This window comes from Argopecten irradians, chromosome 13 (genome assembly GCF_041381155.1).
Source record: "Argopecten irradians isolate NY chromosome 13, Ai_NY, whole genome shotgun sequence".
In the NCBI taxonomy this organism is placed as follows: domain Eukaryota; kingdom Metazoa; phylum Mollusca; class Bivalvia; order Pectinida; family Pectinidae; genus Argopecten; species Argopecten irradians.
Window position 1 is genome coordinate 2736411 of NC_091146.1, and position 60948 is coordinate 2797358.

The 60948-nt window shown below is 35.5% G+C and overlaps 2 protein-coding genes and 1 pseudogene across 2 annotated transcripts; 1 reads left to right on the forward strand and 2 right to left on the reverse strand.

Annotated features, from left to right (window-relative positions):
* Window positions 1-7364: 7364 nt before the first annotated feature.
* On the reverse strand, window positions 7365-8117 carry LOC138306595 (zinc finger CCHC domain-containing protein 10-like). The gene has a single exon (XM_069247034.1). The coding sequence runs from the start codon at window positions 8115-8117 to the stop codon at window positions 7365-7367; it is 753 nt and encodes a 250-aa protein (XP_069103135.1).
* Window positions 8118-8809: 692 nt separating this feature from the next.
* Window positions 8810-11830, forward strand: LOC138306597 (piggyBac transposable element-derived protein 4-like; annotated as a pseudogene).
* Window positions 11831-28387: 16557 nt separating this feature from the next.
* Window positions 28388-54991, reverse strand: LOC138306598 (extracellular sulfatase Sulf-1-like). The gene is made up of 7 exons (XM_069247035.1): window positions 54869-54991; window positions 51747-51901; window positions 49617-49777; window positions 41965-42090; window positions 33015-33157; window positions 31757-31868; window positions 28388-31020 (listed from the first exon to the last, which is right to left on the reverse strand). Exons 1-7 carry the CDS (start codon window positions 54989-54991, stop codon window positions 30929-30931), a joined length of 912 nt encoding a protein of 303 aa, XP_069103136.1. The 3' UTR covers window positions 28388-30928.
* Window positions 54992-60948: the final 5957 nt, after the last annotated feature.

Genomic DNA, 60948 nt, shown 5'->3' on the forward strand with positions numbered 1-60948 from the left:
GGAATGCCCAGCCGATTGCCGTCTCTCTGATAAATTGAGGTTCGGCATTACGCTAAAATCAGGCGTTCTTACTGGCTGCATATCAGCTTCGTCATCGAAATTGGAAAGCCTGGGGTTGGGGGCGAAGTCAAGAAGTTGTATTAACTCCGGTGTAATGCGCAATTTACTAATTTGTTCTAGGGATGAAATAGTAATATTGCCATTTACTTCCCTAAATTTGACAATTAAGTTTGCTACTCTCTTTCCTACCCTGGAAAGTCCATCTAGTTCATTCTCATGGCAAAAGTTGATTTTAACTGTATTGGAAGGTGACGCCATGATGGCTTAAAGTTTGAATGGTACCAAGGGAGAATACTGTGTTACCAATATCAACACCAAGAAGACAGTGAAATCTCAATTGGTAACTTATACTTGTGTGTGTACAGTTATACAACAATTGGATTTAATGTATAATCGTGATCGATTATTTCATTTATTACCCAAGGTATAATGTAAAAATTGTTGTAAACTATAATATAAATTAGCAAGTATAATAATAAACAAACACAATAATTAATACACAATAATACTAGATGTTTGTAAACAATCAGAGATCAATTAACACATGTACCTAATCAGTCACCGACAACAATGTCAATGTAGAAAATTGAAGTCTGAAAATTACTACGACGTTACCGACATAAGTACAAACAGTAGTGTATAATTATAAGTGTGATGTGTTATGCTGGAGGTTTATTAACAAACAAATTCTATCTCTCATCGACATCGATAAGGATTGAATAAAAAGTTATTGTAAGTAGATAGAACTACTAAATAGTTATGAAAAATTGCAAAACTTCCAGCAAAAATATGCAAGTGTGTGTTGTAGAATAACACCCACTTGGTAACCAAAACTCTGATGATTATGTAAACAATAATAAACAGTGAGCAATATAGTATTGTGAGTTTTGCGTGTTACTGGCTGGTTAACAATGAGATTTAAATAAACGTAAGCTCAATGTTTTGTCGACGTCGACAAAAACACCAAGTATAAATTATATCAACCGAACCGGTTGTATAATAATATGCTTAAATTACTTAATTTGTAGACCAACCAGTAAAACATAAGTACACAAGCTCAATAATATTACGACGTCGTAATATTAAAGCAAGCACACCGAGTTATGTTCACATAGAAAAAATAATTAAATGCAACCGGAAACCGGAAACAGGAAGAGCGGGCGGAAGTGCGCAAAGCGGCGTCGCAATGGACTCCCGCCAAATTTTCTGCTGCACGATTTTTTCAAGTGGTCAAAAACACGAAACCGTGTATTTATTATAACAAATATAAAAAAAGTGGTTGCAACAATTAAATTAACTATGTAATAAGTTTACAATACAAAAATATCCAAAAGATCTCTTTTCCGTTGAAAATAAAAAAACACACGTGTTCGTGTCCGCAAGTGATTTTCCCTGGACCAGATTTCCTCGTCGCCAATATTGTAAAAACTCATATACACGCTAGCGACCACAGCCAACTCACCTAGTCCGCGTTGCGGGGTCGTGGGCAAGTTGATATCGTGGTAGTACGGCTAACGTAGTCGTAATATATGGGCTCCAAATCCCGGCTGGTAGGGTGTTTCGTTTATCACGTCCTCTCAGGTCGGGGTCTAGCTCTGGAACTGAGGCTCTAGCGGGAGCCCCGACGTCATTTCTGGTGGTGTTCGGCCAGGGGTCTCCGGGACGCCTGACATCCCTGGGCAATTTCACTACAGTATTTTACTTAATATTGCACAAAAATAATTATTTCCAATATATTATGACACGTGTCGTTCTGTTAATCTTTTTCAGATGAAGTGTACTGTAAAGGACAGCTACATGGAAAGTTATCAAGGACAGTGAAAATTATGGTGAAGGATTAGGAAGATTTGAGTGTGAATCTTGATGTCATTTTACTGAAAACCAACTGGATTTACTATGAAAGTTTCACAGAATATCGGAGTCAAGATTTATTCCGAGGATTTCACAAGCTGATTTTATGAACGTTGGGCAGGTTGGGCACATGTAAATTTATTGCTATTATAGCGATATATAGCTATAATAGCTATTTATAGCTATACAAAACTAGCGAAAAACAACATTTCTGGAGATAAAAATGCTTCCGCTCAAAACCGACTCCTGAAACTTGCAGTGGTTGTTTATAACGATCATTCAAACATATTGAAAGCAGTTTTGATGAGGTATAATTAAGCTAATTAAGTTAATTATTGCTCTATTGTTTCGAACGAAAAGTGGTTGCATAGTGTTCAAATTATCCTTATACACATTCCCTGCAAGTTCCAGGAGTCGGTTTTGAGTGCAAGCATTTTTATCTCCAGAAATGGTGTTTTTCGCTAGTTTTGTATAGCTATAAATAGCTATTATAGCTAAATATCGCTATAATAGCAATAAATTTACATGTGCCCAACCTGTTGGGAGAGTGAATGTTCTAGGTTTATTGCTTTTTGTTTACAATTGCTTGCTTTCATAATAAATTTTATAACCTAACACTATATTTTCCAATGTCGCCATTTTTTTTTGCAATAACCTAATTTACTAAACATATCGCTGACATGTGCAATAAATGATTTAATATATTTACATTCTACAAAAAAGTGTTATAATTTTCTTCAACTCCGCATGTATTGCATAGTGGACTATCTTTTATTTTCCATTTATAAAGTAGGTAATTATTTGCCAGAACTCTGTTAATCAGTTTCCATTTAAATATTTTCATTCTATTGTCTTCAAATTGTTTAAAGGTGAACTGAAGGGATTTTCTTAATTTGTGTTCTATCTCGGATTTTTTAAAATGTATAAACGTGTTTTCCCATGATATATATGCAATCGGTCTAACTGATATTTTCTCAATCAGGTTGTTGTATATGATTTTGTTTGTAATTTTAATTATAGGTATTGTTTTTAGCGAGGGTGTCATAACAACTGACAGTTCATAATATTTCTCATTTATTTTGTATTTAGATATATCTGATTTTTTAAATTTTTCCTGCCATATTTTAGGTATTGCGTTTTTAAGTATTGATATTTGTGATATCCAATTGTGTTTATCTTGTAATATGTTCAATATCACATTTTCATTTATGTATCCTTCAACATCTAACAGATCTTTTATAGTGATGACATTACATTTTATCCAATTTTTAAAGATCAATGATCTATTATTATATGTGATGAATTGATTGCCCCATATTATTTGTTTTCCAATATCTGTTATGTTTTGGGGGGTTTCACATTTCTCCCATTTATGTCTACCCAAGCATTAATGATATTTTGATAGCATTGTGGAATGTTAGAGAAATCTTCTAGTTGTTTTGTGGGTTTTATATTCATTGAAAAAAATAACAAATCTTCTCCAAATTGATTTTAAAATAATCTTGGTATGATTTTCCATTGATTTTCTTCATTGCTTTTTAATTTTTTTATCCATCCTAATTGTATAGTTGTAATATAGGAGTTGAGATCAAGTGTGCTAAGACCTCCTTCGCTATATGATCTGCATAGAGTTTTTCGCTTTACCTTCTCACTTTTACCTTCCCAAATGAAATTGTAAATATTTTTTTCTACTTCAGTTACAATATGTTTTGGTATAGTCAGTACAGATATAAGATAAGATAATTGAGGAATAAGTAATTATTTAACAATTTGTATTTTCCCTATCATCGATAATTTCCTCCTTTTCCATGTATTGACTAATTTTTTTTTTCAATCGTACTTTCCCAATTGATTTGAGATGTTTTAATAGCATTAAGCCCAAAGTATACTCCTAGTGCTTTTATTTCACTTTGTGACCAATCAATCTTTTCAAAGTCATCTTCTATGTTTATTTTATTAATTCCTAATTTGAGACATAGTGATTTTTTTTTTATTTAGGATTAATCCTGAAAGACTACCAAATATCTCTATAGCATTTAGGGCTGCAGTTATGTTTTTTTTATGTTTCAAGAAGAGGATGGTGTCATCTGCTAGTTGTGAGATTTTAAAATGTCTTTCTTGTGAATTTTTAACTTGGATTCCATGAATATTAATATCTTGTCTCATTTTCATTGATAATGTCTCGACTGTTATTACAAAAAGTAGAGCTGATAACGGACATCCTTGACGGATTCCGCGCATAATCTTTACTGGCTCTGATAGCCATCCATTGTTTGTTATTATGCAATATATATCACAGTATAGGACTGAAACCCATTTCATAAAACTTTCTTTAAATCCAAATTTTTTCAAAGTATGAAACATAAATTCCCATTCTATTGAATCAAATGCCTTGGCAAAATCTAAAAATAGTATCGATCCAGTAATATTAAATTTCTCCGCATATTCTATTATATCCTGAATAAGTCTAATGCTATATCTAATGTCGCGCCCTTTGATAAAGCCATTCTGATCAGTATTTATTATTTTAGGTAGGATGAGTTTTATTCTTTCAGATAGACAGTGAACTAGTATCTTATAATCTATATTTAGAAGTGTCAATGGTCGCCAATTATTTAAGTCTAATGGATCATTTTTTTAAAACATTAATGATAATATTCCTACTTTCTGTGAATATGCTAGTTGATTTTGTAAATAGCCTTCATTTAGACAATCTATTAACATTTCTTTTAAATGTGGCCAAAATATTTTGTAAAATTCTATTGTTCATCCATCTGAGCCTGGAGCTTTGTTTAATTTCATCTTATTTATAGCTATATAGCATTCATTTTCAATTAATAAACCTTCACATTTATTGCTGTCTTCCTCAGATAGTATCGTTTCAAAATGTATTGGACCTAAATACTGCTTTATGTCATCTACATTTTTGATGTATACATTTTTTCATAGAACTGTTTCTCATATTTGATTATGTCTTCTTGTTTTGTCAGTAATTCTTCCTTTTCATTTTTTTAGTTTAGTAATGGATTTTTTAATTTGTCTTCCTTTTTCTAAAGAAAGAAAATATTTAGTGTTTTTTTACCATGTTCAAACCACTTAGCGCGTGATCTTATCTGCGAACCGAGAGCTATTTTAGTGTATTGTTCTTTTATCTGTTCTGTGACTTGATCTATTTCTTCTTCTGTGTCTGTATTTTCTTCGTTAAGCTTTTTAAGTTTATTTTCTAATACAGAAATAATATCCTTTCTTAATTTTGATTTCTTTTTTCCATATTCAATTGATCTTTCGCGAATTTCATTTTTACATAGATCCCATATTATTCGACTTGACATGCTTTTATCTTCTTTTATTTTTTTAAATTCATTAACTACTTCAATTATTATTTTTTTGTACATATAATCATTTAGCAGACTATTGTTTAACTTCCAATACCCTGGTCCACGTATTGTTTTTTCAACATTTAGATAAAGTGATACAGCTTGATGATCAGTGTATTTAATTAATACTGGTCTTACATCAGTTGATGAAATTTTATGGATAAGTTCATTTTGTATAAGGAAATAGTCAATTCTACTAGCCTCATTATTTACATTTTTCCGCTTCCATGTAAACTGTTTTGTGGTTGGGTGTTTTATTCTCCAACAGTCTATTAAACGACATTCTTTTATCAGTGACTTTAAAGATTTTACAGGTTTTGGGGGGTTTACTCTAGATTTTCTGTTAGATTTGGTGTCTTGAAATTCATTCCAATCTCCACCTATGATAATTAGGCCTAAACTGTGTTCTTGTGTAAACTGTTTTCAAATTAAAAAAACAATATTTCTCCTGTTTTTATCATTTGGGGCATAAATATTTATTATTGTGTAAACATTGTCATTTATTTTTATATTAACTAGCAAAAGCCTGCCATCGTTGTCTCTGTGTACATCAATTATCTCATACTCTAAGTTTTTTGTTAGAAAGATAGCTACCCCACAGCTCTGGCTGGTGCCAAAATTATGTAATGCTTCACCATTCCATTCTGATTGTACGAATGAGGCATTAGTTGCTGTAAAATGCGTTTCTTGTGCCAGGATTATGTTACCTTTTTGATATTTAGCCCATGTATAGAATCTCTCTCGTTTTTGTTTATCACCTAAACCTTGTGTGTTAGCAGTCAACAAATGTAGTTTCTGCAACATGTTATGTAGAAGAGTAAAAATATTTTGGTAAGTATTATGTATATTACACCTACATGTACATGTACATACACACTCGAAAAAAATCTTACCAGGAATGTATCAATTCTTACGTATACTATTCATGTATGTATTGCAGATAAAATTTATAAAAATATAATCGTACATACATACATATCTAAACAGCAGACATACAGTCTCATAGTCACATATATATACATATATACACCTGCCGACCACACTAGTATGTTTACATACACATAGCCAGATGTCTTCATATACTTTCATGTATAAACTTGTATGCACACATACACTTAAATAAAACAATTGAATCAGAGGTAGGTTATTCAATTTCATTTCTCTTTTTATAGAGTTGTACCATATGTTGAATTCTAATAATATTAGAAAAAATCTTTTTAGCACTTTAGTAATATTACCTTGCAGATAATGTATCAAGATGGTTTTATTCTTATCAAAAATAGGATATGAGCATATAGTAATATCATCGTGATGATATATTATCTTTGAGATATAATAATTCAATATGTGCATATTTTGATTTGAGTGTCCATTAAACATAATTTAGTGGGTATATATATGCATATAAATTTTGAATTATCATATGTATAAGTGATTCCTGAAATAAACTTTTATATTTAATCATGTGTAACACTCTTCTAAATATCACACAGATGTCAATATTAGTATAATATATTACACTGGTAATATATAATATAAATAGAAATCTTTTCTCATGTAATATACAATTTCTGGTATATGTTAACCAGCTTTTATAACATGTTAAGCATTTATGTATAAAAATGTAATGTAATTCACATATGTCATAACAGATGCATTGTGATACACTTACAGATATCCTACTGTTACAATATATTATACTTAGTACTACAATCACGTGAAACACATAACTGGCATAATATACTAAACTTTAAAATTTTATACTGGTATAATATGATACCGGTATATATAGAGATATTATCACATATACTGTATAACTTTGTGCAAATTTTAACCAGTTTTCGTAATATTTTGTGCATTTATATATATACTATTATTATTATTGTGCATATTTTAACCAACTTACTTGATATTTTAGGCATTTGTAAGTATATGCTGTGTAAAACTTTGTGGCACTTTCAAAAAGAGATAAATTTATACAAATTTTAACTTCTTTCCTTCTATCCATATCTTGAATGTAGTTTTTTATGATTGTTTTTAATAAATTTCAGTTAAGCATAAATACTCTCTTTTTTGTCATTTGGCATTACATTTTTTCTTTGGGGTATTCTTCAGTTCATCCAGTGGGGATCTGACATCCGACGGGAGTTGACTTGATTTTCTGGAGGGAGTCTCTTTCAGGAAAGAGTCTATGATTGTCTGATTCTGTGGTTGTTCACTTTCTGGTTTTTTACCTTTTGATTTTTTGCTCTTTTTTCGTTTTCTTGGCTCATCTTTGGAATCTGTGGACTCTGCTGCTGATGAGGGCACATTTGTTGATCCGGATGAGGACACAGGGGTTATGTCTGTTGAGGGCACAGTGGTTGTGTCAGTTGGAGGCTTATGGGTTTCCGTTTGGCTTTCGGACTTAGTTTCATTGCCATCATCGATTTGTTCGTCGTCATCTTCGCTGTCGCTCTCATCATCGGAGCTTTCATCAGCGCTATTGTCATCTTTCAACAATGAAGGACAGTTAGACTGGATATGACCTGGGCTCTTGCAGTGTCTGTACACTTTATCGTTAATACAGTCTCTGGCTACGTGGCCAGCCTGCAGACAGTTGCTACAGTGAGCGTTCTCATTGGGTTGACCTCTGTATTTCCCCCCTATGGTCATTGATGTTGGAAGTGGATTTTCCAGCTTCTTGACAATAACTATTCGGTCACCGGTTTCACAATTGGTGAGGTATCCATCTACTCTTAAGTCTTTCTCTATATAGGCTCTGAATTTCACAACCTTTGAGCTCAAGGTCACGTTTGATTTGACCATCAAAGGCAGATAGTGGAACATTTTTCACTCGAATTAGTGTAGTGTTTTCATCGTATGTATTCCCTATTACTGGATTGTTTGCATATATCTTGATGGATTTGCTCCTAACGACAAGCCCTTGAGTGATAAGTTTAAGTCGCGACTCATAACTGTCGAGGTAAATCCTCCACATTCCTCGGACACGCTGAAGTCCGATTAATTGTTCTATGGGAACTACATTGCCTATTGCTCTGTACAGTTCTACATGGTTTAGCCATGATTCTTTAGGGACAGTTCTAGTGCCAAATATATCAAATTCTAGGATAAAAACTGGCTTTACCGTTCTGGCTGGAGTAGCAACGGCTGCATATGAGGCGCCGCCATTTTCCTCGGTCACTGTGGCCGATTCACTCGTCGTAGAACTCATAATTGATGATTTCCTGGTTTTTCTGGTTCCTCCAATGAATATGATACACTTTATCCTCTCATTCCCCTCGGGAGAAAGTTTTGAGGTGGACGTTTTCCAAAAAACACGAAAAAAAACCCAGTTTGTATATGGAGCTCAAGATTATCCTTTACCTTAGTTCAAGGGCAGATCACTCTCCGACGATTTTATAGCATGAAATATAAATAAAAAGTCGTATGAGTGTAAATACTCCATACAAGCTTGGTTAACATAAAAGCCCAACCCAATCCCTATATGGACCAGAGTTCAGAATGCTGATGAGGAAGATATGGGGCCCATCGACCCGCCAGATGCGAATTCGGATCCAATTGAATATGTTAACATGTTTGCAGTACCTGAAACGGGAAGTTCGTTAACTGAGACACTTGTTCAAGAGACAAACAGATATGCAAGACAATATTTTGAGAAAGAAGGTTACTCGTTAACGCCGTGTTCTAGATCCAATGACAGGAAGGATACAAATCTAAATGAAATGACAGCATTTATAGGGCTATATCTAGTCATGGGAATCGTCAAAAAACCCTCCATAGAGTCTTACTGGAACACGTCTGATAAAATCTATCTGTACAATACCCATGGATTTCCTTCTGTTATGACCCGGAGCAGATTCCAACTGATCAAGTTTTTGCACTGCAATAACAATAACACTCGCGCTCATATCCCACGAGGTCAAGAAGGCCATGATCCATGCCACAAATTTCGACCGGTTCTAGATCTCTTCAATAATCAGACTTTCAAGATGATGCTGCCCGAGATTAGACAATCGACGAAAGCATGGTTGGCTTCAAAGGTAATTAGATTGATATTGATTTCCATAGGTGTAACTGTTGTGAGATACTAAATGCAGTACGTACATTATGATATACATGTACAACTGGGTGCGGTCAGAAGTAAATTGACAGAACCAATAGACGAACGAAATTGCTATATTCTGTCGAGAGTAATTTAGGAAACTAGAATTAAAATTTATTCATTTGCAAATAATAGCTTAGTCTAAGATAATTTAACAATCACGATTAATAAGCATACATTTTATTCTTAACATATGTTCAGGCAAGTTCAGATTATATTACCTATATACCTGATCCTCGGTCTGTTTAAGCTGTAAGCTTCTTGACCACCTTGACATTTAATATATATTTTCTAACTTGATCATAAACTGTAGAGATGAATTGTTGTTTTCTTTTAGGAAGACATGACATCGATCAATACTTGCCTGCCAAGAAAGCACACAGATGGGGGGCCAAGTTCTTTGTTTTGGCCGAGTCGGATACAGGAAATGTTATATCATTGAAATTATACTCGGGTATGTACGGTATAAATTGAAATATACATGTAGCTGATACAAAATGTAAGTGATTAGATTATCGACATGTATTCTAATTTAACAGATTTAAACTGAAGTTGAATGATATTGGGTTGGTTTAATTAAACAATATTCAATAATAAAACTGAATACAAAAGAAAATGTACTGTTTTTCTGACATCTAGTAAAACAGAATACATATTTTCAGGACGGCAAGGCAATGAAGATAGAAGCACAAACGGTCTTGGGTATGATGTCTGTATGGCGCTTATACATGTACAGCCGTTTCTGGGAAAGAATCACCATCTTATAGTGGACAATTACTATACAAGCACAGCCCTTTGTGATGCGCTGTTTGATCGGGGTACATATATGACCGGTGTAACGTTGAAAATGGACCCCCGTTGAAAACTGACCTCAGATCGTTTTTCAACGTTAAAAAATGACCCCGAAAACCGTTGAAAACTGAACTTTAAGCGCACTTTTTACACCGACCCGTTGAAAATAGACCCCGTTGAAAAGTGACCCCATCAGAACTCGTTTTTACACAACAACACAACACGACACCACAACAACACTAAACCACACAGCATCACACAGCACATCAGCACACCCACAACAACACTACACAACACCACACAACAACACATCACACAACACAACAAAACACAACAAAATAACGCAACATCACACAACATAACATCACACAACATAACATCACACAACACAACAACGCATCACACTAAACACAACATCACACAACACAAGACAACCTTACGCAACACACAACGACACAACACACAAACAAGAACACACCCAACACAACAACAAATACACACATCCACCTAACAACAACAACACAACAATACACAACAACACAACACCCGACAACAACAAAACATCACAAAAACATCACACAACAACATATTACACAAACACGGAACAACAACACAACACACAACAACACAACACAAACACAGCCACACAGCATATAACAACACACAACACAACAACACACCAATAATATTACACAACCTTACATAACACATCACACAACAACACAACAACACACAGTACAAAATCACTCACCATCACGCAACAACACAACAACAACACACAACAAACAACACACAAACACACAACCACAAAACAACACAACACAACCATACGCAGAACACATAATACTACAGGTATTCTTGTATTGCGGAATAAATATCACATAATTATAGTTTTGTAACACTATCCACTGGTACTCGGAAGTTAACACCACATAGTACAAACGTTTCAAAAGACCATCCGTTGATAGTTTGCCAAGGTCATTTTTCAACGATCATTTTCTAACAGACCTGCCGTTGAGAATTGACCTTATACACTCTCAATTTTCAACGGCATGTTCATTTTTCAACGGCATTCGGGGTCCGTTTTCAACGTTGAAAACTGACCCGAGGTCAATTTTCAACGGAGGCCCATTTTCAACGTTACACCGGCACTGTACGGGTCTACCGGAGGGGTATGCCTTCCTCTTTCAAGGGAATAAGATTGAAGAAAGGAGAGATGGAAATAAGGCAGAGCGGAAGCACAATGGCTCTCGCTTACGGGGACCGGAAGACGGTTACAGTTTTGTCCACGATGGCCTCCCCACGGTAATTAATAATGTTTGAAAAACTACAAATGTATATCGTCCATTAATAACCGTTCATGACAAAAACAATATCGTATATGCTCGTCTTTAAATAGTAGTGAATCCGCCAATGTGACTTGAGTAATCATGACTATGAGTAATCATAAAGTGGATTAAACGAAATATAGACTTTTTCACGAGTATACATTGTATGACCACTTAAAACGAATATATGGATTAAATTATACTGTGATTATCAATCATATTGTCATTACAGCATGCTTGCAACACACAACGCCAGAGAGGTTGACGTCAATATTCTTGTGGTCAATGATTTGTACAACAAAAAATGGGAGGAGTAGACCTCAGCGATAAATCTGTGCAAGCCTATGACCCAGACGCACAGACATAAACCTCACCAATGTGATGTTTGTGGTAAGGTGTTTTAGTAGCACAACAACTACAGACACACATTAGAATACATACAGGAGATAAACCTCACCAATGTGATGTTTGTGGTAAGGTGTTTAGTATGACACAACACCTACAGACACACATTAGAATACATACAGGAGATAAACCTCACCAATGTGATGTTTGTGGTAAGGTGTTTAGTATGACACAACACCTACAGACACACATTAGAATACATACAGGAGATAAACCTCACCAATGTGATGTTTGTGGTAAGGTGTTTAGTATGACACAACACCTACAGACACACATTAGAATACATACAGGAGATAAACCTCACCAATGTGATGTTTGTGGTAAGGTGTTTAGTATGACACAACACCTACAGACACACATTAGAATACATACAGGAGATAAACCTCACCAATGTGATGTTTGTGGTAAGGTGTTTAGTATGACACAACACCTACAGACACACATTAGAAAATAATACAGGAGATAAACCTCACCATGTGATGTTTGTGGTAAGGTGTTTAGTATGACACAACACCTACAGACACACATTATAATACATACAGGAGATAAACCTCACCAATGTGATGTTTTGTGGTAAGGTGTTTAGTATGACACAACACCTACAGACACACATTAGAATACATACAGGAGATAAACCTCACCAATGTGATGTTTGTGGTAAGGTGTTTAGTATGACACAACACCTACAGACACACATTAGAATACATACAGGAGATAAACCTCACCAATGTGATGTTTGTGGTAAGGTGTTTAGTATGACACAACACCTACAGACACACATTAGAATACATACAGGAGATAAACCTCACCAATGTGATGTTTGTGGTAAGGTGTTTAGTATGACACAACACCTACAGACACACATTAGAATACATACAGGAGAGATAAACCTCACCAATGTGATGTTTGTGGTAAGGTGTTTAGTATGACACAACACCTACAGACACACATTAGAATACATACAGGAGATAAACCTCACCAATGTGATGTTTGTGGTAAGGTGTTTAGTATGACACAACACCTACAGACACACATTAGAATACATACAGGAGATAAACCTCACCAATGTGATGTTTGTGGTAAGGTGTTTAGTATGACACAACACCTACAGACACACATTATAATACATACAGGAGATAAACCTCACCAATGTGATGTTTGTGGTAAGGTGTTAGTATGACACAACACCTACAGACACACATTAGAATACATACAGGAGATAAACCTCACCAATGTGATGTTTGTGGTAAGGTGTTTAGTATGACACAACACCTACAGACACACATTAGAATACATACAGGAGATAAACCTCACCAATGTGATGTTTGTGGTAAGGTGTTTAGTATGACACAACCCCTACAGACACACATTAGAATACATACAGGAGATAAACCTCACCAATGTGATGTTTGTGGTAAGGTGTGTTTAGTATGACACAACACCTACAGACACACATTAGAATACATACAGGAGATAAACCTCACCAATGTGATGTTTGTGGTAAGGTGTTTAGTATGACACAACACCTACAGACACACATTAGAATACATACAGGAGATAAACCTCACCAATGTGATGTTTGTGGTAAGGTGTTTAGTATGACACAACACCTACAGACACACATTAGAATAATACATACAGGAGATAAACCTCACCAATGTGATGTTTGTGGTAAGGTGTTTAGTATGACACAACACCTACAGACACACATTAAGAATACATACAGGAGATAAACCTCACCAATGTGATGTTTGTGGTAAGGTGTTTAGTATGACACAACACCTACAGACACACATTAGAATACATACAGGAGATAAACCTCACCAATGTGATGTTTGTGGTAAGGTGTTTAGTATGACACAACACCTACAGACACACATTAGAATACATACAGGAGATAAACCTCACCAATGTGATGTTTGTGGTAAGGTGTGTTTAGTATGACACAACACCTACAGACACACATTAGAATACATACAGGAGATAAACCTCACCAATGTGATGTTTGTGGTAAGGTGTTTAGTATGACACAACACCTACAGACACACATTAGAATACATACAGGAGATAAACCTCACCAATGTGATGTTTGTGGTAAGGTGTTTAGTATGACACAACACCTACAGACACACATTAGAATACATACAGGAGATAAACCTCACCAATGTGATGTTTGTGGTAAGGTGTTTAGTATGACACAACACCTACAGACACACATTAGAATACATACAGGAGATAAACCTCACCAATGTGATGTTTGTGGTAAGGTGTTTAGTATGACACAACACCTACAGACACACATTAGAATACATACAGGAGATACACATCACCAATGTGATGTTTGTGGTAAGGTGTTTAGTATGACACTACACCTACAAACACACATTAAAATACATACAGGAGATACACATCACCATTGTGATGTTAGTGGTAAGGTGTTTAGTATGACACTACACCTACAGACACACATTAAAATACATACAGGAGATACACATCACCATTGTGATGTTTGTGGTAAGGTGTTTAGTATGACACAACACCTACAGACACACATTAGAATACATACAGGAGATAAACCTCACCAATGTGATGTTTGTGGTAAGGTGTTTAGTATGACACAACACCTACAGACACACATTAAATACATACAGGAGATAAACCTCACCAATGTGATGTTTGTGGTAAGGTGTTTAGTATGACACAACACCTACAGACACACATTAGAATACATACAGGAGATAAACCTCACCAATGTGATGTTTGTGGTAAGGTGTTTAGTATGACACAACACCTACAGACACACATTAGAATACATACAGGAGATAAACCTCACCAATGTGATGTTTGTGGTAAGGTGTTTAGTATGACACAACACCTACAGACACACATTAGAATACATACAGGAGATAAACCTCACCAATGTGATGTTTGTGGTAAGGTGTTTAGTATGACACTACACCTACAAACACACATTAAAATACATACAGGAGATACACATCACCATTGTGATGTTAGTGGTAAGGTGTTTAGTATGACACTACACCTACAGACACACATTAGAATACATACAGGAGATAAACCTCACCAATGTGAAGTTTGTGGTAAGGTGTTTAGTATGACACAACACCTACAGACACACATTAGAATACATACAGGAGATAAACCTCACCAATGTGATGTTTGTGGTAAGGTGTTTAGTATGACACAACACCTACAGACACACATTAGAATACATACAGGAGATAAACCTCACCAATGTGATGTTTGTGGTAAGGTGTTTAGTATGACACAACACCTACAGACACACATTAGAATACATACAGGAGATAAACCTCACCAATGTGATGTTTGTGGTAAGGTGTTTAGTATGACACAACACCTACAGACACACATTAGAATACATACAGGAGATAAACCTCACCAATGTGATGTTTGTGGTAAGGTGTTTAGTATGACACAACACCTACAGACACACATTAGAATACATACAGGAGATAAACCTCACCAATGTGATGTTTGTGGTAAGGTGTTTAGTATGACACAACACCTACAGACACACATTAGAATACATACAGGAGATAAACCTCACCAATGTGATGTTTGTGGTAAGGTGTTTAGTATGACACAACACCTACAGACACACATTAGAATACATACAGGAGATAAACCTCACCAATGTGATGTTTGTGGTAAGGTGTTTAGTATGACACAACACCTACAGACACACATTAGAATACATACAGGAGATAAACCTCACCAATGTGATGTTTGTGGTAAGGTGTTTAGTATGACACAACACCTACAGACACACATTAGAATACATACAGGAGATAAACCTCACCAATGTGATGTTTGTGGTAAGGTGTTTAGTATGACACAACACCTACAGACACACATTAGAATACATACAGGAGATAAACCTCACCAATGTGATGTTTGTGGTAAGGTGTTTAGTATGACACAACACCTACAGACACACATTAGAATACATACAGGAGATAAACCTCACCAATGTGATGTTTGTGGTAAGGTGTTTAGTATGACACAACACCTACAGACACACATTAGAATACATACAGGAGATAAACCTCACCAATGTGATGTTTGTGGTAAGGTGTTTAGTATGACACAACACCTACAGACACACATATAAGAATACATACAGGAGATAAACCTCACCAATGTGATGTTTGTGGTAAGGTGTTTAGTATGACACAACACCTACAGACACACATTAGAATACATACAGGAGATAAACCTCACCAATGTGATGTTTGTGGTAAGGTGTTAGTATGACACAACACCTACAACACACATTAAATACATACAGGAGATAAACTCACCATGTGATGTTTGTGGTAAGGTGTTTAGTATGACACAACACCTACCGACACACATTAGAATACATACAAGAGATAAACCTCACCAATGTGATGTCTGTGGTAAGGTGTTTAGTATGACACTACACCTACAGACACACATTAGAATACATACAGGAGATAAACCTCACCAATGTGATGTTTGTGGTAAGGTGTTTAGTATGACACAACACCTACAGACACACATTAGAATACATACAGGAGATAAACCTCACCAATGTGATGTTTTGTGGTAAGGTGTTTAGTATGACACTACACCTACAGACACACATTAGAATACATACAGGAGATAAACCTCACCAATGTGATGTTTGTGGTAAGGTGTTTAGTATGACACAACACCTACAGACACACATTAGAATACATACAGGAGATAAACCTCACCAATGTGATGTTTGTGGTAAGGTGTTTAGTATGACACAACACCTACAGACACACATTAGAATACATACAGGAGATAAACCTCACCAATGTGATGTTTGTGGTAAGGTGTTTAGTATGACACAACCCCTACAGACACACATTAGAATACATACAGGAGATCTAGATAAACCTCACCAATGTGATGTTTGTGGTAAGGTGTTTAGTATGACACAACACCTACATACACACATTAGAATACATACAGGAGATAAACCTCACCAATGTGATGTTTGTGGTAAGGTGTTTAGTATGACACAACACCTACAGACACACATTAGAATACATACAGGAGATCTAGATAAACCTCACCAATGTGATGTCTGTGGTAAGGTGTTTAGTATGACACAACACCTACAGACACACATTAGAATACGTACAGGAGATAAACCTCACCAATGTGATGTTTTATGGTAAGGTGTTTAGTATGACACAACACCTACAGACACACATTAGAATACATACAGGAGATAAACCTCACCAATGTGATGTTTTGTGGTAAGGTGTTTAGTATGACACAACACCTACAGACACACATTAGAATACATACAGGAGATAAACCTCACCAATGTGATGTTTGTGGTAAGGTGTTTAGTATGACACAACACCTACAGACACACATTAGAATACATACAGGAGATAAACCTCACCAATGTGATGTTTGTGGTAAGGTGTTTAGTATGACACAACACCTACAGACACACATTAGAATACATACAGGAGATAAACCTCACCAATGTGATGTTTGTGGTAAGGTGTTTAGTATGACACAACACCTACAGACACACATTAGAATACATACAGGAGATAAACCTCACCAATGTGATGTTTGTGGTAAGGTGTTTAGTATGACACAACACCTACAGACACACATTAGAATACATACAGGAGATAAACCTCACCAATGTGATGTTTGTGGTAAGGTGTTTAGTATGACACAACACCTACAGACACACATTAGAATACATACAGGAGATAAACCTCACCAATGTGATGTTTGTGGTAAGGTGTTTAGTATGACACAACACCTACAGACACACATTAGAATACATACAGGAGATAAACCTCACCAATGTGATGTTAGTGGTAAGGTGTTTAGTATGACACAACACCTACAGACACACATTAGAATACATACAGGAGATAAACCTCACCAATGTGATGTTTGTGGTAAGGTGTTTAGTATGACACAACACCTACAGACACACATTAGAATACATACAGGAGATAAACCTCACCAATGTGATGTTTGTGGTAAGGTGTTTAGTATGACACAACACCTACAGACACACATTAGAATACATACAGGAGATAAACCTCACCAATGTGATGTTTGTGGTAAGGTGTTTAGTATGACACAACACCTACAGACACACATTAGAATACATACAGGAGATAAACCTCACCAATGTGATGTTTGTGGTAAGGTGTTTAGTAGTATGACACAACACCTACAGACACACATTAGAATACATACAGGAGATAAACCTCACCAATGTGATGTTTGTGGTAAGGTGTTTAGTATGACACTACACCTACAGACACACATTAAAATACATACAGGAGATACACATCACCATTGTGATGTTTGTGGTAAGGTGTTTAGTATGACACAACACCTACAGACACACATTAGAATACATACAGGAGATAAACCTCACCAATGTGATGTTTGTGGTAAGGTGTTTAGTATGACACAACACCTACAGACACACATTAGAATACATACAGGAGATAAACCTCACCAATGTGATGTTTGTGGTAAGGTGTTTAGTATGACACAACACCTACAGACACACATTAGAATACATACAGGAGATAAACCTCACCAATGTGATGTTTGTGGTAAGGTGTTTAGTATGACACAACACCTACAGACACACATTAGAATACATACAGGAGATAAACCTCACCAATGTGATGTTTGTGGTAAGGTGTTTAGTATGACACAACACCTACAGACACACATTAGAATACATACAGGAGATAAACCTCACCAATGTGATGTTTGTGGTAAGGTGTTTAGTATGACACAACACCTACAGACACACATTAGAATACATACAGGAGATAAACCTCACCAATGTGATGTTTGTGGTAAGGTGTTTAGTATGACACAACACCTACAGACACACATTAGAATACATACAGGAGATAAACCTCACCAATGTGATGTTTGTGGTAAGGTGTTTAGTATGACACAACACCTACAGACACACATTAGAATACATACAGGAGATAAACCTCACCAATGTGATGTTTTGTGGTAAGGTGTTTAGTATGACACAACACCTACAGACACACATTAGAATACATACAGGAGATAAACCTCACCAATGTGATGTTTGTGGTAAGGTGTTTAGTATGACACAACACCTACAGACACACATTATAATACATACAGGAGATAAACATCACCAATGTGATGTTAGTGGTAAGGTGTTTAGTATGACACAACACCTACAGACACACATTAGAATACATACAGGAGATAAACCTCACCAATGTGATGTTTGTGGTAAGGTGTTTAGTATGACATAACCCTACAGAACACACATTAGAATACATACAGGAGATAAAACCTCACCAATGTGATGTTTGTGGTAAGGTGTTTAGTATGACACAACACCTACAGACACACATTAGAATACATACAGGAGATAAACCTCACCAATGTGATGTTTGTGGTAAGGTGTTTAGTATGACACAACACCTACAGACACACATTAGAATACATACAGGAGATAAACCTCACCAATGTGATGTTTGTGGTAAGGTGTTTAGTATGACACAACACCTACAGACACACATTAGAATACATACAGGAGATAAACCTCACCAATGTGATGTTTGTGGTAAGGTGTTTAGTATGACACAACACCTACAGACACACATTAGAATACATACAGGAGATAAACCTCACCAATGTGATGTTTGTGGTAAGGTGTTTAGTATGACACAACACCTACAGACACACATTAGAATACATACAGGAGATAAACCTCACCAATGTGATGTTTGTGGTAAGGTGTTTAGTATGACACAACACCTACAGACACACATTAGAATACATACAGGAGATAAACCTCACCAATGTGATGTTTGTGGTAAGGTGTTTAGTATGACACAACACCTACAGACACACATTAGAATACATACAGGAGATAAACCTCACCAATGTGATGTTTGTGGTAAGGTGTTTAGTATGACACAACACCTACAGACACACATTAGAATACATACAGGAGATAAACCTCACCAATGTGATGTTTGTGGTAAGGTGTTTAGTATGACACAACACCTACAGACACACATTAGAATACATACAGGAGATAAACCTCACCAATGTGATGTTTGTGGTAAGGTGTTTAGTATGACACAACACCTACAGACACACATTAGAATACATACAGGAGATAAACCTCACCAATGTGATGTTTGTGGTAAGGTGTTTAGTATGACACAACACCTACAGACACACATTAGAATACATACAGGAGAGATAACCTCACCAATGTGATGTTTGTGGTAAGGTGTTTAGTATGACACAACACCTACAGACACACATTAGAATACATACAGGAGATAAACCTCACCAATGTGATGTTTGTGGTAAGGTGTTTAGTATGACACAACACCTACAGACACACATTAGAATACATACAGGAGATAAACCTCACCAATGTGATGTTTTGTGGTAAGGTGTTTAGTATGACACAACACCTACAGACACACATTAGAATACATACAGGAGATAAACCTCACCAATGTGATGTTTGTGGTAAGGTGTTTAGTATGACACAACACCTACAGACACACATTAGAATACATACAGGAGATAAACCTCACCAATGTGATGTTTGTGGTAAGGTGTTTAGTATGACACAACACCTACAGACAACACATTAGAATACATACAGGAGATAAACCTCACCAATGTGATGTTTGTGGTAAGGTGTTTAGTATGACACAACACCTACAGACACACATTAGAATACATACAGGAGATAAACCTCACCAATGTGATGTTTTATGGTAAGGTGTTTAGTATGACACAACACCTACAGACACACATTATAATACATACAGGAGATAAACCTCACCAATGTGATGTTTGTGGTAAGGTGTTTAGTATGACACAACACCTACAGACACACATTAGAATACATACAGGAGATAAACCTCACCAATGTGATGTTTGTGGTAAGGTGTTTAGTATGACACAACACCTACAGACACACATTAGAATACATACAGGAGATAATAAACCTCACCAATGTGATGTTTGTGGTAAGGTGTTTAGTATGACACAACACCTACAGACACACATTAGAATACATACAGGAGATAAACCTCACCAATGTGATGTTTGTGGTAAGGTGTTTAGTATGACACAACACTACAGACACACATTAGAATACATACAGGAGATAAACCTCACCAATGTGATGTTTGTGGTAAGGTGTTTAGTATGACACAACACCTACAGACACACATTAGAATACATACAGGAGATAAACCTCACCAATGTGATGTTTGTGGTAAGGTGTTTAGTATGACACAACACCTACAGACACACATTAGAATACATACAGGAGATAAACCTCACCAATGTGATGTTTGTGGTAAGGTGTTTAGTATGACACAACACCTACAGACACACATTAGAATACATACAGGAGATAAACCTCACCAATGTGATGTTTGTGGTAAGGTGTTTAGTATGACACAACACCTACAGACACACATTAGAATACATACAGGAGATAAACCTCACCAATGTGATGTTTGTGGTAAGGTGTTTAGTATGACACAACACCTACAGACACACATTAGAATACATACAGGAGATAAACCCCACCAATGTGATGTTTGTGGTAAGGTGTTTAGTATGACACTACACCTACAAACACACATTAGAATACATACAGGAGATAAACCTCACCAATGTGATGTTTGTGGTAAGGTGTTTAGTATGACACAACACCTACAGACACACATTAGAATACATACAGGAGATAAACCTCACCAATGTGATGTTTGTGGTAAGGTGTTTAGTATGACACAACACCTACAGACACACATTAGAATACATACAGGAGATAAACCTCACCAATGTGATGTTTGTGGTAAGGTGTTTAGTATGACACAACACCTACAGACACACATTAGAATACATACAGGAGATAAACCTCACCAATGTGATGTTTGTGGTAAGGTGTTTAGTATGACACAACACCTACAGACACACATTAGAATACATACAGGAGATAAACCTCACCAATGTGATGTTTGTGGTAAGGTGTTTAGTATGACACAACACCTACAGACACACATTAGAATACATACAGGAGATAAACCTCACCAATGTGATGTTTGTGGTAAGGTGTTTAGTATGACACAACACACCTACAGACACACATTAGAATACATACAGGAGATAAACCTCACCAATGTGATGTTTGTGGTAAGGTGTTTAGTATGACACAACACCTACAGACACACATTAGAATACATACAGGAGATAAACCTCACCAATGTGATGTTTGTGGTAAGGTGTTTAGTATGACACAACACCTACATACACACATTAGAATACATACAGGAGATAAACCTCACCAATGTGATGTTTGTGGTAAGGTGTTTAGTATGACACAACACCTACAGACACACATTAGAATACATACAGGAGATAAACCTCACCAATGTGATGTTTGTGGTAAGGTGTTTAGTATGACACAACACCTACAGACACACATTAGAATACATACAGGAGATAAACCTCACCAATGTGATGTTTGTGGTAAGGTGTTTAGTATGACACAACACCTACAGACACACATTAGAATACATACAGGAGATAAACCTCACCAATGTGATGTTTGTGGTAAGGTGTTTAGTATGACACAACACCTACAGACACACATTATAATACATACAGGAGATAAACCTCACCAATGTGATGTTTGTGGTAAGGTGTTTAGTATGACACAACACCTACAGACACACATTAGAATACATACAGGAGATAAACCTCACCAATGTGATGTTTGTGGTAAGGTGTTTAGTATGACACAACACCTACAGACACACATTAGAATACATACAGGAGATAAACCTCACCAATGTGATGTTTGTGGTAAGGTGTTTAGTATGACACAACACCTACAGACACACATTAGAATACATACAGGAGATAAACCTCACCAATGTGATGTTTGTGGTAAGGTGTTTAGTATGACACAACACCTACAGACACACATTAGAATACATACAGGAGATAAACCTCACCAATGTGATGTTTGTGGTAAGGTGTGTAGTATGACACAACACCTACAGACACACATTAGAATACATACAGGAGATAAACCTCACCAATGTGATGTTTGTGGTAAGGTGTTTAGTATGACACAACACCTACAGACACACATTAGAATACATACAGGAGATAAACCTCACCAATGTGATGTTTGTGGTAAGGTGTTTAGTATGACACAACACCTACAGACACACATTAGAATACATACAGGAGATAAATGTTGATAGAAGTGACAATTTAAGGTAGGTCTTAAGAAAAAAATTGAGTACAACATTCTGCAATATTGGGCTAAAAATCATGAGATAAACCAATTTTTCAGGTATTTTTTTGTTGTTACCATGGTATTCACATGCATGAATAAGCGAACATATGGAAAATCTGTATCAAAATACAAATTGTAAAACTTGCAAAAGTTGTGCTGATTATTAATTATATACTTTTGTACAGGTATTTTTTACAGTTTAAATGACTATAATGTGATATTTATTCTAAGGCATGCGCCTTAATTTATAGATTGTCCAAATCCTACTGTTTTCACACTACCTTATACTGCATGGAAAAAAGAGATTTTCGAAGGAAGTGAAAGTCATTTGTCACAATGTAAATAAGCAGCGTCAACTCATTTTAGCTGGGAACCTCAAGAAAACATGTCATACATACAGGAGAAATCATGATTTCACATGTGATGGGTTTGTGGGAGGTAAGGTTATTTGCTCAAATTTCATGGCATGTATACATGCTTATTGTTAAATAATTTGGCTAAAAATTCATTTTTGCTTTCATTTGTTTGAAAACAAACTCACCTAACACCAATGGATGTTATACAACCCATATTGCATGAATTTGATTATTTTAAGGTTTTATGACACAACACCTAACAGACACAAATTATCATATGGAAACTTAGAGCAATAGTGTTATTTTGTGATTTTTTCTGTAAAAACATATTTAACTTGTCTTGATCTCAAAAATGCATGTATTTGTCCCAAATTGAGTGTGCGGGCAAGGCCGGTATTGTCTATTATTATACCAATTTCTTAATTATATGAGGAAAAACAGTCTATTTTTGATAAAATAGGGGTGGCGGAGACTTTTACAGATTATTCATGAAAATGCTTATTTCCAGGGTAAGAATATCAAAACCATAATTTCATATACATATGAAATTTCCAAATCCTTGATGTCATGTCAATATTTAGATATCAGAATCAGTTTATCTGATTGCGAGAGCAACAGTATAAGTAGGGTTTCTGACCTTATTTGTGACGTTCATTGAGTATTTATGAACGTCATAGATACACACATGATAATGTTCATGGTTACTGATGACGTCATAGGTAACTTCTGAACGTCATACATGCAGAGTCAATAATGATGATAATCCTTGTTTTTTCCACTGCAAAAATGTCATAGAGAAAGAATCTCAAAATAACACATTCAATGATTCAAATCCATTTTATTTTCAGTAAATGACAGATGTTATAGGTACTTTTAATTTTAAAAATACCTCCCACTTTTTGCTTGGTTTGAGAGAAAATCAATCAAAAAGAACCAGTTCATGGGAAATTTGGCAAGTACTCTACGGTGACCCTATTAAAAGATACGCGTAACCATATGTCATTTTTGTTCGTCGCATCAATGTACAATGACGAATAGCAAACCAGAGTAGAGAAGAACAGCCTGGCCACGGTCTATATTTTTATTAAGTGGGGCGGCCCCTGTTTTGAGAGCAATGCAATAAACAATTAAAAATCAAATATAACTGAAATTTGTGTCATCCAATATGGAGGGTTTGATATAAGTTTTCATTTTTTTCAAAAATAAACATAACAAAAATGGGTTAGAGATTACAATTCTGGGCTTCCTCCGGAAGTGCGTCTTGACCGGAAATGCTTAGCTTTACTTGAAGGAAAATCCATGGCGCGGGTTTAGGCAAAAATATTGAAAAATCCACCTAATCGACCTATGAAATAAATTGGCTTATTTTGCCATTGATGATAGAAGTGCTCAATTTAAGGTAGGTCTTAAGAAAAAAATTGAGTACAATTTTCTGCAATTTTGGGCTAAAAATCATGATATTTTTGCAATTTTTCAGGTAGTTTTTTTTTGTTGTTACCATGGTATTCACATGCATGAATAAGCGCAGAACATGGCCAAATCTGTATCAAAATATCAAATTGTAATTGCAAAAGTTGTGCTGATTAATTATATATATACTTTTGTACAGGTATTTTTTACAGTTAAATGACTATATCTATATTTCTAAGGCATGCGCCTTAATTTCATAGATTGTCCAAATCTACTGTTTTCTGCTACCTTATACTGCATGGAAAAAGAGGTTTTCGAAGGAAGTGCATTGTCGGTTGTAAATAAGCAGCGCCTCTGTTCATTATAGCTGGGAACCTCAAGAAAACAGGTCATAGACAGGGAGAAAATCATGATTTTCACATAGGATGGGTAAGGGGAGGTAATTGGCTTATTTGCTCATTTTCATGGCATGTATACATGCTTATTGTTAAATAATTTGGCTAAAATTCATTTTGCTTTCATTTGTTTTGAAAACAAACTCATTATAACTTATTGGATGTTATACAACCCATATTGCATGAATTCTGATTATTTTAATTTGATTTATTGCCCCGGTATCCATGGAAACTTAGAGCAATAGTGTTATTTTGTGATTTTCTCTGTAAAAACACTATTTAACTTGTCTTGATCTCAAAAATGCATGTATTTGTCAGAAATTGAGTGTGCGGCAAGGCCGGTATTGTCATTATTATTACCAATTTCTTAATTATATGAGGAAAAAAGAGTCTATTTTTGATAAAATAGGGGTGGCGGAGACTTTTACAGATTATTCATGAAAATGCTTATTTCCAGGGTAAGAATACAAAACCATAATGTCATATACATGAAATTTCCAAATCCTTGATGTCATGTCATTATTTAGATATCAGAATCAGTTTATCTGTTGCAGAGCAACAGTATAAGTAGGGTTTCTGACCTTATTTGTGACGTCATTGAGTATTTATGACGTCATAGATACACACTGATAATGTCATGGTTACTGATGACGTCATAGTAATTATGACGTCATACAGCAGAGTCTCAATATTGATGAAATCCTTGTTTTTTCCACTGCATGTCATAGAGAGAATCTCAAAATAACACATTCAAAATATTCAAATCCATTTTATTTCAGAGTAAATGACAGAGTTATAGGACTTTTAATTTTTAAAATTACCTCCCCTTGTTGCTTGTTTGAGAGGAAAATCAATCAAAATGTACCATTCAGGGAAAATTGGCAGTACTCTCGGTGGACTATTAAAGATACGCGTTAACCGGATATGTCATTTTGTTCGTCGCATCATGTTCAAGACAATATTTGGGTTTTCGAGAAGCTTAGAAAGTTATAACTTGGTGTATAAGGTAGCAAACCAGAGAAGAACAGCCTGGCCACGGTCTATATTTTTTATTAAGTGGGGAGCCCCTGTTTTGAGCAATGCATAAACAATTAAAAATCAAATATATTCTGAAATTGGTGCATCCAATATGGAGGGTTTGATATAAGTTTCATTTTTTTCAAAAATAAAACATAACAAAAATGGGTTAGAGATTACAATTCTGGGCTCCTCCGGAAGTGCGTCGCTTGACCGGAAATGCTAGCTTTACTTGAAGGAAAATCCATGGCGCGGGTTTAGGCAAAAATATTGAAAAATCCACCTAATCGACCTATGAAATAAATTGGCTTATTTTGCCATTGTGATAGAAGTGCTCAATTTAAGGTAGGTCTTAAGAAAAAAATTGAGTACAATTTTCTGCAATTTTGGGCTAAAAATCATGATATTTTGCAATTTTTCAGGTATTTTTTGTTGTTGTTACCATGGTATTCACATGCATGAATAAGCGCAGAACATGGCCAAATCTGTATCAAAATATCAAATTGTAATTGCAAAAGTTGTGCTGATTAATTATATATATACTTTTGTACAGGTATTTTTTACAGTTAAATGACTATATCTATATTTCTAAGGCATGCGCCTTAATTTCATAGATTGTCCAAATCTACTGTTTTCTGCTACCTTTGTTTCACTCTATCAGAGTTACTTCCCTTTGTTTCATTCTATCAGTGTTACTTCCCCTTCTTTCACTATTACAGAGTTGCTTCCCTTTGTATCACTCGATATGAGTTACTTCCCTTTGTTTCATTCTACAAGAGTTACCTCCCTTTGTTTCACTCTATCAAAGTTACCTCCCTTTGTTTCACTCTATCAGAGTAACCTCCCTTTGTTTCACTCTGTCAGTTACTTCATTTTGTTTCACTTTATCAGAGTTACTTCGCTTTGTTTCACTATATCAAAGTTACCTCCTTTTGTTTCACTCTATCAAAGTTACCTCCCTTTGTTTCACTCTATCAAAGTTACCTCCCTTTGTTTCACTCTATCAAAGTTACCTCCCTTTGTTTCACTCTATCAAAGTTACCTCAAAGTTACCTCCCTTTGTTTCACTCTATCAAAGTTACCTCCCTTTGTTTCACTCTATCAAAGTTACCTTCAAAGTTACCTCCCTTTGTTTAACTCTATCAAAGTTACCTCCCTTTGTTTCACTCTATCAAAGTTACCTCCCTTTGTTTCACTCTATCAGAGTTACCTCCCTTTGTTTCACTCTATCAAAGTTACCTCCCTTTGTTTCACTCTATCAGAGTTACCTCCCTTTGTTTCACTCTATCAGAGTTACCTCCCTTTGTTTCACTTTATCAAAGTTACCTCCCTTTGTTTCACTCTATCAAAGTTACCTCCCTTTGTTTCACTCTATCAAAGTTACCTCCCTTTGTTTCACTCCATCAATAAACTACAAATATAAGTTTAGTTACTTTAATGTCCTATTAACAGCCAAGGTCATGTTAGGACGTGCCAGGTTTGTTGGTGGAGGAAAGCCAGTGTGCCCACAGAAAAACTACTGACCAGTCGCCAGTACCTGGCAGCCGCTCCATTTGGGCTCGAGACCCAGAGGTGCAGGGCTTGTGGTCATATTTCGAGACATCTAAACCACTTGGCCACTGCAGCCCCACAAATGTAAGTACTGAGTGAAACAAAGGGAAGTAACTCTGATAGATCAAAATGGTAAAATTATACATAAATAGTATTTCATTGTGTTCTATACTGTGTAAAATGAATTATTCGAGCAAACTCTGTGGTTTGGAGGTTTCAAATCATTCGTGAATAAAAATGTTTGTAGAGAGCCGATGAAAGGATGACAATAATGGCATTATTTGTAAAGTTTTTTTTTTTTTTTTTTTTTTTTTTTTTAAAGATTTGTGGTTCCATACATGTAGCATTCACGCAATCAACAAATATTTTTACTCAACGAAATTTTCCTGTTATACAGTCGTGCGCATATTATCCAGTGAATAGTAAGGATAATAATAGTAATGTTATTTATTATCCAGTGAATGTAATATTCGTGTCACTACATACGGGTGATTTAATACCTTTATACAGTGTACCTGTGTAGAACCTTCTAGAATTACCTGGTAAGTGTAATGTAATTACTGTCATATTTCTATCTGCGATAAATGTATCAGTAGCCTTGTTTAAATTCCACAGTGGAAAATATTTTGTAGATTCTTATTTGATAGCAATTCGTGGTAGAATTGTTTATGCACTGTCAATTTCTCAGCATATATTTCTGGTGTCTTTCATATTTAATACTTTAATACATTTCATATATGAATAAAGCAAACTTGTATTATCCGCCATGAATAAAAACAACGATTATAGAGCATATGGAGAACAAATTAGGATCAAATTACGACATTTAAAGACGGGTTGATGATCGAAACATTAAACAGCAGATTACCCGAAAGTGACATTAAAAGAAATGTTGATATCAACTGAAATATGACATTAACTGAAATATGACATTAGATGATTATATGACTGCTCTGAATAAATGTGACATAAAAAGAAATGTTGACATTAACTGAAATATGACATTAGATGATCATATGACTGCTCCGAAATTTGATTTTAAAATGACTAACATGATGATATTAACCAAATTGTGACATTAAAAGGAATATTGACATTAACAAAAATATGACATTAACAGAAATATGACATTCACAGAAATATGACATTAAACAAAAACCTTGTAGATTAAAATGACACATACAATAACATGTTAATATTAAAAGCAAAATGGGTAACTATTGATATTAAACATAAAATACTGATAATAACATATATGTGACATTAATGACATTTACATAGAAATATGACATGTAAAAAGATGAAGATCAGCAGTATTCAGGGATACACAATCAGTAACATAATACTAAGTTAATACTACTGTCATCTACTCCATACTTTGATCATGGATATGAAAACTTTGATCAGGATTGATACATGGCCACCCTAAACCCTGTTGTAGCTTGTCTATAAATATCTCCAGCAGAATGTAATACTATAAGTAAAATACAAGCACACTAAAATCATAGCCCTATCATGTTGCTACATATATTCCAACCAATCACAATACAGTATCCTGGCTGGTTTAATTATTTCAACCAATCACAATACAGTATCCTGGCTGGTTAAGTATTTCAACCAATCACAATACAGTATCCTGACTGGTTTAAATATTCCAACCAATCACAATACAGTATCCTGGCTGGTCTAATTATTCCAACCAATCACAATACAGTATCCTGACTGGTTAAGTATTTCAACCAATCACAATAGAGTATCCTGACTGGTTAAGTATTTCAACCAATCACAATACAGTATCCTGACTGGTTTAAATATTCCAACCAATCACAATACAGTATCCTGGCTGGTCTAATTATTCCAACCAATCACAATACAGTATCCTGGCTGGTTTAAGTATTCCAACCAATCACAATACAGTATCCTGGCTGGTTTAAATATTCCAACCAATCACAATACAGTATCCTGGCTGGTCTAATTATTCCAACCAATCACAATACAGTATCCTGGCTGGTCTAATTATTCCAACCAATCACAATACAGTATCCTGGCTAGTCTAATTATTCCAACCAATCACAATACAGTATCCTGGCTGGTTTAAGTATTCCAACCAATCACAATACAGTATCCTGGCTGTGGTTTAAGTAATCAAGTGATATAACATTTTACATTATAGCCAGTATACCAATCCAACAGTGATCCAGGTCTATAAAATCTAATGTCCACATCTCTCATGATTTCCTTACCGACAATGACCTTTCAATTGTCGAGAACAGATTCAGCATCTGTGAACATTAGTTCCTGTATCAACGTGACACAGTGTATTCTTCTCACACGATCACTGGTCCCTCCCAGCACATCAGTATCTATCCTGGTTCACTTTCATCTTAACATTATCTACACAAAGCACTGATACTGTTGTATATCCTTGGTTAACTCATAGTTGATCATCACACTTCGTTTCCACGACAACAAAGCCTAAGGTTCAGCCAGGGCCATACACATAAGTTTGTATCTAGGGCAACCAAGTCTAATGTTACTGAAGGCTAAAATACTATGTTTCAATGGCTATGATCAATTACTGATGGGTTCATGGCAACACAAATTTACTCCAGTCACCATAGCAACCCACATCTACTCCTGTTACCATGGTAACGAACTGGCTCCACTATTGACTCTATTTTTCAGAACATGTCTATCACATACATCATGTATCTGGGCTTCATTTTTGTTGTGAAATTCACACAAAATTTTTCCTACAATTACAATCACTGATTTTCCTGTTATTCCCCTTAAATCCTATTCCACCGCGACCAGGACTATACAGGTTTTTATCAGTATTCTTATCCACTAAAGTTTTATTGTACATTATTGTTTAATCTCCCCTTGTAGGAGAGACGTGGATCAGCTAAAATCATTCTCATCGTCTATATAATCCTCCAGTTCTTCGTCATTAAAATCCTCATCAAAGTTATCTCTATTTCTTCTGTCTTTCACTAAAAAAAGAGAAAGACATCAACTTTACTAAAATGTCAGCATGACATGAAAGTTTTATTAATGGGACTCATTCAAATACTACATGATACCTGATAGCATTTGTCTGCGACTTTTGTTTCTATTAGTGATGGAATGACATTAAAAGATATTTTAATGTCATTTCAGTGGGAAGATTACAAAGAGTTATTTTCCATCACCACTGGAGATACTAGTCCCACACAAACGTTGTCGGGTATCACATGGTACGTGATTTAGTCACATTAAAGTAAAAAGTTAATGTAAATCAGACTGTGTTAAATTATTGTCGTTGTATTTCTCATTTCCTGTAGCATTCTTTGTAAAAGAACAGAACTTCATCAATTTTAAAGTATTGAAAAAGTTTTAGAAATTAGCAGAAAAAGAGTAAAACCTATGATATTGAAATATCAAATTATCTTCCCAGCAAATTAAAGTGGAATAGTCTGCTGTTTGGGAGGATGAGGGGTATAGGAGCCTTGTGAGAGAATACATTTCGTTATTACTGTATTCGACCCAATAAGTGCCCATGTCCCTATAAGCGCCCCTCCCCCTTTTTAAGGCCTCAATTTCAATTGTCCATGCATAAATAAAGACCAAAATTACACAAAACTGTATAGATTTGCAATAATTTTGTCAAGTTTGATAAGCACCTTTTCATTTTTCAATTTTTCAAACGGCCATGGGCGCTTATTGGGTTGAATACGGTACTATACATACATGTGCCAGCTTTGTCACACTCTCGATGTCCTTTACACGCCCTCATTTCGTTGAGTTGGTCGTGAAGCTGCTGTAGGACGCCGTAATTCACATTATGGATAGCATTGGTCTCCTGAAACACAAGGATGTATCAGTAACAAGAAATCCCTCATTAAATAGTCACTCAAAGGAAACAGGGATCAATTCTCTACTTTTCTTTCTTTTCCTCCTGCTTTGAAGGATTTGATTCACACATGTAAACTACATCAAATCAATCTCGTGAAAAAACAAGTTTTCATTATCAAAACTCAAGATGATCAACTGACATCCATGTACATTGTACTATACTGAAAAAATAATGATAACAAACTTGTCAAAATCCTAGATTGTTGCCTGTTGGCCTTCTTGTCGCCCAATTTGTCCAAAAAGGCAACATGAATTTAGAGGAAGATCCCTTTAATACTTTTTTGAGAAATAGTGATGAGAAAAGTTATTAATGGGGGGGGGGGGGATGAATCATGAAACATAGCTTTTTGTTAGAGCCCATCAATCATCATCAATAGCCTAAATAGGGGATGGGTCATTGACCCTGGGGATTTGTCAGAGCCCACCATCATCAATAGCCTAAATAGGGGATGGGTCATTGACCCCGGGGATTTGTCAGAGCCCACCATCATTAATAGCCTTAAAGGGGGATGGGTCATTGACCCCCGGGGATTTGTCAGAGCCCACCATCATCAATAGCCTTAAAGAAGGATGGATCATTGACCCCCGGGGATTTGTCAGAGCCCACCATCATCAACAGCCTTAAAGGGGGATGGGTCATTGACCCCCGGGGATTTGTTGTCAGAGCCACCCATCACCATCATCAATAGCCTTAAAGGGGGATGGGTCATTGACCCCCGGGGATTTGTCAGAGCCCACCATCATCAATAGCCTTAAAGGGGGATGGGTCATTGACCCCCGGGGATTTGTCAGAGCCCACCATCATCAATAGCCTTAAAGGGGGATGGGTCATTGACCCCCGGGGATTTGTCAGAGCCCACCATCATCAATAGCCTTAAAGGGGGATGGGTCATTGACCCCCGGGGATTTGTCAGAGCCCACCATCATCAATAGCCCAAATTCTGATGAGGGTTGGCTAAAAACAAATTCGGATAGAATTTATAAATATCTAATTAATGTGGATAGAATTAATTATCATCAGAATATTGGTCAATAATGTTTTTAATGAATTTATAAACATCAGACTTGAGTTGAGCAGTAAAGTTTCTCGTACCTGGAAGGGGTCAGTTAGAAGGTCGTAGTAGCTGATGAAGTTGTTGATGAATTCACAGTACAGGAGATCGTGTGTTTGGTTAATTGTCCTGAGACACCAGTACGTGTTGTTATTAGAGTTGGTACAGTAACAGAAAGGTCCGTCTGAAACAGAAGGATTCTCTAATAGATATTCAGAAGATAAAGAGTTTGTGGTAAATAATTCCTTGTTTGTTATATATATATATATAAAATATGTAAACAACATATTTCTCATTCATTAAAAACGATATGCCATGTTAAATTAATTTAAACTTTCAATCTCATCTTTACATACACATTTCTCAATGACCAGGGCCCAGTTTCTTAAACATTCCTTAACTTTTAGTAATTCTGTAACTTAAAGATGCTCCATCGCTGACAAACGGTAATTTTCTCTATCAAAAGCAGAAGCAGACAATTTAGTATTTTATTTCAGTTACAAAAGTTTCTTACTTTACACCATTACCACCATTGAAAAGTTAGTGCTTCTAATTTTACTTCAAGTTAAAAATATGAAAAATAATTAATCGATCCCGAAAAAATTCTGTGACACTATGTCCAATATGGAATGCAGTAATGATTGCGCATGCACAGAGAGCAAAATAATTATTTTAAATTATTTTCTCTAAGTTAAAGGATTAAACTTTGATGTTAAGAAATGTGTCGGGATCAATGAAACTCACTCAGCCCTGATATAGAGAATTCCTTTCCCTTGCTTATTCAGTTTTCTAAAGACCTTAGCTGTACAATGTTACACGATTTTGTGTAACTGAATGTAAATATTTTCTCACTATTAATTCCTTATAAAACATTCAACGAGTACAGCTATCTTGATTGTTGGAGTAATAAGCTGGCTCTGAGCTAATACAAATTTGTGAATATTACAATCACAGATCATGATAAAGTGTTGTGTATTTACTAGTAATGAAATCAAGAAATAGATACCTCTTAGAAGATTTAAACAAGACAATCACAATCAGTTATTTATTCAATAAACATTTTGAAGTTATATTTACATAATCTCTAACTGCCTATAAACCAAAGATGGAGGAGGGGAGATAACTCAATTTGTGTTACTCGAAAAAAATTACATCCAACGAAGACATAAGAACATAAAACTATTAATGACATATATATTAGATATGCTCTACTATTCTCGTTAGCTAATTTGCTATCACATGCATGCAGGGAAATATATACCATACCAACTTGGTAATTCTATTACTCAATGAAGACAAGGTCCATATTTCTATTGTGGCATCACGACCAGGTCAATATAGCTATATACCTTTAGTTATATTTACTGGTTTACCACCTACGGGACTCCACCACTTATAAAAAATAGTCGATATTGTGATTGTAAGCGACGTTCTAATATCAATTTTTCCAGGAAGATCAATTTTTTTTGGGAAGATAAACTGACTTTCTTTACATATTTCTTCAATAGTTAGCATTAGAAAAAATTTATTTCAAATTAGTTTTTATCAAACCTGATATAAATATTAAGTAAAATTAATGTTTTTATCATATCTAATTAGATATATAGTACCTTTGATTTAGTACATATATATGGCATTATAACTCGTTGGTTGGATCGTTAATAATGACCGAGGTCAATACCAGGGTGGTATAACACCATATAGACCTCAACAAAGGTCCATATTTGATAAACCAATGTATATGAAGCATATATATAGTATCAAGAGGCGTAAATAGCACAACAAGCAAGCTGAGTGTGAATAGCTCATCAGATATATAGGTGACAAAGGAAAAGACGACATTGTATGTTATTTTTTAAATGAATCATTTCTACAGTTTCATCCTACAATTCTGCATCCGTGTACTTGACCTACTCATCAAACTTTAGATCTGTATGAAGTGAAACCTGTTTTATAAAAACCACACAGTCTTAAACCTATCTATAAAAACCACACAGTCTTAAACCTGTCTATAAAGACAACAGTCTTAAACCTATCTATAAAAACCACAGTCTTAAACCTGTCTATAAAGACAACACAGTCTAAACCTGTCTATAAGGCAACAGTCTAAACCTGTCTATAAAGACAACACAGTCTAAACCTGTCAATAAAGACAACACAGTCTTAAAACTGTCTATAAAGACAACACAGTCTTAAACCTGTCTATAAAGACAACACAGTCTAAAACCTGTCTATAAAGACTACAGAGTCTTAAACTTATCTATAAAGACAACACAGTCTAAAACCTGTCTATAAAGACAACACAGTCTTAAACCTGTCTATAAAGACAACACAGTCTTAAACCTATCTATAAAAAACAACACAGTCTAAAACCTGTCTATAAAGACAACACAGTCTTAAACCTGTCTTTAAAGACAACAGTCTAAACCTGTCTATAAAGACAACAGTCTTAAACCTGTCTATAAAGACAACACAGTCTAAACCTGTCTATAAAGACAACACAGTCTTAAACCTGTCTATAAAGACAACACAGTCTTAAACCTGTCTATAAAGACCACAGAGTCTTAAACCTGTCTATAAAGACTACAGAGTCTTAAACTGTCTATAAAGACAACACAGTCTTAAACCTGTCTATAAAGACAACACAGTCTAAAACCTGTCTATAAAGACAACACAGTCTAAACCTATTTATAAAGACAACACAGTCTAAAACCTGTCTATAAAGACAACACAGTCTTAAACCTGTCTATAAAGACAACACAGTCTTAAACCTGTCTATAAAGACTACAGAGTCTTAAACCTATCTATAAAAACCACAGTCTTAAACCTGTCTATAAAGACAACACAGTCTAAACCTGTCTATAAGGCAACAGTCTAAACCTGTCTATAAAGACAACACAGTCTAAACCTGTCAATAAAGACAACACAGTCTTAAAAACTGTCTATAAAGACAACACAGTCTTAAACCTGTCTATAAAGACAACACAGTGTAAAACCTGTCTATAAAGACTACAGAGTCTTAAACCTATCTATAAAGACAACACAGTCTAAAACCTGTCTATAAAGACAACACAGTCTTAAACCTGTCTATAAAGACAACACAGTCTTAAACCTATCTATAAAAACAACACAGTCTAAAACCTGTCTATAAAGACAACACAGTCTGAAAACCTGTCTTTAAAGACAACAGTCTAAACCTGTCTATAAAGACAACAGTCTTAAACCTGTCTATAAAGACAACACAGTCTAAACCTGTCTATAAAGACAACACAGTCTTAAACCTGTCTATAAAGACAACACAGTCTTAAACCTGTCTATAAAGACCACAGAGTCTTAAACCTGTCTATAAAGACTACAGAGTCTTAAACTGTCTATAAAGACAACACAGTCTTAAACCTGTCTATAAAGACAACACAGTCTAAAACCTGTCTATAAAGACAACACAGTCTAAACCTATTTATAAAGACAACACAGTCTAAAACCTGTCTATAAAGACAACACAGTCTAAACCTGTCTATAAAGACAACACAGTCTTAAACCTGTCTATAAAGACAACACAGTCTTAAACCTGTCTATAAAGACCACAGAGTCTTAAACCTGTCTATAAAGACTACAGAGTCTTAAACTGTCTATAAAGACAACACAGTCTTAAACCTGTCTATAAAGACAACACAGTCTAAAACCTGTCTATAAAGACAACACAGTCTAAACCTATTTTATAAAGACAACACAGTCTAAAACCTGTCTATAAAGACAACACAGTCTTAAACCTGTCTATAAAGACAACACAGTCTTAAACCTGTCTATAAAGACAACAGTCTTAAACCTGTCTATAAAGACATCACAGTCTTTAACCTGTCTATAAAGACAACACAGTCTAAACCTGTCTATAAAGACAACACAGTATTAAACCTGTCTATAAAGACTACAGAGTCTTAAACCTATCTATAAAGACAACACATTCTAAAACCTGTCTATAAAGACAACACAGTCTTAAACCTGTCTATAAAGACAACACAGTCTTAAACCTGTCTATAAAGACAACAGTCTTAAACCTGTCTATAAAGACAACAGTCTTAAACCTGTCTATAAAGACAACACAGTCTAAAACCTGTCTATAAAGACAACACAGTCTTAAACCTGTCTATAAAGACAACACAGTCTTAAACCTGTCTATAAAGACAACACAGTGTAAAACCTGTCTATAAAGACAACACAGTCTTAAACCTGTCTATAAAGACAACACAGTCTTAAACCTGTCTATAAAGACAACACAGTCTTAAACCTGTCTATAAAGACAACACAGTGTAAAACCTGTCTATAAAGACAACACAGTCTTAAACCTGTCTATAAAGACAACACAGTCTTAAACCTGTCTATAAAGACAACACAGTCTTAAACCTGTCTATAAAGACAACACAGTCTTAAACCTGTCTATAAAGACAACACAGTCTTAAACCTGTCTATAAAGACAACACAGTGTAAAACCTGTCTATAAAGACAACACAGTCTAAAACCTGTCTATAAAGACAACACAGTCTTAAACCTGTCTATAAAGACAACACAGTCTTAAACCTGTCTATAAAGACAACACAGTCTTAAACCTGTCTATAAAGACAACACAGTCTTAAACCTGTCTATAAAGACAACACAGTCTTAAACCTGTCTATAAAGACAACAGTCTTAAACCTGTCTATAAAGACAACACAGTCTAAAACCTGTTTATAAAGACAACAAAGTCTTAAACCATTCTGTATAGACCAGAGTCTTAAACCTGTCTAGAAAGACAACACAGTCTTAAACCTGTCAATAAAGACAACAGTCTTAAACCCGTTTATTGAAATTTAAACCCTAAGAAATTGAAGCAGGCGTTGGTTGATACACAGAATTAGTGGCTGAGACAGGTTTTACTGTAATGTGGACAAATTAACTGATCACAAAATTGAGTCACACAACATAGTGATGTTAGTGTTCCAGATCTACAGGTTTGATTTACTGTAGTTTAGGATTGTACATCAAAATGATTTTTTTCTTTTAATAAGAGCATGTTGTTAAAGAATTAAATAAGGCCCAAAAAAAATGTCTGTTTAGGGTTACCCAACCGACCCTAATTTTTTACCCCCGACCCTATTTGTTTATAAAGACAACAGTCTTAAACCTGTCTATAAAGACAACACAGTCTAAACCTGTCTATAAAGACAACACAGTCTTAAACCTGTCTATAAAGACAACACAGTCTTAAACCTGTCTATAAAGACAACACAGTGTAAAACCTGTCTATAAAAACCACACAGTCTTAAACCTGTCTATAAAGACAACACAGTCTAAAACCTGTCTATAAAGACAACACAGTCTTAAACCTGTCTATAAAGACACACAGTCTTAAACCTGTCTATAAAGACAACACAGTGTAAAACCTGTCTATAAAGACAACACAGTCTAAAACCTGTCTATAAAGACAACACAGTCTAAAACCTGTCTATAAAGACAACACAGTCTTAAACCTGTCTATAAAGACAACACAGTCTTAAACCTGTCTATAAAGACAACACAGTCTTAAACCTGTCTATAAAGACAACAGTCTTAAACCTGTCTATAAAGACAACACAGTCTTAAACCTGTCTATAAAGACAACACAGTCTTAAACCTGTCTATAAAGACAACACAGTCTAAACCTGTCTATAAAGACAACACAGTCTTAAACCTGTCTATAAAGACAACACAGTCTAAAACCTGTCTATAAAGACAACACAGTCTTAAACCTGTCAATAAAGACAACAGTCTTAAACCCGTTTATTGAAATTTAAACCCTAAGAAATTGAAGCAGGCGTTGGTTGATACACAGAATTAGTGGCTGAGACAGGTTTTACTGTAATGTGGACAAATTAACTGATCACAAAATTGAGTCACACAACATAGTGATGTTAGTGTTCCAGATCTACAGGTTTGATTTACTGTAGTTTAGGATTGTACATCAAAATGATTTTTTTCTTTTAATAAGAGCATGTTGTTAAAGAATTAAATAAGGCCCAAAAAAAATGTCTGTTTAGGGTTACCCCACCGACCCTAATTTTTTACCCCCGACCCTATTTTGTTTTCCCCACTTTTCCAGGAAAAAAAAAAAGTCAGGATTTTGATCTCAGACTCAGGTTCCAGCCAGAACTTTAGAGTGAATGACACTAAAAAAAACAAGAGATCCCAGAGGGATCTTGGCGCCCACCAAAGATTGATCTATGTCTGACAAATGAAAGAGGGATCTTTTCTCTGCTTTTCAAACTTACAATTCTTTTTTCTGCTTTTCAAACTTTAAACTATCAAAATCCAAGATGGTGGTCGCAAAATGCAATAGGCAGAACTAGGGTCCTAGAGGAACCTACATATGATATTTGAGAACAATCCCTTCAATACTTTCTGAGAAATAGCGGTAACAAACTTTAACTATCAAAATCCAAGATGGCCACCGGTCGGCCATCTTGTTGACCGATCAGTCCCAAAATGCAATATGCACAACTGGGGTCCTAGGGGAACCTACATATGAAATTTGAGAAAGATCCCTTCAGTGCTTTCTGAGAAATAGCGGTAACAAACTTTAACTATCAAAATCCAAGATGGCTACCTGGCGGCCATCTTGTTGACCGATCAGTCCCAAAATGCAATATGCACAACTGGGGTCCTAGGGGAACCTACATATGAAATTTGAGAAAGATCCCTTTAGTGCTTTTTGAGAAATAGCGGTAACAAACTTTAACTATCAAAATCCAAGATGGCTACCTGGCGGCCATCTTGTTGACTGATCAGTCCCAAAATGCAATATGCACTACTAGGGTCCTAGGGGAACCTACATATGAAATTTGAGAACAATCCCTTCAATACTTTCTGAGATATAGCCGTAACAAACTTTAACTATCAAAATCCAAGATGGCCACCGTCGGCCATCTTGTTGACCGATCAGTCCCAAAATGCAATATGCACAACTAGGGTCCTAGGGGAACCTACATATGAAATTTGAGAAAGATTCCTTCAGTGCTTTCTGAGAATTAGCGGTAACAAACTTTAACTATCAAAATCCAAGATGGCGGCTTGTTCGGCCATCTTGTTGACCGATCAGTCCCAAAATGCAATATGCACAACTAGGGTCCTACGGGAACCTACATATGAAATTTGAGAAAGATCCCTTCAATACTTTATGAGAAATAGCGGTAACAAACTTTAACTATCAAAATCCAAGATGGCTGCCTGGCGGCCATCTTGTTGACCGATCAGTCCCAAAATACAATATGCACAACTAGGGTCCTAGGGGAACCTACATATGAAATTTGAGAAAGATCCCTTCAGTGCTTTCTGAGAAATAGCGGTAACAAACTTTAACTATCAAAATCCAAGATGGCTACCTGGCGGCCATCTTGTTGACCGATCAGTCCCAAAATGCAATATGCACTACTAGGGTCCTAGGGGAACCTACATATGAAATTTGAGAAAGATCCCTTCAGTACTTTCTGAGAATTAGCGGTAACAAACTTTAACTATCAAAATCCAAGATGGCGGCTGGTCGGCCATCTTGTTGACCGATCAGTCCCAAAATGCAATATGCACAACTAGGGTCCTAGGGGAACCTACATATGAAATTTGAGAACAATCCCTTCAGTGCTTTCTGAGAAATAGCGCTAACAAACTTTAACTATCAAAATCCAAGATGGCTACCTGGCGGCCATCTTGTTGACCGATCAGTCCCAAAATGCAATATGCACTACTAGGGTCCTAGGGGAACCTACATATGAAATTTGAGAAAGATCCCTTCAGTACTTTCTGAGAATTAGCGGTAACAAACTTTAACTATCAAAATCCAAGATGGCGGCTGGTCGGCCATCTTGTTGACCGATCAGTCCCAAAATGCAATATGCACAACTAGGGTCCTAGGGGAACCTACATATGAAATTTGAGAAAGATCCCTTCAGTACTTTCTGAGAAATAGCGGTAACAAACTTTAACTATCAAAATCCAAGATGGCTGCCTGGCGGCCATCTTGTTGACCGATCAGTCCCAAAATACAATATGCACAACTAGGGTCCTAGGGGAACCTACATATGAAATTTGGAGAAAGATCCCTTCAGTACTTTTAGAGAAATAGCGGTAACAAGAATTGTTAACGGACGGACGGACGGACGGACGGAAGGACGGACGGACGGACGGACGGAAGGACGGACGGACGACGGACCACGGACGAAAGGCGATTTGAATAGCCCACCATCTGATGATGGTGGGCTAAAAAAAAAGAAAAAGAAAAACCCCGACCTACCAACCCTATTTTTTTTGTGCGAATGTAACCCTAAACAGACATTTTTTTTTCTTTTTTAGGCCTAAATATGTGATTATTTCCCCATTGTTACATTATAAGATGTATACGGTTAGGTTGTATGTCAACCTATAACAGTACTTATAGATATTCCATTTCATACCCTGTGATAATCAAGCATGACACTTGACTTTGTTTCTTCAGCTACAGAAACTATGACTTTTTTATTACACAAGTTTTCAATAATTGTTCAAAAATTAGAATTTGTTTAAAAAATGTTTAGATTGTAAATATTTTTTTTTTTTGTGTAAATATTTAAGTCTTACAAATCATATGGAATTATACTCTACAACATCCAAAACGGGATGAAATTGATTTTAAAAATGCAACAAACAAAAGTTTAGAACTTAAGTTGTAGCAGCAGGGCAGATTACAGATAACTAAACCTCTAAAGGTAGGAGAGTAGAATTGGGGGTTATATATAGTAACATATATCAGTAAGTTTCTTCTGAAGGGTAGTAAACAAATAAATATAAAATGCAAAAGCAAAGCATCACATTTAAAATTAATCATTCTTCAACTAGAATGAATACTGGAGAAAACAGGAATATGTAATCTGAAGCTGTTAAGCTCTAACATAACTATAGCAACAGCCTGGGGTCAAAAGAGGTGAGAGGTCATGGGGTTAACTGGCTTACTGGTCCAAAGTGGAGCAGTTTTCCAATGGGAGTTGTCCATCAGAGCACAGTCCATGTCTCCGCGTTTGCAGGCAGGGTGTTTCTTGCGGCGAATTTTTTCATATGGCGGCAGATTCCACTTAGCTGCTATCAGGGTACAACGAAAGGAAGCCATGTACAAAGGGGAGATAACTCTAGTCTTACTTGTACAGCAAAACAATAAAGTAACAACTTGTCTTTTTCAGAAATAGAAATAAAAAATAATTCTTATATTTTGTTAGTGGCTCTATTCTACTTTCAGTTTCCCTTTTAATCTATGTTAAACTAGATCGGAAATATCCGGCTATGAACTCCCATCTGGTCAAGCGTATGAATATTTCACAATACTGACAATACTGGTACATATGACATATACTTAAGCCTATACTTAACAGTCAAATAATTTCAAAAGTAGTGTCAAAGTTGTGTGGTCTTTAAATTCCAATAGTATGATCGTGTTGACAAAATAGCATGCATTGAAAAATATCCTTGCAAAGTTTTCATTTTTTTCTTGTTTTAATCTGTTTTTGGGTGGAACTATATCCAGAAGCTATGTTAAGGCTGTTCTGTTTTATTAAGCTTGGTGACATCAACACTAGCGCAAATGGGAAATTTTAAAGATATATACACTTATTGTTTTGAATTTGAATAATCGTAATGGAAATATAAGTAATAAACTGTTACCAGATTGGACATACAGTTGATATGAAGCCAAACTCTCAGTTATATAAATATTCATGGCGCCCTAACGGGCACCATTCTATCTATCTTCCTTCCGGATGGGCTTCATATCAACTGAGGTACATTGTATGTTTAATCTACCTGGTAACAGTATATTGCTAAAGTTTATCATCTAAGCTTAATAACTCCTGCCATTTCCGTGTGGATGGCTGGCTCCCAAAGCATTGTCTAATATTTCTCTCAATTTCTCAAGGGTAACAATGCAACATTGAAATAAAATATATTATAATCAAGTTACGAGTTCAATAATTTGATATGCAACGAGCCTTTTGAAATATAAGTAAAACTTTTAAATTTCATCTCCATATAAAACAGTAGATATCTGGCTCCGATTTGCCGTTTCTGTCTAATGAGACAATCATGCGACATCATATATAGATTATAACATCAAAACTACATGTGATGTCATAATATTGTTATTACACATGTGTCTTATGATGTTTATAACATGGCCATATGACATGGCTGGACGGGTCAGTTATGCGATAAAGAAAGTTTCATTTATAATCTGAAGTGCCATTTACCAGTTCAATATATAATACTAACAACGATATATACCGTATTCGACCCAATAAGCGCCCAGGGCGTTTGAAAAATTGAAATATGAAAAAGTGCTAATAAGACGAAATTATTGCAAATCTAGACAGTTTTGTGTAGTTTTGGTCTTTGTTTAAGCGTGGACAATTGAAATCGAGGCCTCAAAAAGGGGGAGGGGCGCTTATAGGGACATGGGCGCTTATTGGGTGGAATACGGTAGTTAGTATAGATATGGTTTTGAGCCATTGAAAATGAGAGAAATAATTTGTTAATAATTACATGACTCCTGGTTCAACAGATTTTTTTTAATAGGCGGAATCATAGAACGAGGGATAAAACTAATATATAATGGAGAATTCAAAATAACCCAAAGCACGCAGATACATATACAGCAAAGAGTTATACAGTGGAACTCGGTTAATACAAACTCGAAGGGACCGAGATAAAACTTGGAGATATTCGAGTGTTCGAATTAAGCGAGTTCTCATGTCTACTGACGATCTCTTTACTTGGTATATATAGACTAGTTCCATGTTCTTAAAACGATGTGAACAAGAGAGATGTCAACAAGAGAGATGTAGTTGCAAAATTATAACACAAAAATCGAGATATCTATTTTGAAATGCCGTTCTATGGTAGATTTATGAAAAAGAAATTGGCATTTTCCGCGATCTCGATGTCCAAAAAATCTCAATTCGAGTTATAAGAACATTTTATGTATGATTTTTGTCATTCGGACCCAACATTTACGGACAGCCGGAACCGGCAAAGTAGTTCGTATTAAGCCCGGTTTGCAAATAATCCGAGTTTGTATCAACCAAATTTCACTGTAAATAAAACAAGTAGCCCAATGGCTTTAATAGTCATCTGTTCACCTTTGAAAAATAATTAGTTTTTCAAGATGGTGACTTTTGCATCCATCCTTTTCAGATTGACCCAAAATATAACAATACTCCGTCGAGATCACGTCAGGATAATTTCAACAAAATAACAAACTGTTAGAAATTAAGAAGTTAAAAATGTGAAAAGTTTACGGACGGCACATGACACAAGACAGAGTATGGAAGGCACACGACGTACACCGACAGATGAAGCACAATGGGGCAGATGACCTATTAATAAGAAATTAAAAAAAGGAGATACGTTATGCTTGATTTTCAAATTTTGATCTTTATAGAAATTTCGGTTCAATTTTGTCACCATGAATATCTAATGAGCTGTCCACGTTATCTAACTATTATGGGTTGTCTTACAAGTCCATAGGGGCGGTGTTTTCCAGTGAGTATCGTCCATAAGATAACATTCCATTTGCTCTCGCTTGCAAGCCGGATGGTTCATTCGACGCATTTTTTTGTTACGAGGTAGATTCCATGTGCGAGCTAATACAAGAATTGGTGAAACCAAAGAAAAAAATCTTTGATTGTTAGATGAGGAAGACACAAAGAGAAATAGCTCATAAAATTATGATGATTGTGAAAGGTATGTTTTCGTAATTGTTGCAGTCTTATTCAATATTAACATGTTACAGAGTTATTTCCCCTTACATATCAAAATTCATTGAGATGTGTCATAAAGTTGTGTATGAAAATAACGCCCTTTTCTCACATAATTCACAAGGATATCCCATGGTTTCTAGGGATAAGATAACTCTATCTTACACAGGGGGGTGTATGACAGCTCTCACGCACTAGACAGTTACATGACGTCATTATTACATACGACATATCCCCATCAAGCGTTGTAGATGACTTCATTAATTTTGATGCATTAAGACATCTTGCAATAATAGGGCGATGAAAAAGCTGGAAAGCAACTAAAATTTCATCAATTTTTCTACTAAGTAAGGGAGAATAAGAATCAAACATGGGTCTGTCAAGTGGACAGGGATATATCTCATCCCTCGTGAAAAATTTTGGCTTCTCAACTCTCCGGAAGCGTTGGGTTGATAAGCCAAAATCTTTCACTCCGGTTGAGATATCCCTGTCCATTTGACAGATCCATGTAAGATTCTATTATTCTATGACGTTACCCGATATACCTATCCATAAGGGGAGATACAGAATGGATAAAACCAAAAATTATCAAACTAAGTAGACCTGGGAAGAGACATGCCTACAAAGACTTCAAAATACTTCGAAAGTACTTTTTATATAATAAGTAGCCTTCTACTCAAAAATCTAAGCAATACTTTGAAAGAAATAAAATCCCACATAATTTATAAACTACACTTCTTGAAAATAAACTTCATGCATGTTACCTTCAAATTATCAAACTTAATGTGCAATTATAATAATTAATCAGTATTTCGTTATTTTCTATTTTATGACTAATTGTTTACTTTGAAAAGATATTTTTTTCTTGCATATTACAGAGTTATCTCCCCTTGCAGGTAGGTATTGATTGTGATGTCATGTGTTTGCAAGCTTAACGACATACTTTTCGGAAACAAAAATGTGAATTGGGCTCACAAAATAATGACATAACAATCGATACCTACCCGCAAGGGAGCTAACTCTGTAATATGCAAAGATGGAATAGAATTAGCTGCAGGACGTTGTAGATTTGAACTTTGGCACAGAATGTGTTACAATAAACAATTAGGATCTTATTGAATGTCTACATATACTGCTAGTGTCTAACCCTCTTGTCATCAGATACAAATCATAACTGTTTTTTGTAATTGCTTTTTTTTTTTTTTTTTTTTTTCACAACGCTCTATCAATTGCAGCAATAATTCCTAAATGTGCTAAAACTGCAAATAAACATAAAAAGCAAAAACACAAGTTCTGAGAATGCTTTCTATTCTACTGCTACCCATAACATAACAAAACAAGAGATCCCAGAGGGATCTTGGCGCCCACCAAAGAATGATCTATGTCTGACAACAGAAAGAGGGATCTTTTCCCTGCTTTTCAAACTTTTACTACATACTATATATGAAACTTGAGAAAGATCCTTTCAGTACTTTCTGACATATATAGCAGAAACAAACTTCAATTATCAAAATCCAAGATGGCTACCTGTCGATCATCTTGCTGACCGATAAGTCCGAAAATGCACTAGACCCCTTCAGGAACCTGCACATGAAATTTGAGAAAAAAACCTTCATTACTTTCTGTGAAATAGCGGTAACAAACTTTAACTATCAACATCCAAGATGGCCGCCCTTCGGCCATCTTGTTGACCGATCTGTCCCAAAATGCAATATGCACAACTAGGGTCCTAGGGGAACCTACATATGAAATTTGAGAAAAATTCCTTCAGTACTTTCTGGGAAATAGCGTTAACAAACTTTAACTATCAAAATCCAAGATGGCCGCCGGTGGACTATCTTGTTGACAGATTGGTCCCAAAATGCAATATGCACAACTAGGGCCCTAGGAGAACCTACATATGAAATTTGAGAAAGATCCCTTCACAACTTTCTGAGAAATAGCGGTAACAAACTTAAACTATCAAAATCCAAGATGGCCGCCAGTCGGCCATCTTGTTGACCGATTGGTCCCAAAATGCAATATGCACAACTAGGGCCCTAGGGGAACCTACATGTGAAATTTGAGAAAGATCCCTTCACAACTTTCTGAGAAATAGCGGTAACAAACTTAAACTATCTAAATCCAAGATGGCCGCCAGGTGGCCATCTTGTTGTCTGATCGGTCCAAAAATGCAATATGCACAACTAGGGCCCTAGGGTAACCTACATATGAAATTTGAGAAAGATCCCTTCAGTACTTTTTGAGAAATAGCGGTAACAAACTTTAACTATCAAAATCCAAGATGGCTGCCTGGCGGCCATCTTGTTGACCGATTGGTCCCAAAATGCAATATGCACAACTAGGGCCCTAGGGGAACCTACATGTGAAATTTGAGAAAGATCCCTTCACAACTTTTTGAAAAATAGCGGTAACAAACTTTTACTATCAAAATCCAAGATGGCTGCCAGTCGGCCATCTTGTTGACAGATTGGTCCCAAAATGCAATATGCACAACTAGGGCCCTAGGGGAACCTACATATGAAATTTGAGAAAGATCCCTTCACAACTTTCTGAGAAATAGCGGTAACAAACTTAAACTATCAAAATCCAAGATGGCCGCCAGTCGGCCATCTTGTTGACAGATTGGTCCCAAAATGCAATATGCACAACTAGGGCCCTAGGGGAACCTACATGTGAAATTTGAGAAAGATCCCTTCACAACTTTCTGAGAAATAGCGGTAACAAACTTTAACTATCAAAATCCAAGATGGCCGCCAGTCGGCCATCTTGTTGACCGATTGGTCCCAAAATGCAATATGCACAACTAGGGCCCTAGGGGAACCTACATGTGAAATTTGAGAAAGATTCCTTCACAACTTTCTGAAAAATAGCGGTAACAAACTTTAACTATCAAAATCCAAGATGGCCGCCAGTCGGCCATCTTGTTGACCGATTGGTCCCAAAATGCAATATGCACAACTAGGGCCCTAGGGGAACCTACATGTGAAATTTGAGAAAGATCCCTTCACAACTTTCTGAGAAATAGCGGTAACAAACTTAAACTATCAAAATCCAAGATGGCTGCCAGTCGGCCATCTTGTTGACAGATTGGTCCCAAAATGTAATATGCACAACTAGGCCCTAGGGGAACCTACATGTGAAATTTGAGAAAGATCCCTTCACAACTTTCTGAGAAATAGCGGTAACAAACTTTAACTATCAAAATCCAAGATGGCCGCCAGTCGGCCATCTTGTTGACCGATCAGTCCCAAAATGCAATATGCACAACTAGGGCCCTAGGGGAACCTACATGTGAAATTTGAGAAAGATTCCTTCAGTACTTTGTGAGAAATAGCGGTAACAAGAATTGTTAACGGACGGACGGACGGACGGACGGACGGACGGACGGAAGGACGGAAGGACGGAAGGACGGACGGACGGACGACGGACCACGGACGAAAGGCGATTTGAATAGCCCACCATCTGATGATGGTGGGCTAACAAAGTTGTAGTCAAATTAATTAAATAACATTGAGTTGTTAAAAATTTGAAAAGAAAATTATTTGAAATAAAAGGGGACAAAGCGACTGGAAACAAGACAAAACAAGAGGCCTAGAAGCCTTATCCATATGTTACATGTTTAGTGGACGGAGAACAGACGGATTCATGACTGGCAACACGAGACAAAGGTTACAAAAATAAGATGAAACTGTTTTGATACTAATTTTGTTTTAAATAATTTGTTGATATAATACCTATAAGGTTACCTCCCTTGTTAATAGATCACCTCCCATACTCATTGGATTATCTCCTTTATTTACCATACATCCCCACCCCACCACCACACACACTTAACCAATTTATTACCCACCTTGCTCACATAATGAAAAATTTGCTTACTGTAAAGCTTTTTTACCAACTGAAAGGAACTCAACTAATGCATGACTCCCTTATTTAATATATTACACTTCATCTTATTAACCTTTTGCATTACTTTTGCATGTTAATCTCCCTTGTTTTCTGTGTTACCTCCTTTGTTTTCTGTATTATCTCCCTTGTTTTTCTGTATTACCTCCCTTGTTTTCTGTATTATCTCTGTATTATCTCCCTTGTTTTCTGTATTATCTCCCATGTTTTCTGTATTATCTCCCTTGTCTTCTGTATTACCTCTCTTGTTTACTGTATTATCTCCTTTGTTTTCTGTATTATCTCCCATGTTTTCTGTATCACCTCCCTTGTTTTCTGTATTATCTCCCATGTTTTCTGTATTATCTCCCTTGTTTTCTGTATTATCTCCCATGTTTTCTGTATTATCTCCCTTGTCTTCTGTATTACCTCTCTTGTTTACTGTATTATCTCCTTTGTTTTCTGTATTATCTCCCTTGTTTTCTGTATCACCTCCCTTGTTTTCTGTATTATCTCTGTATTATCTCCTTTGTTTTCTGTATTATCTCCCTTGCTTTCTGTATTATCTCCCATGTTTTCTGTATTATCTCCCATGTTTTCTGTATTACCTCTCTTGTTTACTGTATTATCTCCTTTGTTTTCTGTATTATCTCCCATGTTTTCTGTATAATCTTCCTTGTTTTCTGTATTTTCTTCCTTGTTTTCTGTATTATCTCTGTATTATCTCCCTTGTTTTCTGTATTATCTCCCATGTTATCTGTATTATCTCCCTTGTTTTCTGTATTACCTCCCTTGTTTTCTGTATTACTTACTGAGTGAAATGCCCTGTCTATACTAAGAATGAATCAGCCTTTGTGTCAGTATGTATAGTGTTTTATTTTTACACAGCTGTAGATATATTTTGTTGGTACACCTTTGGTGTGTCCACGAGTAGTGAACTAGTCTGCTATCAACAAATGACAGTGCTATACTTACAATCCCACAGCGGTGGGGTTCTCCAATGTGTGTGGTCATGAGTGAAACAATTCATGTCTGGTCTATTACAATCCCGATTCTTCCTCCTTTTTCTAAATTTTCTTCTTTTTCTTTCTTTCCTTTTATCTTTCCTGCGTTGCCTTTTATCCCTGATTGTGTCCCTGTTCAACAAACACATAGTAAAACAGTAAAATAAATACTGTACAGTTACACAAATAATTAAATATTAATTACATAATTTTGAATAAACCAATACTTTATTTCCTTTACACAGGCAAAATTTCTTACCTGAAATTGACCTGAAACAAGCAGAATACTATATTTCAGGTTAAAAACTGAACTGAATTTCATCTAAAATGAATCTGAATTTCTCTTTGATCAGAAAAAGACTTTACCTGAATTTCTGATTCTTTTAAGGTTATGTCTCCTTCCAGTCATTTTCAGGTAAATTTTACGTCAATGTCATTTCCTGGTTGATTTTATGTCAATGTCATTTCCTGGTAAATTTCATATCAATCTCATTTCCTGGTCGATTTTATGTCAATGTCATTTGGTAAATGGTACATTTGTATCACTTGACAGTATTTTTGAATTGTAGCCATTTTTGAGTAGATCAGGGGTTGCAATCACAGTGCTGAGGAATGTTTGGTGAGTTTGGTCATTTGTATAGATATTTTAATGACACAGATTTTGTTTGGAATACAGTAGATATTATTCTTCATATTTTAAACTTTATTGACCATAAGAAATGAGTGTGACCACCCAAAAATACCAGAGGCGCCTTAACTACTTCTAAACCATGAACTTTGTGGATATAAAGGACTGGATCCAGTTCATAGCAAGGAGCTTATGGCCCTAACCATGACAAAGGATCAGGTCAACAGGCTACTAGGGTGCAGTATCTACACATGTTTAAAACCTCTTTCAACACTTACAGTCGGGTAATGCTACTATAAGGAGAGAACCTATCAAAGTCTTATAAGAAGTCACAGAAAAGAAATTAATCCTCTGACAAAAAGTCACATTTTAACAAGCATTTTTCACCATTTAACATATTGTTCAACTTTTAAGTACCTGAAAATATATGTTAATAGATGTTGTAATGACTGATATTGATGGAAATATCAATCAAAGATTGTTTTGCTATTTAATGATAATTTTTAATGATCCACATTCAAACAGGTTCACATTCTTCAACTCTAAGAACATCACCATCAGTGGGTCGAATTACAGTCAAACTTCCCATGGGATACAAAAAAGGAGTTTTTCTTATAGCTAAGTGGAAGCTATACACTAGTCAAATTATGTTGGGTTAGGTCAAAGCTTGTCTAATTAAGCATGTGGTCTTTATACAGAGGTAGTAGCAAAGGCAGTGGTCTTTATACAGAGGTAGTTGCTAAGGCAGTAGTCTTTTATAGAGGTAGTTTGGTAGCAGTGGTCTTTACACAGAGTAGTTGGGTAGCAGTGGTCTTTATACAGAGGAGTTGTAGCAGTGTCTTTATACAGAGGGTAGCTAAGGCAGTGGTCTTTATACAGAGGTGGTTGCTAAGGCAGTGGTCTTTTACACTAAGCAGTGGTCTTTATACAGAGGTAGTTGCTAAGGCAGTTGTCTTTACACAGGCAGGCTTTATACAGAGGTAGTAACTAAGGCAGTGGTCTTTATACAGAGGTAGGTACAGAGGTCAGTTGCTAAGGCAGTGGTCTTTATGGTCATACAAGGTGTGGTCTTTATACAGAGGTAGTTGCTAAGGCAGTGGTCTTTATACAGAGGAAGTAGCTAAGGCAGTGGTCTTTATACAGAGGAAGTAGCTAAGGCAGTGGTCTTTTATACAGAGGTAGTTGCTAAGGAAGTGGTCTTTATACAGAGGAAGCAGCTAAGGCAGTGGTCTTTATACAGAGGAAGTAGCTAAGGCAGTGGTCTTTATACAGAGGTAGTTGCTAAGGCAGTGGTCTTTATACAGAGGTAGTTGCTAAGGCAGTGGTCTTATTACAGAGGTAGTTTTCTAAGGCAGTGGTCATTACACAGAGGTAGTTGCTAAGGTAGTAGTCTTTATACAGAAGTAGTTTCTAAGGCAGTGGTCTTTACACAGAGGTAGTTAAATAAGGCAGGTTTTATCGTGTTTTACTTACGTTAAGTTGTCATCACAATCACAGTCAGGGTCGAGCAGGTCAGTAGTATCGTAACCATCCATGTTGTCAAGGTAACCAGGACCATCGACATCGTCGCCGAATTGTGACAGGTATGAGTCTTTAGGTTTGGTGATCTTTAGGTGACGTCGATATGTCTAAAAAGAAAATCATGTACATCAAATGCATTAAATTCTTGTTACATCGTATAAGTAAGCACTGGCTTATTATAGAAACGACAAAAATCTTAGTATCAACACTGCTTCAAAGTACCCGTTCGGAAAAAACAATGTTGGGGTCACATGCGCTGGATAATAAATTACAACAGACAATCAAAATAATATCACACATCTACCAATTTAAACTGTAAGAATTCATTAGTTGGTGTGATTCGATTATGAATTTGTCAAAATTATTTTAATTCTAGAAACTCTGATAATTTGGATCAATATATACTATTTCTTGACCTTCTTTTCAAATGTGTGAATCCATACATGTTATACATAGTATATTGTACAAATAGGCCCTGCTCGAAAAGGTTAGACCCCTAGGCTAGGACTGCAGTTGCCCTTGTCACTTGGACTTTCATTACTGTTCCATCATCAAACGGATATGATAATTCTTAAATTAGCCATTTAACATTGGTCAGATGTGGGTCCAGCGGGCCTGGGGGCTTCTTTGGGCACCCTTCAATATGTTTCAGTCAAGAGTGTATCTACAGACTTAACAAACCGACTCCGGTTTTACATGACGAGTAACTTTATCCAAACCACAAGGAGGGCCAATTTTTACACATGCTAGTACGTAGGAGGCAGGCCCTACTCTACATATACCATCTGTACTCATCACCCTAAATACGAACAGTTATACAAACAATGGTAGGTCAATAGGGTTATGTTATTATAACTGGTAGTGCAATTGTTAATTTACGTTGAAAATGATAGCTTATATATATTTAATTATAAAAATTAATCAAAATACCCAAGTTGTATAATTAACTTATACAATTTATTTCAAAATTATGGAGAAAAATCATATGTCATCCACTTATTCTTTTCATTTAATTTATTTCTTTTTTTTTACCAACTGGCTTTTTACATATATTCAGAAAACCTGATTTTCTATGACTATGTATTTAAAAATACCATATTAACAATGTGGAATTTGTACATTAAAATCTAAATTATTTTTGATTATAAATTTATTACATGTATTATTGGTTAAAGTCTAAGGTTGTGACAGACATGATTGATTTAACGCATCTGTAAAAGCTCCCGTCAGCTTCACTCTTCAAGGCTGTATGTCATTGACAATCAATTGAGGTGCGGTGTATTCTGCATCCAATTACTATATATATGGTTTGACAGCTAGTTTTTACCTCATCCCACATCTACACCCCCCCACCTCCCCCGGGAAATGGTTTTTGTTCTTGATTTACCCAGGCTCTACAAAAACCAAACATGTACATGTTATCTTAATAAGATGGTTACTTTTGTGTTTCAAAACTCTAACAAACCTATTATGATTTTTAAAAGGTAAAGTGTATTTGTTTGTCTTAACAAACTTACATTGAATCTAGTTATACAATCAACTTATGTATATTAAAGTTACTGCATACCCATTTATCATAAAAGCGTGCAAACAAAGAAGACCAACGATTCTGCCATATGGCCGATATTTCGATGGTCACCTTGAGGTACCCAGTATCTGTTATTGCTGGATTACTGTGGCTTTCCTGTATGTTGGAACATGTGTTTAAATTATTGGACCTTGACGACAATATACGCGTCAAGATAAACTTGCGGGGTTGGGGATCATAAAACATATTGTGTATTCACCACGGTAATTAAGAATCAAATACATACTGGAAATTGGGTACTTGTATGGTTAGACTATACATGTTAGCTTAGTTCATAAAGTTTGTAGAGGATTTATTCTGACATAGATCTTTCATAAGACGTTCTGTTTTTAAATAAAGAAATATGTTACATTAAGCTATTTTTAAGTTTACACATACTTTTAGAACTTGATTTATCAAAGAAAAATATTATAAAAGTGTATATTTTATTGAACAGACTATCTTCACAGGGACGTTGTCGGCTAGAAAACCGATTGTTAGGGACAAAAATCTTTTTATTTAATATGCTATTTATTACACAGGTATTTGATTTGTATTACTATTAGCTTTAAATTATTAAAGAACACAGTGTATCTAAAGACAACAATAGGACTGGTTTTTGCCGTTTGCTGCAAGATTGTAGCCTCAAAAGTACTTTTAGACAGATCAATATTGGCTACTACGTCTTAGTAGGCCGGGTACGAATATTCGTTCTAGTTTTTGCCGCAATTTCAAAGTTGTTTTTGACTTATATTTACTATTTCATGTAATAATTTAATGCCAATTTTACCCAATAATAACATTGAATTTTGTAAACGTAATTATAGGAAAATTTAAGTTATTAATTGGGAAACTAACTGATATAAACATTAAAATACGACATATACGTTAATTTAATAACTGGATAAAAATGTAATTATATATATATATTGTAATAGTTGTAATTCTACCGCTGCTATATATGTCCAAATGTAGACAGCAGGACCAAGTGTTGGAAGGTACCAAGGTTTCCATGAGCCATTCCCAAGATAATTTGTTTGATTTATTAGATAACGCCCTATTATACTTACGCGGTGTGCTGCGCGTGTGAAGTGCAGGTATGCATTTTGGAAGACTCCGGTATATTCGTGTAGTGTCTTTTTGTATAGTGGAACCGGTTTACCTTGTTATAGTATCGTATCACTTAAAAACAAACTTCCGAAGACACCAAGTAACACACCCAGACCAGTAACATTATACAGACATAGGGCGAACCAGTCATTTCACTCCCTGTATGCTGAGCTCTAAGCAGGAGCATAAACTACCTCTTTTTAGACTATGGTGTGTCTCGGAGAGGGGACATACCCAGAGCCTTCCTCACACGGGCGAGCGCTCAACTGAACAAGGGTGTCAAGGGATACCTAAGAAGAGGAAAGTATGTTAGGAAGAAAGATTAGGTAAGATCCTAAGTTAAGTCGCCTTTTACAATCATGCAATAGGGACAGAAGGCACAATTCTAAAGCCCTACCTGCAGGGCCACTGTTGAAGGTTTACAGGCTCGGTTTTGGAGAACCCCCTGTATCAACAGTGTTTCATGGCCGTCGCGAGTCAGCAACAGTACGTCAGGGTCTCCTAGCACAATAACGTACATGCACCTGGGTGTATCTGGTGTTTGACTTCCAGCATCATTTCAGCTGTCAGAGTCAGTAGTGTAGGAGAAACTCTCATCTACTTCTATCCCGGGATTCTGATTTTGAATTGTCTCCCTTGGTTCATCAGCACCATATTCTCTGGGTTAAGATAAAGATAGGGATCCTTAGCCCTTTTACCATCCAACTGTTGTTGGCCACATAAAACAACGTTCCACATCAAATCCCGATCACTCCCTTTATAGTACCCAACATTTGCAGCAAAGTTTAATTGAACCGTTCGACTATGTCATTACTCTTAGGATGACAGGGGTAGTTCTAATTTTCTCCACTATACTATCTTGTAAAGTTCCTTGATACGGTGAATTTAAACACCGCGACATACGATACCAGTTTTATTGTATTCATATTACAAAACGATGCTTTGATGTTTCGAAAATGGATTGGTGTGCATGTATACATGAGCTTAATTCCGTTTGTAATGTCCAAATATCTTCAAGGATCGATCTGCTTTAGCATCTGACTTTGTATTCCGTACGTATAATATCAACGAATGTTTCTTTTAATCCCGGTGGTGCCGGTATAATGTAATCGTATGAGGTATATGTTTTTGATGTCTTTGGTGCACTATAAAAAGGACAGGAGTGTAAAAATTACACGGAGACACAACATGGATATACCGCAATCTCCCAAAAATATATACATTAACACACAGCACAAACGGAAGGTCGTTCTTAAAGGTCAGTTGATACGACGTTAAGCATAATAAACCAATTCAAAACGATGTTCTTTTTTGATAATCATCAATGAATAATTTTTGTTGTATTCTTTCAGGTAAATTATAGAGAAAACTTAACAGTAATAATACTAAAATCAGTCATCAATAACAGATGACATCCCAACGTCCAACATGGTGTCTCTCAAACCTATATACATCCACACACCGCACAAATGGGAGGCCGTTCTTAAATAGGACGTTTAACATAAAAAAAACTAAACCTATGTTTTTTGATAAACATTAATAAAGAATATTATTTTATGTTAAACCGATTCTTTCAGGTAAATTTTAGAGAAAACTGAACAGTAATGATATTTGTCACTTAAATCATTTATCAATAACAGACGACATCTCAACGTCCGACATGTGATTCCACTATCTATGTTTTTTCAAACTTTATAACTTAATTTCTTAAATACTAATATTATTGACAACTAAAACTATTTATCGATTTCATTTTAAGCTCTTTAGTTCGATGTATTTTGTTTTCCACATGTTTTTTGCGGATAGCATACACTGCATGTTCATGATATTTATCCATTTGGCAAAAAACATAATCAGTATGATATGAAAAGTCGCTGCGACAGCAAATTTTGATTGCTAATTTATCTTAAAAACAATCTATTTTCAGCTCTGATTGATACTTTTTAAATTATAAACTATGCATTTTAGTTATTGTAACTCTCAAAATGTTTGTATTTTATATTATGAATAAAATAATAAAAGCTCTTATTGATTCGTGAGTATGACAATTACGGCAAAAGTTCAATAAAGCATTATAAATTACGATATTTATAATTGCCACTGTTTCTGTATCGATAGACTTAAAGTTGGAACAGATCTGTTTATTTCCCCAATAACTTGAGTGCAGAAAGTGACCCGATTCGGTGCGTATGGATACATGGCTACACTCCACAAAATCACGTGTCAATAATTACAAATAACACATGTACGAGACATTAATCGGAGACATGCAATAAAACAAATTTAATTTTTGATTATGTTTTTGATATTTGACATGAATAAAATAACTGAAATAAAAGAACCATTTTCGTGACGTAATAGAAAAAAGAGCGGATGAAGCTGTCAGTCAACGAAAGGCTGTTGTGCACGGTTAAACATGACGGCAGTATAATTTTGACGGCGAAAAGCACACGGTAAATGATTGTAACTGATGTTCTGGCTGATTTTATTGTTTAAAGTGAGTATTGTAAATATAAAAAAAATAACCCCTTACTTTTATTTATGAGATGATAAACCCTATGGAGCAGTAGGTCAATTGAATGTAAACACTTAAAAACGTTTAAGCAATTTACCCTTAAATAAACTAAGTCTGATAATACTACGTAGAAATGTTGATCAAAGGACGACAAAACTATTTGGTATTAAAGATAAAACCTTTATAACTCAAAATTTCGATTTGCAATATCAGAGAATAGTTATTTCTCATTCAATAAGAAAATATAATTTTAAATATTTCCTTAATAATTACATATGGAATGTTATTTGACAACATTCCATGGAGATTGAATTCGTTTTATTGAAATTATTTGTACCTGACTAGGAGGTTTGTTAGAAGGATTGCGCATGCGTCTGCATATCTAATTATAAACGGTGCTACAGAATGTCTTTAGCGTGTTATTTCTAACCTGACTACCAAACTGGACCAAATAGATTCCTACCTGAACACAGGTATGTACAAAACAGTGTGAACTGCCATATATAATTAATTACACAATATTGCTTGTTTAATCCTATATCTAAAATGAAATAAAAACAGTTTGCATATAAGTAAAAGAAGTTAAACCTTTTGGCTTGTTTTAATGGTATTTCCATTATCAAATTAAAGTTATTTGATTTCTTCATTTAGGTTATAATATTTTCAGAATAGACTCTTCATCAATGATCGAGATTACTTTACTTTCGGTTTTGTTGGTTGCATTGGCTGTTGTTGTACGGATTTAATCTAGATTAGGACGATATTAATTATTGCAAAATAAAGCACTACAGGAAGCTGTGGAAAACAATAACGCAACCTACGGAATAATGATTCCATGTAATACTAAAATATATACAACCACTGCTTAGCTGAGACATCTGGCTAGACTGTGTGCAAATTATATAATGTCTAATATATTTTTACGTTTTCATAAAAAATCATAAAAAAAAACCTTTCATACGCAAAATAATGATTCCGTTTAAACCAATAGAAACTATTATATGATGTGCCGTAAAAGGAGATTAAACTAAAGTTTTATGTTGTAGAAAGATACACTATGTATCATCTAAGGCAAGTTCTTATTTCTTACCTTTTTTCGTCTTTTTTTAAACTAAATTTGTTAAATAAAGTCAAAATATTTGATAAAAAGATAAATATGAATTGATAATACTTATATAAACTGACATGTGTCACTCTAAACGTATATCATGTTTTTAATTATTGCTTCCCGGTAGATTTAAACAAATTATACCACAGACCGTTTACAGTGTAACATTATAAAACCACATTTAATGGTTAATGTTGAAGACGTTGTGCCATACAAAACCTCAATACCTGTTTGTTATTGTAACGAATGAGCACAATCGATGGACTAGAGCACAGTAACATCACACCCCAACCCGTTTCTTATTTGACTCAATTAAATCTTCAACAGCGCATGAGAAATCTATGAATCTTTACAAGGAAGATTATCCCGTCCCAAGCTAAAACACTTTGCATGTCGTATCATCTTATACAAAGTACGTCTATCACATCTAACAATTTATTGTCTGATATGTTGGAACAAGTAAAGCGGGGTCAATGACGCGCGTGATCCGTTCATACCTGTATGACAATGTAAAAAACGACTCGCTGTTGATGCTTTGTAAAATCGAATCTAGTCAAGCAAGCGCTCTCCTTGTACATGCTATAAACACTAGTAAACATAGTGGCATGGTTATTTGATGACAGAAATATGTACCGAGCTCTGCGGATTTATTAATATGATATGTGCAATTTTTTGCATATTTTGCTCAAATTGAAAAGCAATACATGAATCTACGAGCCGACAGTGATGCCTAATATATACAATAAATTCTTCTTTATAAGTAGCTTTTGTTCAAGTACATATAAGGAGTGATATATGAATATACCAAATATCACTAGTATAAACATGATTTAAAACCTTAAGGATAACTGTTATGTTTCGGAGACATTTTCCTACGCACGGGAGAATGTCGCGGTGGTAAGATTAACCGTATATCCTCAATGAGTGGAGAAAATGGTTTTTTAGAATAATGTCACTTTTTAAACTTTTTCTCTTAATATACTTTAATTGCTTTTTTGCATGATCTTGGTGTGATATCTAATCTTTTTACATATGATATTATAAATCTCATTGAGAATAATGAGCCTTGTCAGTCCATTGCCACTTCTTCTTTCTCTCAGTTCGTTCTACTATTTTTCTCTTTTACTTAATCTCTTCTTTTGCTTTTCTAAAAGGGTGCAACTTGCAAATTTATGTCATTAATCGTTCAATTAAAACTCAAGAAAATTATTATCATATTGTATAGGGAATACCTGGTACTGTAAACCACTTTGTCTACACGGCAACTAGTTGGGTTTTTTCAGTTTTGATATAATTCAGTCGAGTATTATATATATATGTGAAAACATATAATAACTAATTAATATATATAATGCATATACATGTATACATATCTGCAGAGAGAGTAAACTTTGTTTTTTCAATGAACACCTTGAGAGTGCATTATATCTAGCAGCCCTTGTAAATAACTTGATTTACAGTATTAGAGAAGTTCAAAGTTTATAAATGAATATAACGATTTAAATATGCTTTTTGTACCCATGTAAAATCTCTTCAAAAAAAATTAAAAAAAAAAAAAAAAAAAAAAGAAGATTAACCGTATATAATCACGTCTATAAAAGTCCTGGCATTTAAATTATTATTATCAGTTAAAGTTGTATGGTCTATAATTTGCGCTCTTTTTGTCATAGAGAAAACTATTCGTCCTAGATTTAAAAAAACTTTCTAGTTTTAGCACTTTCGGACTAGTTCATTTCAATTGGCACTATTCCAGCCATAAAATTTCTAGCCGTGGGCATCGAACTAGTGGTTAAAATCGCAACTGATTAGAATATCAATGAGAGGTGCATTATATATCATCCAAGTGATTGGGGCTATCCCCACAAACCAGAATTATATACCGAACAATACAGTATAGTAAAACTTTGAAAATAATGATCAGACAACGACAACATTTAGCACAATTGCAAGTGTCCCAATGTTATTGCAATTTAATCTAACATTACAATTAATTGAATGTAAATTGTTCCACTATACAAGAAGACACACATTCAATAGAATACACCGCAGTCTCCCAAAACACGCACTACACGCTTCATACACACAACACACCGCATACATGGGAGACCGTTCTTACATGGCTCTGGCTGTTAATAGGGCGTTAATCTAATCAAACAATATCAATAAATATTAGGTAACACACATCAGCAGCTGTAGAGATTAAATATAATTTTCACTATCAGGAGTGGTCTTTGCTCACCACGTCATTCTCACACTAGACCCAGTATTGGACCAAGGTTTCCATGAGCCATTCCCATATAACGTTGGAGGTTTGTTTGGTTTATTTCATTAACGTGCTATAAACAGCCAGGGTTATATAAGGACAGCCTCCAATGTATGTGGTGTGTAGTGTGTGTAACGTCCTATAAACAGCCAGGGTTATATAAGGACAGCCTCCAATGTATGTGGTGTGTAGTGTGTGTAACGTCCTATAAACAGCCAGGGTTATATAAGGACAGCCTCCAATGTATGTGGTGTGTAGTGTGTGTAACGTCCTATAAACAGCCAGGTTATATAAGGACAGCTCCATGTATGTGGTGTGTAGTGTGTGTAACGTCCTATAAACAGCCAGGGTTATATAAGGACAGCCTCCAATGTATGTGGTGTGTAGTGTGTGTAACGTCCTATAAACAGCCAGGGTTATATAAGGACAGCCTCCAATGTATGTGGTGTGTAGTGTGTGTAACGTCCTATAAACAGCCAGGGTTATATAAGGACAGCCTCCAATGTATGTGGTGTGTAGTGTGTGTAACGTCCTATAAACAGCCAGGGTTATATAAGGACAGCCTCCAATGTATGTGGTGTGTAGTGTGTG

Bases quoted from the DNA above. Each gene is read 5' to 3' on its own strand.
- LOC138306595 (XM_069247034.1), bottom strand. From the start codon at position 8,117: ATGTTCCACTATCTGCCTTTGATGGTCAAATCAAACGTGACCTTGAGC.
- LOC138306598 (XM_069247035.1), bottom strand. From the start codon at position 54,991: ATGTACGTTATTGTGCTAGGAGACCCTGACGTACTGTTGCTGACTCGC. The intron at 49,778-51,746 runs GTAAGTAAAACA...TTTGTTGAACAG, and splicing joins GATTGTGATGACAACTTAAC to GGACACAATCAGGGATAAAA. The intron at 33,158-41,964 runs GTAAGCCAGTTA...CTTCTGTTTCAG, and splicing joins AACTGCTCCACTTTGGACCA to ACGGACCTTTCTGTTACTGT.